Source organism: Pongo pygmaeus, chromosome 7 (assembly GCF_028885625.2).
Source record: "Pongo pygmaeus isolate AG05252 chromosome 7, NHGRI_mPonPyg2-v2.0_pri, whole genome shotgun sequence".
Lineage (NCBI taxonomy): Eukaryota > Metazoa > Chordata > Mammalia > Primates > Hominidae > Pongo > Pongo pygmaeus.
In genome coordinates this window covers 156563991-156624322 of record NC_072380.2, presented here as the reverse complement: position 1 = coordinate 156624322, position 60332 = coordinate 156563991, and the positions used below count along the sequence as shown (strand labels likewise).

The 60332-nt window shown below is 58.4% G+C and overlaps 5 protein-coding genes across 24 annotated transcripts; 4 read left to right on the top strand and 1 right to left on the bottom strand.

Moving 5' to 3' along the window:
• Positions 1-14013: 14013 nt before the first annotated feature.
• GFUS (GDP-L-fucose synthase) lies at positions 14014-18955 on the top strand. 3 transcript variants are annotated; one of them, XM_054497975.2, is made up of 11 exons: positions 14014-14137; positions 14827-14983; positions 15329-15443; positions 16636-16764; positions 16853-16926; positions 17097-17230; positions 17322-17386; positions 17738-17804; positions 17952-18031; positions 18261-18360; positions 18604-18955. In XM_054497975.2, exons 1-11 carry the CDS (start codon positions 14131-14133, stop codon positions 18657-18659), a joined length of 984 nt encoding a protein of 327 aa, XP_054353950.1. In that variant the 5' UTR covers positions 14014-14130; the 3' UTR covers positions 18660-18955. The 3 variants fall into 3 exon arrangements, with proteins under 3 accessions (XP_054353950.1, XP_054353951.1, XP_054353949.1); XM_054497976.2 differs by having other exon boundaries at positions 14039-14091; XM_054497974.2 differs by having other exon boundaries at positions 14105-14529.
• A 3026-nt stretch (positions 18956-21981) lies between these two features.
• PYCR3 (pyrroline-5-carboxylate reductase 3) lies at positions 21982-27346 on the top strand. Its single transcript, XM_054497437.2, has 6 exons — positions 21982-22134; positions 23468-23532; positions 24448-24627; positions 24901-25113; positions 25423-25515; positions 25695-27346. Exons 1-6 carry the CDS (start codon positions 22002-22004, stop codon positions 25875-25877), a joined length of 867 nt encoding a protein of 288 aa, XP_054353412.2. The 5' UTR covers positions 21982-22001; the 3' UTR covers positions 25878-27346.
• Positions 27347-31280: 3934 nt separating this feature from the next.
• Positions 31281-33853, bottom strand: TIGD5 (tigger transposable element derived 5). The gene has a single exon (XM_054497434.2). The coding sequence runs from the start codon at positions 33694-33696 to the stop codon at positions 31765-31767; it is 1932 nt and encodes a 643-aa protein (XP_054353409.1). The 5' UTR covers positions 33697-33853; the 3' UTR covers positions 31281-31764.
• A 254-nt stretch (positions 33854-34107) lies between these two features.
• EEF1D (eukaryotic translation elongation factor 1 delta) lies at positions 34108-51926 on the top strand. 18 transcript variants are annotated; one of them, XM_063669180.1, is made up of 9 exons: positions 34130-34247; positions 41497-42587; positions 44772-44892; positions 45333-45404; positions 50338-50437; positions 50511-50611; positions 50951-51172; positions 51461-51655; positions 51815-51926. In XM_063669180.1, the coding sequence occupies exons 2-9, from the start codon at positions 41497-41499 to the stop codon at positions 51851-51853; spliced, it is 1941 nt and encodes a 646-aa protein (XP_063525250.1). In that variant the 5' UTR covers positions 34130-34247; the 3' UTR covers positions 51854-51926. The 18 variants fall into 18 exon arrangements, with proteins under 18 accessions (XP_054353405.1, XP_054353407.1, XP_054353406.1 ...); XM_063669179.1 differs by having other exon boundaries at positions 44769-44892; XM_054497427.2 differs by lacking the exon at positions 34130-34247 and adding an exon at positions 37077-39772.
• A 789-nt stretch (positions 51927-52715) lies between these two features.
• On the top strand, positions 52716-59425 carry NAPRT (nicotinate phosphoribosyltransferase). The gene is made up of 13 exons (XM_054497420.2): positions 52716-53576; positions 53797-53924; positions 54001-54083; positions 54341-54471; positions 54563-54678; positions 54898-55094; positions 55168-55308; positions 55572-55656; positions 58508-58588; positions 58685-58787; positions 58865-59019; positions 59117-59224; positions 59310-59425. The coding sequence occupies exons 1-13, from the start codon at positions 53351-53353 to the stop codon at positions 59370-59372; spliced, it is 1617 nt and encodes a 538-aa protein (XP_054353395.1). The 5' UTR covers positions 52716-53350; the 3' UTR covers positions 59373-59425.
• The last annotated feature ends 907 nt before the right edge of the window (positions 59426-60332 follow it).

The window sequence follows — 60332 nt, the reverse complement described above, 5'->3', positions numbered from 1 at the left end:
AGTGGGCAGTTGGATTTTTGTTTTGTTTTGTTCTGGGACAGGGTCTAGCAACAGAGCAAGACCCTGCCTCAAAACAAAATAATACAAAACTGATTCTGGGCCGGGTGCGGTGGCTCACGCCTATAATCCCAGCGCTTTGGGAGGCCGAGGCAGGCAGACCACCTGAGGTCAGGACTTTGAGACCAATCTGACCAACATGGAGAAACCCGTCTCTACAAAAAAAAAAAAAAAAAAAAAAAATTAGCCATGTTAGCGCATGTCTGTAATCCCAGCTACTCAGGTGGCTGAGGCAGGAGAATCACTTGAACCCAGGAGGCAGAGGTTGCGGTGAGCCAAGAGCATGCCATTGCACTCCAGCCTGGGCAGCAAGAGGGAAACTCCATCTCAAAACAAAACAACTGATTCTAACCTTTTGATTACTTCAGGCTGACATATCCATTTTCACGGAAAAATAGTTTCTGGTATCAACATCACTTATCCATCCATTCTCCTGTCCAGGCCGTCAGTGCTGTCTGCGTCTTTTTGCTTTACCCCAGGGCTGCTGTGGAATTCCTGCGCCATCTCCCAGTGCACACACAGGACACCCTCTCTGGTAGACTCTTGGAGCATCGCTGCTGTGCAGACAGGGATCGGCGTGCGACTCTGCAAGGGGAACCACCTGTCTCGTAGTGTCTGTGCCATCTGTAGCTCTGCGTCCTCACCAGCCCTAGGCACCATCTGATGGTTAAATGGGCCAATCTGGTGGATATAAAATGCTGTTTTTGTGGTTTTAGGGTTTTTTTACTCCCCTCTCCCACTCTTTGTGGTTTTAATTTGTATTTCCACTGGACATAGTGGTTCACGCCTGTCATCCCAGCACTTTGAAAGTTAGTTAATTAATTAATTTGTTGTACCTCTTTAACCAGCCTTGTATAGAAGATTTTGTAGTCCAGGTAAACGTCTTTGTTTTCTGCCTCTAATAAGCAAGAACTTAACTTTTAACTTTGGAACTGATATGGTTTGGCTGTGTCCCCACCCAAATCTCATCTTGAATTCCCATGTGTTGTGGGAGGGACCTGGTGGGAGGTAATTGAATCATGGGGTGAGAGAATCACTTGAGCCCATGAGCTCCAGGTTGAAGTGAGCTGTGACTGCACCACTGCACTGCACTCCAGCCTGGGTGACAGAGTGAGACCCTGTCTTTAAAAAAATTTTTTTTAAAAAGTATTTCCATGACCTTGTGAGGTTGGGACCATCTTGTACGACAATTGGTTGCCCTGTAGCTCTGTTTTGCCCCCACTCAGTGCCCACTGTCGGTGCCTCTGCCACAAGGCTCCCACCACTGCATGGCCTCTGACTGCCCTTTCCCTTTTCAGTGGCTTTGCTCAGGCTGTCCCCTATCCCTGAAATCCTCTTTGCTTATTCTCTGCTTACAAGTCCAGGTGAAACATTCATGCTTGAGGGGTTTTCCCAGGGCTCCTTCCAACTCCCTTCTCTGGGCTCCCAGGTTCTCTGTGGCCGCTGCATTATGGCCCCATTTCAATGCAAGGGGATTGTCCCCAGCAGATCACAGGGGAGAGTGCACCCATGTTGGGGGCCAGCCTGAAGGTGCAGCTGATGACTGTGAACCAGCAGGGTCAGTTGCTCAGGATAGACCTGCTTCAGTACAGTGCACACAGCACAGGTGGCAGCCTGACCATGCAACACTGATGCCCACTCCACCTCAGGCAAGTCTGGCCCAGTCTCACTGCCTGGTAAGACAGAATTAAAAATGTGGCCAGGCGCGGTGGTTCACACCTGTAATCCCAGCACTTTGGAAGGCCAAGGCAGGCAGATGGTGGGTGACTGTAATCCTAGCTACTTGAGAGACTGAGGCAGGAGAATCACTCAAACCCGGGAGGCGGAGGTTGCAGTGAGCTGAGATTGCCCCATTGCACTCCAGCCTGGGTGACAAGAGTAAGACTCTGTCTCAGAAAAAAAGAGAATAAAAAATGTGATGGGAGTAGACACAGAACCTCGAGCCCCTCCTGGCAGGGGCCCTTCCACTGGCTCTTGCAAGATGAAGAGATGTTTGTCATTTGGATATTTCTGGGTCCCTTGTTAGCCAGTTCACATCTACTTTGGGGTTCTACATGCAAAAAGGGGCATCCTCTTTCTCTGCAATATAAATGCCCAGTGTTCTCGTGGCCCCTCCACACTAAGTTTTGATGGAAGCTGGAGCTTCTCAGGACACAGGTCAGGATTTCCCTGGCACAGTTCTCACCCATGCCTTAAAGATGACCTTCTCAGTAGAGAGAGGGGAGGGGAGCACACAGGAAGGGGGCTTACTGTCTGCAGGAATACAGTGCAAAACAAAAGCCAGAAAGCTTCTCAGTCTCTGAATGTAGTTTGGGATAGGGGGTGTGTAGAGTCCTCCAAATTAAGTCCATTAGAATTCATTAGGCACCACTCACAATGATAATACTTTGAGCTGACACGCCCTAATGGGGTAGGCACACCCAAAGGTGGCTCCTATGAGTCACGTACCTATATAATCCCCTCCCATTGGGTTTAAGCAGAACCTGCCTTGCTTCTAAGTAATAGAATATGATGAAGGTGATGGCATGTCACCCCTTGATGAGGCTGTGTTATACAAGGCTCTGTCTCAGCAGGCTGGACAGAAACATTCCCCCTTGCTGGCTTTGAGGAACTAACCTGTTATGTTGTGGGAGGGCCAGATGGCAGAAGTAGGTGTGGCTGATAGTTGCTGAGAGTGGTCCCCAGCAAACAGCTGCAAGAAATGAGACTCTTAGTCACACAGCCACCTGGAAATGGGGTCTGGAAACAACCTGAACAAACCTAGAAGTGGATTCTTCCCCAGTCATGCCTCCAGATGAGAACACAGCCCAGCGGGAACCTTGACTACAGCCTTTTTTTTTTTTTTTTTCCTTGAGACAGAGTCTTGCTCTGTCACCTAGGCTGGAGTGCAGTGGCACAATCTCGGTTCTGCAACTTCTACTTCCCAGGTTCAAGCAATTCTCTGCCTCAGCGTCCTGAGTAGCTGGATTACAGGCACCGCCACCACGTCCAGCTTTTTTTTTTTTTTTTTTTTTGTATTTTTAGTAGAGACAGGGTTTCAGTATCTTAGCCAGGCTGGTCTTGAACTCCTGACCTCGTGATCCACCCACCTCGGACTCCCAAAGTGCTGGGATTACAGGTGTGAGCCACCATGCCCAGCATCTGCAGCCTTGTGTGACCCTGAGCAGAGGACCCAGCTAAACTGTCTCCAGACTCCTGATCCACAGAAACAAATGCGATAATAAATGTGCACTGTTTTAAGCTCTTAAGTGTATGGTATCCATCAGAGGACTCACTATCTATGGCAGCTGTAGCCTTACAAAATGTATTTCTTAAATGTAAAGACTTGAAAGTCAAAATGACTCCTTGATCCACGGGCTACAGAAGGGATGTTGTGTTAGGAGGCGTAAGAACAACATAAATCTCCTTGTATCTCTCCGTCAGAGCACTCAGGAGACAGGTTGACAGGTGCATTAGCCCCTCAAGAGAGTCAGCATGTCCTTCGTAGCTTTGAAGCCTGGCATTGACTTCTCCTCTGTAGCTAAAAAAGTCCTAACTGTCATCTTCTTCCAGTGGAAAGTGTTTTGTCTATATTGAAAGTGTGTCATTTAGTGTAGCCATCTTCATCAGTGATCTTAGCTAGATGCTCTGGATGACTTGCTGCAGCCTCTCCACTGGCACCTGCTGCTTCACCTTGCACGTTTGTGTTATCGAGACAACTTCTTTCCTTGAACTGCACACTATAGACAGAAACTCAGGATGAGGAAGTTTTCCTCTATTTCCAGTTTGTTAAGTGTTTTTATCATGAAAGAGTGCTGGCTTTGGATCAGATGCCTTTTCTGCATCAGTTGACATGATTATGAATTTTTTCTTTCATTCTACTAATATGATGTATTACACTGATAGTTTTTTGTGTGTTGAACCACCCTTGTATTCTGGGATAAGTCACACTTGGTCATTGTGTATTATCCATATAATATGCTGCTATATTTCTTTCACTCTGTGATATGGTTTGGCTCTGTTTCCCCACCCAGATCTCACCTTGAATCGTAATCCCATAATTCCCACGTGTTGTGGGAGGGACCTGGTGGGAGATAATTTGAATCTTGGGGACGGTTTCCCCCATATTGTTCTCATGGTAGTGAGTAAGTCTCACAAGATATGACGGTTTTATCTGGAGTTTCCGCTTTTGCATCTTCCTCATTTTCTTTTTTTTTTTTTGAGATGGAGTCTCGCTCTGTCGCTCAGGCTGGAGTGCAGTGGTGCGATCTCGGCTCACTGCAAGCTCCGCCTCCGGGGTTCACACCATTCTCCTGCCTCAGCCTCCCAAGTTGCTGGGACTACAGGCGCCCACCACTATGCCTGGCTAATTTTTTGTATATTTAGTAGAGACGGGGTTTCACCGTGTTAGCCAGGATGGTCTCCATCTCCTGACCTCATGATCCGCCCACCTCAGCCTCCCAAAGTGCTGGGATTAGAGGCGTGAGCCACCATGCCCGGCTCCTCATTTTCTCTTGCCGCTGCCATGTAAGAAGTGCCTTCGCCTCCTGCCATGATTCTGAGGCCTCCCCAGCCATGTGGAACTATAAGTCCAATTAATCCTCTTTTTCTTCCCAGTCTCGGGTACGTCTTTATCAGCAGCATGAAAATGAACTAATACACTCTGCAACTGTTTTTGTTTGTTTGTTTGTTTGTTTTGAGACAGTCTCACTTTGTTGCTCAGGCTGGAGTGCAGTGGCACAATCTGGGCTCACTACAACCTCGACCTCCTGGGTTCAAGCGATTCTCCTGCCTCAGCCTCCCGAGTAGCTGGGACTATAGGCATGCGCCACCACGCCCAGCTAATTTTTGTATTTTTAGTAGAGATGGGGTTTTGCCGTGTTGGCCAGGCTGGTCTTGAACTCCTGGCCTCAAGAGATCTGCCTGCCTCAGCCTCCCAAAGTGCTGAGATTACAACTGTGAGCCACGGCACCCGGCCCTACAAATATTTTTATTCCAGCTCTTAGATCTTCCTTGGTGAACACTCCACTTACCACCCAGCACTGTAAAGAGGAACCCAGGTGTATCAGTCAGGGTTCTCCAGAGAAACAGAATTAGGATAGACAGATAAATGATAGACAGACAGATACATGTCAGTTACAGATACACACACATGCACACACACATACACAATTACTACTATTATTATTATTTTGAGATGGAGTCTAGCTCTGTCACCCAAGCTGGAGTGTAGTGGCGTGATCTCGGCTCACCGCAACCTCCCCCTCCTGGGTTCAAGTGATTCTCCTTCCTCAGCCTCCTGAGTAGCTGGGATTACAGCCACCTGCCACCATGCCCAGCTAATTTTTGTATTTTTAGTAGAGACGGGGTTTCACTGTGTTGGCCAGGCTGGTCTCGAACTCCTGACCTCGTGATCCGCCTGCCTCGGCCTCCCAAAGTGCTGCGATTACAAGTGTGAGCCACCGTACCCACTATATATATATTTTATATATATATATTATATATTTATATTATATATATTATATATTTATATTTTTATATATATTATATATTTATATTATATATATTATATATTTATATTATATATATTATATATTTATATTATATATTATATATTTATATTATATATATAATATATATTATATATTTATATTATATATATATTATATATTTATATTATATATAATATATATTATATATTTATATTGTATATATTATATATATATTTATATTTTATATATATATTATATATATTATGTATATATTATATATATATTTTATATATACATATTATATATATATTATATATATTATATATATATTTTATATATGTTTTATATATATATTTTATATATATAATATATATTTTATATATATTTTATATATATAATATATATTTTATATATATTTTATATATATAATATATATTTTATATATATTTTATATATATAATATATATTTTATATATATTATATATATAATATATATTTTATATATATTTTATATATATAATATATATTTTTTATATATATAATATATATATTTTATATATTTATATATATATTATATATATATTTTATATATATTATATATATTTTATATATATTATATATATTTTATATATATTATATATATTTTATATATATTTTATATATTTTATATATATATTATATATATATTTTATGTATTTTATATATATATTATATATATTTTATATATATTATATATATATTTTATATATAATATATTTTATATATATATTTTATATATATTTTATATATATATTTTATATATATATTATATATATATTATATATATATTTTATATATATTTTATATATATATAATATATATATTATATATATATTTTATATATTATATATATATAATATATATATAATATATATATTTTATATATATTTTATATATATATATTTTATATATACACTTTTTTTTTTTTTGAGATGAAGTTTCATTCTTGTTGCCCTGCCTGTAGTGCAGTGGCGCCATCTCAGCTCACCGCAACCTCTGCCTCCTGGGTTCAAGCGATTCTCCTGCCTCAGCCTCCCGAGTAGCTGGAATTACTACCATGATGTAGCAGATGTCAGAATTTCTCTCCTTTAAGGCTGAATATTCCACATGTGTAGATGCCACCTTTGGCTCATCCATTCATCCCTCCATAGACACTCGGGCTGCTGCCACCTTCTGGCTCTCGTGAATAACGTTGCTACGAACATACACGGCATATGAATATACACAGATATCTGTTGGAGTCCCTACTTCCACTTCTTTTGGGAATATACCAGGAAACAGGATTGCTGGATCATATGGTAATGGCAGCCACACCATTTTACATCCCAACAGCAGTGCACAAATGTTTTTCCATATTCTTGCTAGCACTTTTATTTTCTTTTTTCATTTTTTTCTTTTTTCATTTTTTTTCTTTTTTCATTTTTTTTTGAAAAAGAGTCTCACTCTGTTGCCCAGGCTGAAGTGCAGCGGCACGATCTCGGCTCACTGCAAGCTCCACCTCTTGGGTTCAAGTGATTCTCCTGCCTCAGCCTCCTGAGTATCGGGAACTACAGGCACCTGCCACCACACCCGGCTAATTTTTGTATTTTAGTAGAGAAGAGGTTTCACCATGTTGGCCAAGCTGGTCTCAAACTCCTGACCTCAAGTGATCCACCTGCCTCAGCCTCCCAAAGTGCTGAAATTACAGGCTCGAGCCACCGCATCCCGCCCCAACATTTATTTTCTATTTATTTATTTATTTACTTATTTTTGAGACAGGGTCTTGCTCTGTTGCCCAGGCTGGAATGCAGTGACATGATCTTGGCTCGCTGCAACCTCTGCCTCCTGAGTTTAAGTGATTCTTGTGCCTCAGCCTCCGGAGTAGCTGAGATTACAGGCACCCGCCACCATGCCCGGCTAATTTTTTGTATTTTAGTACAGACAGGGTTTCATCAAGTTGCCCAGTCTGGTCTCAAACTCCTGACCTCAACTGACCCACCCACCTCGGCCTCCCAAAGTGCCAAGATTACAGGTGTGCATCACTGCACCCAACCATTTTCTCTATGTATGTATGTATGCATGTATTTATTTATTTGAGACGGAGTCTCGCTCGGTCGCCAGGCTAGAGTGCAGTGGTGCGATCTCGGCTCACTGCAACCTCCATCTCTCGGGTTCAAGTAATTCTCCTGCCTCAGCCTCCAGAGTAGCTGGGATTACAGGCACGCGCCATCATGCCCAGCTAATTTTTGTATTTTTAGTAGAGACGGGGTTTCACCATGTTGGCCAGGATGGTCTCGATCTCTTGACATTGTGATCTGCCCGCCTCAGCCTCCCAAAGTGCTGGGATTACAGGCGTGAGCCACCTGGCCCGGCCCCATTTTCTCTCTTTTTAATGGTAACCATCTTAATGGGTATGAAGTATAAATGTTTGGTTTCAAAAGTAAATTTTCAAAGTCCTTTTATATTTATCCGCTTTGCTGTGTACTTGATAGTCCTTTGCTCTGCACTCCCCCGCCCCTCAAAAGAGACACTACCATAAAATAAAGACTTTGAGAGTATTATGAAACAGCTGTGCGCATATCTAATGGCAGAGTGCACCCTCACAGACAACAAACACCAACTGTTATTTTTAAATTAGTTACTAAACTTAATCAGATTGTGCAATGCCAAGTCATGCTGAACAAACAAGATTTTTGTCTATATTGATGAACTTCCAAAAATGAAAAGAAAGAAATTGAGATTCATGAGTATTTCACTGATTTTACAGTTTTAAAATAGTACAAATTTTGACTTAAGTAAAAAAGATGTTTTTTAAATCTCAAATTTGATGCACTGATTTAAGAGATTTTTGAAGGCAAACATATGAGCATGGAGCTAAAATGGGGGAAAATGGGGATAAATTAAAAGGTGAACAGCCAAGACTTGGGTTGAAACAGCACAAGATTATTTATGTCATTTATGGCACGATTTTTTTTTAAGAGTTTTGCTCTTGTTGACCAGGCTGGAATGCAATGGCACAATCTCGGCTCACCGCAACCACACCTCCCAGGTTCAAGCAATTCTGCCTCAGCCTCCTGAGTAGCTGGGATTACAGGCATGCACCACCACCATGCCCGGCTAATTTTTGTATTTTTAGTGGAGGTGGGGGTTTCTCCATTTTGGTCAGGCTGGTCTTGAACTCCTGACCTCAGGTGATCCACCCACCTCGGCCTCCCAAAGTGCTGGGATTACAGGCGTGAGCCACCGCACCTGGCCGATTGGGTTTTTTTGTTTGTTTTGAGACAGGGTCTCACTCTGTCGCCCAGGCTGGAGTGCAGTGGTGTAATCATAGCTCACTGCAGCCTCGACCTCCTGGGCTCAAGTGATCCTCCCACCTCAGCCTCCCAGGTAGTTGGGACCACAGGCATGCAGCACCACATCCAGCTAATTTTTTTTTTTTTTTGAAATGGAGTCCCACTCTGTTGCCCATGTTGGAGTGCAGTGGCACAACCTCAGCTCACTGCAACCTCTACCTCTCGGGTTCAAGCAGTTCTCATGCCTCAGCCTCCTGAGTAGCTGGGATTACAGGCGCCTCTCACCATGCCTGGCTAATTTTTTTGTATTTTTAGTAGAGACAGGGTTTCACCATGTTGGCCAGGATGGTCTCAAACTCCTGACCTCAGGTGATCTGCCCGCCTCAGCCTCCCAAAATGCTGGGATTACAAGCGTGAGCCACCGTGCCTAGCCTCTGGCTAATTTTTTATTTTTTGTAGAGACGGGGTCTCACTATGTTGGCCAGGCTTGTCTCTAACCTCTGGCCTCAAGGGTGATACCTCCACCTCGGCCTCGCAAAGCACTGTGATTACAGGCATGAATCACTGGCCTGGCACATTGTTTTAATTTGTTACTAAGAGATGTGGATTCAACTGCACATCTGAGACCAGTGATATTCCTTATAAGAGGGATCCCCAACCCCCAGGCTATGGATCAGTACCGGTCTGTGGCCTGTTAGGAACTGGGCCACATAGCAGGAGGTGAGGCCAGGCGAGTGAGCATTTCAGCTTGAACTCTGCCTCCTCTGGTATCAGTGGTGGCATCAGATTCTCATCGGAGCACCAACCCTATCGCGAACTGTGCGGACAAGGGATCTAGGTTGTGCGCTCCTTATGAGAATCTAATGCCTGAGGATCTGAGGTGGAACAGTTTCATTCTGAAACCACCCCCGCCCTGGTCCATGGAAAAATTGTCTTCCACAAAACCGGTCCCCGGTGCCAAAAATGTTGTGGACCGCTGCCTTAAAACAATTCAAAATTACAAATACTATTATTATCTCTTCTTTTTCTTAAGAGACAAGTTCTCACTCTGTCCCTGGGCTGGAGTGCTGTGGCACAATCACAGCTCACTACAGCTTCAAACTCCTGGGCTCAAGGGATCCTCCTGCTTTAGCGTCCCAAAGGTGCTGGGATTGTAGGCATGAGCCACCGCGCCCGGCCCAATATTTCTTAAGTTCACCCAAAGATGGAACATCTTGAAGAAATCTGGATCCGTTTTGACCTTGAACCCCTCCCTGCTTGGACACAGAATAGGAATAGTGACTTGTCAAAGGAATCAGATACAATGTAGACAGGATTTGAGAAGCTCTAAGAGAGAAGGGAAATGGTGTAGGATGCCCAGATGAATACCTGATTGTCTTTCATGGGAAACAAAATTAATTTTGAATTTTCACTGCCACAGCTATTTGACATGAACTGTAGGTCATTAATAATGTTAGAGGAAGCTCACCAAAACCCAAGCAGAAAGACTGACAAATTCACTTTCGAAAGGATTTTAAAACACATTTCTTTAATTTTAGAGAAAATATTTTTCTAAATTGAAAAAGCTGCACATGAAATACACAAGAGTGGCATACCAATAAAATATGGGAAATTGGCACAAAAATGTTTGTATGATTATGAAGGAGAAAATTCTCATATAAATAATCCTAAGGTAATTTTAGCATAAAGGGATTTTCTGATTGTTAGAGATTAAGGTATAGGGCCAATCGAAGACAGATGTGAACAGACGGACTATCTTCCTGCTCTTTTTGTTTTTGTTTACAATACTCCAGCATTGGGAAGTCTGAAGGAGCATGAGAAAGACTGTTGCTGTAAGACATGGCGCTATCTATGGCCTGAATGTTTGTTATCTGTTGAAATCCTAACCCCAAAGGTGATGGTATGAGGAGGTAAGGACTTTGGGATGGGATGACTGCTCTCATAAAGGAGGCTAGAGAAAGGCTCCTGGCCCTTTTCAGCAGGCGAGGACACAGGTGCCATCTTGAACCAGGAAGTGGCCGCACCAGACATGGAATCTGCCAGCACCTGGTTCCTGCACTTCCCAACCTCCAGATCTGTGAGAAATAAATTTCTGTTGTTTACAGGCATCCACTCTGTGCTTCAGAGACCTGAACAGACTAAGACAGATGGTGAGCAGCACTCTATAAAGGTGGTGATTATAAAGTGAAATTAAACATTATATATAAAAATCCATGACTGGCTGGGTGCAGTGGTTCACACCTGTAATCCCAACACTTTCAGAGGCTGAAGCAAGCAGATCACCCGAGGTCAGGAGTTCAAAACCAGCCTGGCCAACATGGTGAAACCCTGTCTCTAATAAAAATACAAAAATTAGCCAAGTGTGGTGGCGGGTGCCTGTAATCCCAGCTACTCAGGGAAGCTGAGGCACGAGAATTGCTCGAACCTGGGAGGCGGAGGTTGCAGTGAGCCAAGACCGCGCCACTGCACTGCAGCCTGGGCAACAAAGCAAGACCCCGTCTCAAAAAAAAAAAAAAAAAATCCACGACTAATTTCTGGATCTAAGAAATTATGGAGGGCAGGCGTGGTAGCTCATGCCTGTAATCCCAGCACTTTGGGAGGCTGAGGCAGGCGGATCACGAGGTCAGGAGATCGAGACCATCCTGGCTAACAGGGTGAAACCCCGTCTGTACTAAAAATACAAAAATTAGCTGGGTGTGGCGGCACACACCTGTAGTCCCAGCTACTCGGGAGGCTGAGGCATGAGAATTGCTTGAATCTGGGAGGCAGAGGTTGCGGTGAGCCGAGATCATGCCACTGTACTCCAGCCTGGGCGAGAGAGCGAGACTCCATCTCAAAAAAAAAAACAAAAAAAGAAATTTTGGATTTCTTTGATAATTTCAGTTTCTACTGCCTCAACAGAAAAAGTCTCCAAATTGAATCTTTTTTTTTTTTTTTTTTTTTTTTTTTTGAGACGGAATCTTGCTCTGTCACCCAGGCTGGAGTGCAGTGGCACGATCTCAGCTCAGTCACCTCTGCCTCCCTAGTTCAAGCGGTTCTCCTGCCTCAGCCTCCCGAGTAGCTGGAATTACAGGCATGCGCCACCACACCCAGCTAATTTTGTATTTTTAGTAGAGACGAGGTTTCTCCATGTTGGTCAGGCTGGTCTCGAACTCCCGACCTCAGGTGATCCGCCCACCTCGGCCTCCCAAAGTGCTGGGATTACAGGCGTGAGCCATCACACCCAGCTGAACCAATTTTTAAAAAGAAGAGTACAAGCCGAGTGCAGTGGCTCATGCCTGTGATCTCAGAGGTTTGGGAGGCCAAGGCAGGAGGAATGCTTGAATTCGAGTGATCAGGAAAGGAATTTGAGACCAGCCTGGGCAACACAGCAAGACTCCATCTCCGAAAACAAAAAAGAAGTACAATGACTTAAGAAAGATTGTGTAGGTTGACGTTATGGTCGATAGAATAGAAATTATGTGACCTGTTAATATCATAATTAGTAACTTTGCTGAAATGAAGGCAAGAAAACTAAATTTTTATGGAAGAAATATATAACAATTTAGAAACTGTGAAGTCTTTATTTTTTATTTTTTTTGAAACAGAGTGTCGCTCTGTTGCCCAGGCTGGAGTGCAGTGCCGTGAGCTCGGCTCACTGCAAGCTCCGCCTCCTAGGTTCACGCCATTCTCCTGCCTCAGCCTCCCGAGTAGCTGGGACTACAGGCACCCGCCACCACGCCTGGCTAATTTTTTGTTTTTTTTTAGTAGAGACAGGGTTTCACCGTGTTAGCCAGGATGGTCTCGATCTCATGACCTCGTGATCCGCCTGCCTCAGCCTCCCAAAGTGCTGGGATTACAGGCGTGAGCCACCGCGCCCGGCCTAAAATTGTGAAATCTTTATTAAGCAACGCTGCCTGCCCATCACCAGAGCAGGTGGACATACCCAGCAGCGACTCACTTCAGTCATCTCTAATGTTTTGCTAACTTCCAGTCAGATAAAAGCCATCGCCTTACGGATGTCTTTAAACGTTATCATCATGAAACGTCCTTTCATAGCAAGATGTTAAGGTGGCGGGGGCGGACCACATTTCCCTGACCCTTGTCAGCCTGAGTGACTGTTTTTATTTTATTTATTTGAGAGGGAGTCTCGCTCTGTCGTCCAGGCTGGGGTGCGGTGGCGCCATCTGGGCTCACTGCAACCTCCGCCTCCCGGGGTCAAGCGATCCTCTTGCCTCAGCCTCCCAAGTAGCTGGGATTACAGGCGCGCTCAACTACCCCCGACTAATTTTTCATTTTTATTAGATACGGGATTTCACCATGTTTTGCCAGGCTGGTCTCAAACTCCTGACCTCAAATGATCCGCCCGCCTCGGCCTCCCGAAGTGCTGGGATTACAGGCCTGAGCCACCGCGCATGGCCGTGACTGCTTTTAAACGCTTGCCTTTCGATGGAAGACGTTGACGGGGGCCTCTGGATGTCAGAGCCGCGCTGCCACCCCCTCCCGCCCCAGGCAGCAGGACTGGGCTCTGAGCTGAGGGCAGGAGCAGCTGGCGGCTCGCAGCGCGACCGTGGGACCCACTGTGAGCCGCCGCGACCCTCCTTGACTCGCCGTGACCCATCGTGATCCGCTGTGATCCTTCTTAACCCGCCGTGACCCACTGTCACCCACAGTCACCCAACGTGATTCGCCGTAACTCTGGGGTTGTTTGCTGCTTGCTGCCCGAGCCTGGGCGTCCCCGTGGGCGCGGGTGACAGTGCAAGTGCTTGGGACGACAAGCTCATCATCGCGGCCAGAATCCAAGAGGCTGCGGCGCGAGGTCTGCGGATTCGGGGGCGGAACCCCGGGAGGGAAGGGGAGCCGAGGGAGACGCCGCAGCGTGAGCCCGCCTGGCCCCAGCGCCTGCGAGGCTCCTTCCGACGCCGCGGGCAGCCCGCGCGGGGCGGCCTGCCGGCCCTCGTCTCGTGTTCTCCCGCCGCCTCAAGCAGGACCTGGGCCCAGCGCCCCGCGGGCTAAAGAGGTTGCAGCCTGGGACCTCGTCCCGGGACCCGCCCGCGCGCGCCCGGCGGACGAGACTGCGCTTCCCAAGCGGCTTTGCGGCCGCGGACTCCAAGTCCCAGCTGTACCCCGGACGCTGCGCGCCCCCGGGACTCCATTTCCCAGAGTGCCCCGCCCCAGCCTCCCGGCCCCGCCCCCCAGCTGGCGCCGCGCGTAGCCGAAGCGTACCCGGCCGGAAGCCGCTGTCGGGGAGCCGGCGGTGGGGCTGGACGCAGGTGAGGTGGCAGCGGACTCAGCCGCGCCCTGGGCCCTGGATGCTCCGTGAGAGTCAGGGAACGCTGTGGGGGGGTTTGGGATCGAGGGGCGTGGGGGCAGCCTGGGGCTGTGGTAGGGGGTCTGGCTGCGGTGAGGTCTCGCCGCGTGCTTGGGAGCCGCGCGACGCCTGTGCAGGGCTCCCTCCCGTAAGGGCTGGCCCTGGGGCCCTGCCGGGGAGTCCGAGCAGGTTTCCGGCTCCCAGGATAGGATCTTTGAGGGTGGCTGCGCCCCGAGGCCTGTCCTGCCCTGGAGGAATCTGGCTCGCCAGGGCTCTCCAGGACCAGCCAGCCTCGAGTGGGCGTGGGCTGCACACAGGCGCCGTCTCGTGCCTGTCCCTAGCATGCGGGCTTTGGCTGCGAACGGTGTTAACGACCTGCGCCAGGAGCCCCAGTCCCAAGGTTGTCTGCCGAGGGGAGTAGAATGTACCTTTTCTCGGCCCAGTGGGGAGTCGTGGGTTGGGACCAGCTGCTCTGGGCTGGGTGGTAGCTCAGGACCCCGGTGGCGCTGTAGGCTGAGAGCTCCCTGGGGAACAGGGCTGCGACGAGGGAGTGCCTCGGTCCAGCTGGGTCTTTCTGGTTGCCAGTGGACTATGTCCCCACTCTGAGGGCCTCACTCTGTGCCAGTTGCCACAGAAGAGTGGGGCTCCAAAGGATGAGAGCATGATGACCTCAGCCTCCCACTATTTGACACTACAGGTGCAACTGACATGGGTGAACCCCAGGGGTCCATGCGGATTCTAGTGACAGGGGGCTCTGGACTGGTAGGCAAAGCCATCCAGAAGGTGGTAGCAGATGGAGCTGGACTTCCTGGAGAGGACTGGGTGTTTGTTTCCTCTAAAGATGCCGATCTCACGTGAGTGAACCCATCCCCAGATCAGCCCTTCCTCCCCATCCTACCCCCCACCCCAGAACTAAGAGTTCCAGGCTGGGCCTGTTCCTGAGTCTAACTAACAGTAGCTGTGTGTTTGGGTCCTTACTGCCAGTGGCTGGCCTGGCCTGGGTGTGCTTGGCTGTGTTCCTAGACAAACACCCTCCTATCTCTTCCTGAAAGCCTGCACCCTCATACCAGCCAGGCCCTGGGGCCACCTTCCCTTTTGACTGTCCCTCCTGCCATAGTCCCACCCAGTTCCTGCACTCGGCACCCAACCCTGGGGTGCTGGTTCCCTCCAGAGCCTCCTGACAGCCTGGCTCCCTACAGGGATGCAGCACAGACCCGCGCCCTGTTTGAGAAGGTCCGACCCACACACGTCATCCATCTTGCTGCAATGGTGGGGGGCCTGTTCCGGAATATCAAATACAATTTGGACTTCTGGGTAAGTGAGGGTGGCCCCAGCAAGCACTGGAAACCAGGATCCCAGGTTCTGGGAACTTCCTGGTGGGCTTCCCACTCTCACAGGCCCACATTCCCAGCCCAGGAAGTCCCTGAGGATCAGGGCTTGGCACAGCCTGGTGGGGGCAGCCCCTGAGGAACCCTCAGTCACTCACACCTGGGTGCTGTGGACAGAGGGTCATGCAGGTGGGCCTGGAGGCACTTGGTCCAGTAGGCAAAGCTGTAGAGCTGACTTGCAGCATTGGGAAGCTGAAAAGAGCCAGCAGCCACGTGGGACTGGGAGCTGGTTCCTGCCCCCTGAGTCCCCAGGGCCTCTGGAGCCTCTGGCTCCCAGGACTGTGCTGGCCCAGCTCCCCTGAGCCGGGCCCACCACACACTCCGGGGTGCAGGAGTGTGAACAGCGCTCTGTGCATCTGCTGCGTGTGTCTGGGGGAAGGGGGCATGGTGTAAGGGCCCTGCCGCGGCTAGCTGTGTTCCGGAGGGTTGGCCCCACCAGTCTCTGGGCAGCAGCCTTGCCTTAGCTGGCTTTGCTAAGCGTAGGAGGCACTAGGGTCAGCAGAGGCTCAGACCAGATTCTGCCCAGGAGCCCTGTCACCCCAGAGCCCTCCTTGGTGGTGTCTCGGCCTTCCCAGCAGGCTGCCTGGCGACCACCTCTCCCTTCTCCCAAGACCAGTCCCAGTGCTCCAGCCATGCCGTATCTAGTTCATGCACGAGAAGTGGGGCTTGCAGGGTGGACCCGGAAAGCGCAGGCTCAATTGATCCTGGGAGGTAGAGCCAGGTGGGAGCTCCTCCAAGGTGGGGAAGTAGACCGCCCTGTTCCCCCTGCAGTGGGAGCCCCAGCCCAGCCCAGGGCCAGACTGGGCTCCTTCCCAGCCTCCACTGGGGTCCCATGCCCTGACCTCAGCAGCCTCCTGGGTGGGGCCCAGCTCTGAGCTGGGGGTGTGGTTCTCCTCATAGTGGAAGGCAGAGCCAGCCCCTCCTCCAGCCTTGGTGGGGCTGGAGAGCAATGGTGTCTGTAAGCCCACTGCCTTGTCCGGAAACGGTCAGGATGGGCAGGCTTGGGTCCTACCAGGGCTGAAGGGCCAGGGTGTGTCTCCACTTCTGCATCTGGAGGAGCAGGTAAGGGCTAGGATCTGGCCTGGGGAGCCTGATCTGTCCCCACCTCAACCCTGCAGAGGAAAAATGTGCACATCAACGACAACGTCCTGCACTCAGCCTTCGAGGTGGGCGCCCGCAAGGTGGTGTCCTGCCTGTCCACCTGTATCTTCCCTGACAAGACGACCTACCCCATAGATGAGACCATGGTGAGGGGCAGGGCCTGGCTGTGGGCGGGGCCGGGGAGCCTGTGGGCAGGGCCAGGAAGTAGCGGCCTCTGCCTCTCCTGCCCTGCAGATCCACAATGGGCCGCCCCACAGCAGCAATTTTGGGTACTCGTATGCCAAGAGGATGATCGACGTGCAGAACAGGTCCTCACGCCCATCCTGCTGAGGCCCAGCCAGGAGTGGGGGAGAGGGCCCCCAGGGGCGGGTGGGGCCGGCTGGTCGGGTCTTCGTGCCAGCCTCAGTAAGAGGCCAGCGGCATCCTGGGGTGGGATCACGGGCCCAGGACGAGGGCAGGAGACGCTGTGCCTCCGCAGGGCCTACTTCCAGCAGTACGGCTGCACCTTCACCGCTGTCATCCCCACCAACGTCTTCGGGCCCCACGACAACTTCAACATCGAGGATGGCCACGTGCTGCCTGGCCTCATCCACAAGGTGCACCTGGCCAAGAGTGAGTGCGTCTGCCCAATGGGGTGCCCGGGCTCAGCTCGGGACGAGGTGACCCAGTGCCTCTGACACCGGCTCCCTCCCCGAATCTGCAGGCAGCGGCTCGGCCCTGACAGTGTGGGGTACGGGGAAGCCGCGGAGGCAGTTCATATACTCGCTGGTGCGTAAAGGAAGGCACGGCTCTCCCCAGAGAAGCTGCCCTACTGAGCCCTGGGCTTGCCCCTGCTGGGCTGTCGGGGAGGTGGTGCAGGAGGGAGGTTTCAACCAGGACAGAATCTGGGCTGAGCTCCGAGAGGAGCCATCTCTGGTCCTTGTGGAAGCCCCATAGGCTCCTGTCTCCAGGAGTCACTGGTGTAGCTCTGAGCTCCGAGGGAGAAAGGAGGGACCCCTGGTCCCCAGGCTGAGCCCCCACTGAACAAGGACAGCAGTATGGACTCCCCGGCAGGGGCGTCTGGGAGAGGGGACCTGTGGCTATACCCATGGTCTCTGACCCTGCCTGTCTGACCTCTAGGACCTGGCCCAGCTGTTTATCTGGGTCCTGCGGGAGTACAATGAAGTGGAGCCCATCATCCTCTCAGGTGGGTACCTCAGCCCTCAGCCCCCTTCCTCCATGGTGGGACAGGATCCAAGGCTGTCCTGGGAGGCTGGCTGAGTGGTGGGAGCAGGAATATTCCTGGGCAGTCGGGCGGCAGCAAGGGGAGGCCTGACCCGGTGGCTCCACACAGTGGGCGAGGACGATGAGGTCTCCATCAAGGAGGCAGCCGAGGCGGTGGTGGAAGCCATGGACTTCCATGGGGAAGTCACCGTATCCTCTGGCTCCAGTGCTGGGGGTTGGATGGGGGCCCCTTGGGCGGGCTCAGTGGCCTCCCGATATAGGGCCAGCGTGGGTGGGACACTGTGGAGGGAGGACGCTCACCCTGGCAGGCGGAGGAGCTCTGCTGTGGCTCCCCTGGGAATGGCAGAGATTCAAGGGCAAGCTGCGGGGGCTGGGGGTGGAGGTGCTTGTCTCGCTGTGGCCTTGACAAAGCGTCCAGTTTGATACAACCAAGTCGGATGGGCAGTTTAAGAAGACAGCCAGTAACAGCAAGCTGAGGACCTATCTGCCCGACTTCCGGTTCACACCCTTCAAGCAGGGTGAGCCCCGACCCCACAGCCCTTCACTTGGTGGCCCCCACACCTGCTGGCCTGCCCCAGCCCCTCCCTCATGCTCGCTACCAGGGCAGAGGTGAGGCGCCCCCTCAGAGCCTATACTGCCCTGGAGGTGGGACACCAAAGCTCTGAGGGGTGACTTCCCTGTCCCTGGGCCTCCTCCCCCCACTTCCTCCCATGAGGCCCTGGCCCTCCCTGTCCATGGCCCTCACCTGCCCGCCTCTGCAGCGGTGAAGGAGACCTGTGCTTGGTTCACTGACAACTACGAGCAGGCCCGGAAGTGAAGCTAGAAGGCAGGAGCAGGTGCCAGCGGACCATCGGCTGGCAAAGCCCAGTGGCCACCACCCGTCAACCCTGCCAGGAGCTGAGGGCATCACCCAGCAACCTGGGCCTGCATTCCGTCCGCTCTGCAGCCCCAAGCATCTGTCCAGTGGGGCCCCCATTCACATTGGTCCTCAGGGAAACCAGGGCCCAGGCAGGCCCAGCGCTTTGCTCCCCACACCAGCCCCCAGCCCTGCGCGTGTCCACTCTGATCCTGCATCCCACTCCCTGGGAGCCAATAAAGTGCATTTTCACGGGCCTGGCCTTGGCAGCTCTGTGCTGAGCCATCCCCTACACCCAGGCACTGCCCCCTAGCCTAGTCAGTCCCGGGACCCACTGTCCCCCTGGCTTGCTGTTCAGCCCCCAAGAGCTGGCGACTCCCTGGGGTGGAAAGGCCGCAGAGGCTGGAGATGGGAAGGCACACGTGTGGGCAGGCAGCAATGAGACTGGTGTGGACTGTCAGCTGGACAAGGATGTGCAGGACAGGACCAGTCCCAGCCCCTCCACATGTGGCCACCTGCAGGCCTGAGTAACTTGAGCTCACCCGGACCTCCTTGCCTCAGCCTGAGGGCTCTGGGGAAGCTGGTCTAGTGGGCCAGAAATGTCTAGTGAGCCAGCCAAGCTGGGCCCATGCATGGATCTGAGGGGAGGCTGATGATTGGGTGGCTTGGGCTTCCCCTGGCCCGGCCCCTCCTCTCTGTGGTTCTCAGGCTTGGGCGTGGGTCCCCACCTGGCCTTGTCCCATGGAGAGGGACAGGTGCCTGCTGGACAGGTCAGCTCCAGCCACCAGAGGTGGGGTGTCATTTCTCCCTCCCCCCCGGCCATTCTTAGAGGGGAGACAGCGAAGTCCAGAATGGTTCCCGGGCCAGTGCCTCAGCCAGGCAGGGTGGCGCTGGGTTATGGACCGGGAGCATTGGGCTCCAGGCCCCGGCTTGCCCGTCACCCCCTTTCTCAGTGCCTCGCACAGAGGGAGCCCCTAGGCCAGAACCCTCTGGTCCACTGCACCCAGGACCCAGACGCCCTCCCTGGCTCCTGGCCCAACTCTGGGCCCACCTCTTCTCAGGGTCCCTCTCCTGGGCACCCTGTGCTGTCTTCACACACACGATGCCGTTTGGCTGCAGGTAGGGCCTGCTGCTTCACTTCTTCCTTTGTTCATTCCGGCAGCAGTGGTGTGTCTTCCCTGACCCAGCACTGAGTCCAGACCTGTGTGTCCTGCACCCAGCCAACCTCTTATCTCATCTGTCACTGTCCCTTTGTGTCCAGCAAGCTGAGGTGTCCTCCAGGCCTCCCCTGAGACTGGCCCCCTCTTGGGTCAAGGCCTCCCCACCTTTTAGGCCTCAGCTGAGGTGGCCCAGCCTCCAAAACACCTTCCCTGAGAGCACCTTCACAGCACCTCTCGGAGCATTCACCCTGCCCTGCTGGGATTGTTTGTCTGGAAACTTCTGGGAGCCCCGCCTCAACCCCTAGCCCTCACGCCGACACCCCAGGACCTGGAGCTCCAGGAGGTGGGTTGGCCTCGTTCACAGTGTATCCCCTGGCACCAGCCCTTTGTGGATAAAGGCTCTGCCCATGTGGGGGTTCAGGAAAGGCCTCCCCGGAGAGGGTGGCGCCTGTGTGGCCGCTTGGATCTGCCAGGTGAGGAACAGTGGGAAGAAGCCCAGCCAAGAGCAGAGAGGTGCCCTGGACACAAGCCATGGCTGGCTGGGTGTCCACATCAGCTGAGGGCTCCCAACTGATGCTCAGAAGCCCGGCCCAGCATGGGACGGAGAAGCTGAACGGGGCTGGGTCCCTGGGCCTTCTTTTACCCACTGTGGCCCTGGGCATTCAGCCAGCAACCCTCCTTTACCTCACCTCAGCCCACTCGTTTATGATGAGCTTTGTCCTTATGTATGATGTCATGGCACTGGATGCCTCCGGCCCCTCTCACCTCCCCACAGCCTTGGTCCCGAGCCATCACTGGCCCAGGGGGCCTGGGAGAAAATCCAGGGAGTCTGTGTGGGAAGGGGCCGGGAGGATCCGAGGTGGCAGGAGAGACAGCTGCTGACACTGTGTGCTGGTGCAAAGTGTCCACCACCCACATTTCTTGGCTGTGGTAGCCGAAGCAGCCTCCTGGTGGCTTTCTATCCCTCTCCACATCATTTGCTTCAGAGCCTTGACACACTGGCTGTCCCGCGTGTGTGCTGACTGTAGTCTGTCTACACCACCACCAAGCAGGGCTGCAGGGTGGGGTCCAGCCTGTCCCATCTGCTGCTGTGGGGTGGTCTTGCCCAGGCCCAGAGCAGGGCCCAGAGGCTGCAGCTGCACAGTAAATGTTGAATCAATGAGAGGATTTCATTACTGAAGAGCTTAGAAAATGTCAAAGGCTTGGCCCGGCACGGTGGCTCACACCTGTAATCCCAGCACTTTGGGAGGCCGAGGCGGGTGGATCACGAGGTCAGGAGATTGAGACCATCCTGTCTAACACGGTGAAACCCCATCTCTACTAAAAATACAAAAAAATTAGCCGGGTGTGGTGGCTTGCGCCTGTAGTCCCAGCTACTTGGGAGGCTGAGGCAGGAGAATGGCGTGAACCTGGGAGGCGGAGCTTGCAGTGAGCCGAGATCTCGCCACTGCACTCCAGCCTGGGCGACAGAGCGAGACTCCGTCTCAAAAAAAAGAAAAAAAATGTCAAAGGCTTCAGAAGAAAATAACATGTAACATGCAGCTTTAGATTGGATGATGAAAAAACTGCACTCAGATCTTCAAGCCTTATTTTCCTTGTGTCATTAAAAATGATGAGTACCCCCCTCCCCGACTGTCCCCTCCCTGTCGGTCTCAGGCCCCTGGCCCCGGCCTGCTCTCCGTGACCTGGGCTTCCGCCCCTCGTGCTTCCCCGCAGCTCCACCGTCTGTGGTCGGCGGGTCCTCAGTGACCGCACGCTCTGGACCAGCCCTGCAACCCGCTTCGCTACCCCTCCCCTCCGGAAAACCAAGATCTGCTCCTTGCACGCGCGACCGGGACCCCTCCCCGCTCCTCCGGCCTCTCGGAGCGCGAGTACCCCGCCGGCCCCGCCCCTTAGGGCCCCGCCTCCATTGGCCCTGTTCCCCCAGTTTCTCTCAGCCAATGGGCAATGAGGGGCGGCATAGCCCTTTCGGGCCAATAAGCAGCGAGAGGCGGGGTCCCCGCGCCTTGCGAACCTATAGAGGGCGGACAAAAAGCCTGCCGGAGTGTGCTGTACCAGTAACCAATCGGCGAGGGTGGGGACGGGGAGGCGTGTCCTATTGGAGGGCGGGGGGTGGGGCCTAGATCTGTGGGCGGGGCGCGGCATGTGGATGGGCGGTGAGCGCAGTGGCGTCCGAGGCAACAAGATGGCGGCTGCGGGGCCGGCTCCGCGGCGCGTGGGCTTCGTGGGCGCGGGCCGCATGGCGGGGGCCATCGCGCAGGGCCTCATCAGATCAGGTGGGGAGGCGCAGGGCTGGGCCTGCGGTCTGGCGTGGGAGCAGCCCCGTGGGAGGTGTCCTGCCGCGAGAGTGGGGCTGGGGGCGCGGGCCCAGCCACCGGGGTCTCCGTTCCGCTGGGCGCAGCCGGGGCCACGCCTGTTTCCTTTTACTTTTTTGACGTGGCTGCGGGAAGATTTGAGTTACACGTGGCTAGGTGCCGCTTCCGTGGCCGGCTTCCTGGCCGCGTGGCCTTGGCCAGGCTCACCTCTTCCAGCCTCTGATTTTCTCTTTGCGCGCCAGCCCCTCTCCTGGGGAGCAGCAGGGCTTCTCCCCCAGACACCTTGGCTCTAGGAACACCTGGGCCAGACCATCCATCCTGTGCCAGCAGCACCCCCACGTTGTGACAGCCAAAAATGCCTCCAGACGCTGCCGAATGTCACCTGGGTGGGAGGAGGAGACAGGCAAAATCATCCCCTGTTGAGAAACACTGCTTTATACCCGGGATATTTATGCTGACCATACTCCTCCAGGCATTTAGAAGCCTCTCTGCAGATTGTGGATAGGGAGAGCTGGGTGAATTTTGGCTCTCTGCCTTCAGCCATACTTCAGGGTCCAGAAGAGTCAAAATCAATCGGGAAATAGCTTACTATGAGTCTCAGGAGTTTTACCTGTGAAACCTGGCAGTACCACATGCCTCCCAGAGCTGTACAGGTTAAATGAGACATAAATGTCTAGTGTTGAGCTTAGTAGTGGTGTGTGTGGCTGCCACTGTCATGATTAATTGCTGTGTTCAGGTTGTGGTGTACGCTTGTGTCTTCCTGTTCGACCTTACCAAAATCTAACCCAATCTCTCCATCCCTGTACCCGACAAAAGCAGATAATTTCTACCAAGTAGGCATTTAGCTTCTTCTTGGACATCCCAGCATAGACTCTCCCTCCCGAAGAACCTGGGCCCCGATTGGGCCTTCTGTGGCCAATCAACTGCCTTTGTACCCACCACACTCCCCCAAGGCCTGGTGTTCCTCCAGAGGTACTGCCTCTTCTGCTCCAGGCAGCCTTCCCTTCTCTGGAGGCAGAGGCCCCAGGGATCTGTGTCCTCACCAACGAGGTAAGCTCCTGGCCTCCATACCCAGCAGCAGTCAGAGGTGTTGACTGCCAAGTAGAATCAGTGGATCTCATTGCCTGGGCCCAGTGAATGGTGCATCCCGCTTTGGGTTCCTGGGGCCAGGAGGGGGCCCAGGATGGGCCAGGCGTGGCTGAGCCTGAGAGGCCAAGTGAGCTCCTCCCTCTCCTCTCAGTGCCATCCTATCCCACCCCCTCAACAACCCCTCTTCCTTTTCCTTTCTTTCCAGGAAAAGTGGAAGCTCAGCACATACTGGCCAGTGCACCAACAGACAGGAACCTATGTCACTTTCAAGTGAGCGTAGAGCCCAGGATCTTCATACCCTCAGGAGCCCAGGATAGCTCTTGGCTCCTGTCCCACTAAGATACTTATCAGAGCTAGGGATAGGTGGTTTATTTAGCTGAAGTTTGCAGACTGGCTGTTCTGGGCTGGGAAAAGGGAGATTAGAGGCCAGGAGGAAAGTAAGGTTGTGGAGGGCCAAAGCAAAGTGTTTGTGTGTGTGTATGCGTGTGTGTGAGTGCATGCTCGTGAGTGCGTGCATATGCATGTGTGTATATGTGAGGCTATGCGTGTGCACGTGTGTGTGCTCGTGCGTTTGCACGTGCGCTTGTGTGTGCGTGTGCATGTGTGGTAAGTGCATGTGTGTGCGTGTGTGTATGAGTGCATGCTCATGAGTGCATGCATGTGCACCTGTGGTTGTGAGTGCATGTGTGTGCACGTATGTGCTCATGCATGTGTGTGTGCGCAGATGTGTACATGAGTGCATGTGCACGTGTATGAGTGCGTGTGTGTACACGAGTGCATGCTCAAGTGGGTGTGTGTGCACGTGTTTGCACTCATGAGTGCATTCATGTGTACGTGTGTATGTATGCTCATGAGCGCATGTGTCTGCGTGTGTGTATATGAATGCATGCTCATGAGTGCGTGCATGTGCATGTGTGTGTTTGCATGCTGGGTGGTGGTCACGGACATTCACTGGGGTTGGAGGGCTCAGGGCTTGGGGAGGCGCTGACATCAGGATGGCCTGTGAGGAGTAGGGCTAGTCTGGGTGAGTCTTGGGCACTGGAGAAGTCGGGGTGGTCTAGACACTTGCAATGGGAGAGGCCCTGGGACCATGGGAATGTGTGGCATCCAGCAGGAAGGGCTGTGGTGGAGAGGGTGCGCCGCTCACGTGGCCCCTGAGGCTTGGTCCTGGTGTCCCTGGCGCAGGCTCTGGGTTGCCGGACCACGCACTCCAACCAGGAGGTGCTGCAGAGCTGCCTGCTCGTCATCTTTGCCACCAAGCCCCATGTCCTGCCAGCTGTCCTGGCAGAGGTGGCTCCTGTGGTCACCACTGAACACATCTTGGTGTCCGTGGCTGCTGGGGTGTCTCTGAGCACCCTGGAGGAGGTGAGTGTCCCTTGGGCTAAGGCCTTGGTCCCAGTATAGGCTCTGCTGGCGAGGCTTGGGCGGCAGGCAGCCCCCCAGAGGGCCTGAGAGGTGGCCGGGTGGCCCACCTGGATCAAGTGGCTGGATTTAGGGTTCCCTCCTGGTGCTGTACCTGGGAGGCAGACGCTGGAGCCCACCACGAGCTGACGTGGACCTTTCCTGAGGCCCCTGCTGGGGCCTGCCCAGCAGGGCCCAGTCCTACAGACTCCCTGATTCTGACCTCTCTCCGGCCAGCTGCTGCCCCCAAACACACGGGTGCTGCGGGTCTTGCCCAACCTGCCCTGTGTGGTCCAGGAAGGGGCCATAGTGATGGCGCGGGGCCGCCACGTGGGGAGCAGCGAGACCAAGCTCCTGCAGCATCTGCTGGAGGCCTGTGGGCGGTGTGAGGAGGTGCCTGAAGCCTACGTCGACATCCACACTGGCCTCAGTGGCAGTGGCGTGGCCTTCGTGAGTATTGCCTCGTCCATCCCCGGCCGCACCTCGGCAAAGAGGGGCCCACCCAAGTCCCTCTGACAGCCTCTGCCCTCAGAGTCCAACCTTGAGGCCTGCATGGTTGCTCCCCAGGCCCACTGGGAGCTCTGCTTGTCCCCGGGACGTCACTGCCTTGGGGATCTTTGAGGCCAGCCCCTTTGCAGACCCTTGGGCTCAGGCCTTGGTTCTGGCCATCCATGGCTACTGCTCTGGGCATTGTTCCTGAAGGTCCTGAGCCCCCAGGCTTTGACACCTATCCCCCCCACAACCATGCCACGGCTACAGGTGTGTGCATTCTCCGAGGCCCTGGCCGAAGGAGCCGTCAAGATGGGCATGCCCAGCAGCCTGGCCCACCGCATCGCTGCCCAGACCCTGCTGGTGAGTGAGGGTGGCCCCTGGGGAACATTGGGAAGGCCCAGGCCTGTACCACTTCCAGTGGGCGGGGAGACAGCAGGCTCGAGAAGCTGGGGCCAAGGTTGGGGGATGCAACGAGGGCAGGCCGCACAGTGGGGACCGCGCCACCTCCCCCAGTCACCAGGCCCTAACGCTCTCCTCAGGGAACGGCCAAGATGCTGCTGCACGAGGGCCAACACCCAGCCCAGCTGCGCTCAGACGTGTGCACCCCGGGTGGCACCACCATCTACGGACTCCACGCCCTGGAGCAGGGCGGGCTGCGAGCAGCCACCATGAGTGCCGTGGAGGCCGCCACCTGCCGAGCCAAGGAGCTCAGCAGAAAGTAGGCTGGGCTCTGGCCATCCTTTCCTGCCTTGGTGCCCCTGCCTCTCCCTGTGTCCCTTCCCCTGAGGACTGCGGCTCCCTCCCTCCTGCATGAGGGTCTCCTACCGCTCCTTCTCCCCCTGCACAGGGAAATGCAGGGGACAGGACTTGAGAGGTTCCAGCAGGCGGGGGAACCCCGACCAGTGGGGACACTCCTCCCTCCCCAGTGAGCAGAAGGCGCCGTGGTGGTGGCTCTGCCCCTTGCTGCAATGAGCCCGCCTCGCTGCAACATTGGTTCTGAGGGGCCCGAGAGATGGCGTCTTCGTCATTTGCCCGTATCGTTGGGCTGTTGGTTGAGGCCATGAACAGAACTTACGGTAACAGGCATGGCTGCCCCAATGCCTGGTCTGGAGCCGGGGCTTGCCTTTGGCTTTCCAGGTGGCTCCATGCAGCTACAGCCAGGCCAGCTGCCTCATCTCAGCTCTAGGGAGCACGAGCCATATGGGGTCTGCACAAGAGACCTCTCCCCTGCAGTAAAGCCAGGGGCCCTGGCCTGCTGGCCTGGTGGGGCCCCCATGGGGAGCTGGAGCCTGCCGTGCAGCCTGGAGAAGAGGGTGGCTGTGGTGGGCGTGCTTCTCCCCTGCTAAGGAGAAAGAACTGCTGGGCCAGGTCTGCAGCAGTGCTGGGGTGGCACCAGGTGGGCAGTGGTAGGTGGGGCGGCTTGAGGTCTGGGAGGGTGGCCCTGGCCAGCCAGGACACATGCAGACCCCTGGCTTTAGTTTGGATACAGGCTGCCTCTTTCCTCCCGATCCTAAGCTCCTGGCAAGTGGCCAGGTAGCTCTGGGCCCTCCTGCCCCTTGCCTAGGTCAGGGGTCCTGGAATGCCGCGTAGCTCTGGCACCACCACACTGGCCTCTGACAGCAAGACTTGGTCCCTCCACCTGTTCCTAACGGACAGCAGGTCAGGAAAGCCAGGACTTAGGGGAGAAGCAAACCCCCAGGATTGAAGGCTAGGGTTCTAGGGTCTTTGGGTGGGGAGGGTCTGGGCCAGACAGCCTCAGCTCCGTCCCCTGTCCCACAAGATTCACCTGGGCCTCCAGTCCCACACTGGCCCCAACTGCTGCAGCTCTTGGCTTCCACCCAACAGCCTCTGGAGGTGAGGCGGGAGCATGCCCTCAGCGAGGCTGGGCAGCGGGTCCCGCTGTGCCATCTCCCTGTGTGCCTGGGCAGATCAATCCCCCAGTGCAAAACAGGGCTCAGGGCACCTGCAGGACAGCAGCACGCTCCATCCCTCATGCTCAGCTGCCTCTGCAGCCACGGACTTCAGCCCTCCACCTGCTCTTTCTTACTCCCCCGAGCCTAGCCCGTCCGTAAGCTCCCTCCCCTGCCTGGTTCCCAGGGCAGGCTGACTCCGTTGACTGCTTGGTCCAAGCCTGGCCCTGGCACTTGTCAGGGTCAGCCTAAGGAGATGGGAATAAAGAGGCCGGAGAGCACCAAGTGAGCTCATGTTTCACCAGAGGTGGATAAAACCAAGTTCTGGGCTGGGCCCAGTGGCTCACATCTGTAATCCCAGCACTTTGGGAGGCCGAGGCGGGCAGATCACGAGGTCAGGAGTTTGAGACCAACCTGACCAACATGGAGAAACCCCATCTCTACTAAAAGTACAAAATTAGCTGGATGTGGTGGTGCGTGCCTGTAATCCCAGCTACTTGGGAGGCTGAAGCAGGAGAATTGCTTGAATCCAGGAGGCAGAGGTTGCAGAGAGCCAAGATCATGCCACTGCACTCCAGCCTGGGTGACAGCAAGACTCTGTCTTGGAAAAAAACAAACAAGGTCCAATGCCTGCCCCGTAAGTTGAGACCTGGAACCCTGGTCAAGGACAGGTGTCAGGCGATGGGGGTGCAGGCACTGTGGACAGCAGAGGTCTCCCCATGCCTGCTACAGGCCTCTACATCACCTGGGGGCTTTGTAGGGCATGGAATTGCAGTTTCCCCTCAACACTGTCACCCCAGGGGACTGTGTGCCAAGGCTGGGCAGGTCTGGGAGCCTGGGGTCTGGTGCAGGCGGCCCCTGAAGGAAGGTGGACAGCCCTTGTGACAGCCACCTGCGTTCACACCGAGCCCATCTGCAAGGAGAAATCATTGACTTTGAACCAACACCTGTCTCCCCCCGGGACCTCTGACAAGCCCTGGGCACTAGGTGAGCTCAGCTCGGGAGGTGGAGAGCCCAAGCCAGCCACTCCTGGCCCAGCTGGTGATGGCCTGTGACAAAAGACACAGGCTCAGTTCTCAGGGCACGGCAGGTAGCGTCGTGGTCAGCCAGGCTCCCCTGTGCCTTCTACTGCCAGGTGAAAACTGTTCTTCAAGATAGAAAATGATGGATATGATTATGGTATCTTTAATCAGTGTTCCACTTTTATGCCCTGTGCCCCAACTGTTAATCTAGGGGGTATTCCTGATCCAGGCATTGGATCAAGAGTTTAAAAATAAGACTTCAAAACAGGGATGCTCATGAAGTGGACATGTCCAGCCTTTATTAGATAAAGCCACTGGGCCCATCTGACCAGGTGAGCTCAGCTGTAAACAAGCTCGCCAGTTAAGAGGAAGTGCCCTCAACAGAGCATGACCCCGCAAGCCCAGGGACTCCGACATGCTGTTGGGGCTGCTCCCCATGGGTGTCTCAACTAGGTAGGTAAGGGGTTGGGGTCTCTGCAGGACCACCCCCCCCCCCGTCTGGGGGTGCTCCCCTTCCTTTCCTACCACATTGTGATGTTTCATCCGCAGCTCAGCGGACATCCAGGGGGTCCCCCAAGCCTGCAGGTCCTTGGGCCAAGGCAGTGGCCTCGTCCCCCTGAAAACGCAGGTCGGGTGGTTTCAACAAAACCTGCACTCATCTTTCCCTCCTCAGCGCCTTCCCTTCTCCAGCGCCCCCAAGCCCAGGAACTCTGACAATGATGCTGACACAGGTCACTAAGTGGAAGAGCAGTGAACAGGAGCTGGGGGCTCTTGGGGGCCATCTGAGCTGAGGATAGCTGGCTGCACCTCCGAGGCCACAGGCACCTCCAGCCACCCCTGTGCCTGCAGGGAATGTGCCAGAGCAAGAGGCCAGACCCCGCAGGCAGCCATGATTGTTAGAGGAAGCAGATGCAGCCTCACCCCAGCCCGTGTCTGTCACCACAGCCAGGGCCTGGCAGGCAACGGCACCCACGCAGCTTTGGGAAAGAACACTTGGCCTCCCAAAGGGTTCCGCCACCCCCGGGGTCCACTACAGCCACCAACCCGGGGGTCTTTCCATCACTTCAAACACTGAGCAGAACCCAGAGAGGGTTAGTGAGCTGCAGGCAGGGCTGGAACGGGGCCCTAGGTTCCAGCCCAGGGTCTCACGGATCCATGGCTGGCACCGCCCACAGGGCCAGGCATGGGCAGAGCAGCCTTCTCAGCAGCGGGGCCCAGTGGCCAAGTCTCTATCGCACAGCACCCCATGCCAGCACGCCCCATGCTAGGGAGAAGATGCTTTTTAAGCCCTCTTTAGGGGGTATTCCCCGTCTAGTAAATGCCAGCAGGCAGACCCACTCTTGACAGGATCCCAATGTCCCCACCAGCTTGCACCTGCCCTTTTTTTTTTTTTTTTTGAGACAGAGTCTTGCTCTGTCACGCAGGCTGGAGTATGGTGGTGTGATCTTGGCTCACTGCAATCTCTGCCTTCCGGCTTCAAGCATCTCATGCCTCAGCCTCCTGAATAGCTGGGGTTACAGGCACCTGCCACCACGCCCAGCTAATTTTTGTATTTTTAGTTGAGACGGGGTTTTCACCATGTTGGCCAGGCTGGTCTCGAACTCCCGATCTCAGGTGATCCACCCGCCTCAGCCTCCCAAAGTGCTGGGATGACAGGTGTGAGCCACCGTGCCTGGCCTCTTTTTTCTTATAGCAAAAATTAGTGCTGCCTTGTTTATAGAAAGTGACCGTCCAGGGACTGGGGGACAGGCCACAGCCACCCCGATGAGAGGAGCGGGCCTGCTCGCACCAACGCCAGCCTCCTGGGACCCAGGCCAACAAAAGGGCTGAGATGGGAAGAAAGGTTGGAGATGAAAGCCTCGCCAAAGACGCAGCGGCAATGAGTAGCTGGGCTGAAGGGCAGCGCCAGGGGCTGCCCAGACTGTGGACAAGGCTCGGCTGTGCGGCCCTCACTGGCACCGCGGCCATGAAGTCAGCTTCTCCTCAGAGCCCTGGAGGCAGGCCTGGCAGAGCAGAGGTGGTGTCCCCACCTTGGGCCCGGGACCCTGGGAAGGTGCTGGCCCAAATGTCTCAGGCCTTCTGCAGCCCATCCCCAGCAGTTCAGGCCAGAGGCTCTTCCTGCAGGTGGCGGTGGCCTGATGGGCTCAGCAGGCATGCCTGGAGCTGCTGCCCTGAGCTCTGCTAAGGGAGTCTGTTTCTTCTTCCCAAATTTTCCACACTCTCCCTGAGCTCTCAGATTTTGAGATATAGATATATACATATGTATGTATATGTTTCTTCACTTGGGGGCAGTTCCAAGGAACTGTTTGTTCCTGGACCTGTATAAAAGTCACTTTTGGGGGACACTCCCTCCAGCTGTCCCACTGCCAAGCTGGTGCACAGCCCTTCCCTTCCCTGTGCAGGCCTCCAGCCTACCCCTGCACTCTACAACTCTGGATTTTCAAGGTTCCCTCTGCTAGGAGGACACTGGGGGCAGATAGGGACAAGGGGCCAACACCTGGAGGCAAGCAGGCCAGCTCCCTGCCCCTCACACCAGCTCGGGCAGCATCTCTGCAAAGGCAGTTCCCACCCTACCTGGGGAGGCATGGGCATCCCCGGCCCCAGTCCAACCAGAAGGACTGTAGGTCTAGACCTGGCCACAGCAGAACAGAACCAGGGTTGGACAGGCCCTGGGGCCCTTTCCTTCTTTCAAACTAGGCCTCCCAGGAGCAGCTTGTCAGCCACATCCTTGGCAGTCCCGGGAGAGGCAGAAAAGTCTGAGGGCGGGGAGGAGAGCCCACAGAGGGTGGCACTGTGTATTGCCCCGGGGCCTAATGCCAGGGCCTGCTTCCAGGTAAGTCAGGTGGCTCCAGGCCCTGGGGCTGGACAGAATGGTCTGTGGCTGATGAGGAAGCGGGGGAAACTCTCCTGCCATTGGCCAAGTCACCAGGGCCCAAATCCAGGCAGCTGCCAATCCCACAGAATAAGAGATCTGTTCAGACCAGTTTTCTTAGGGAAAACTAAAAATCGAAGGAAATGTAACTCTACACCTCTCTGCTGCACCCAGAACCTAAGCAAGCCCCGAATACGGGGCTCCACCCCTCCCCACTCCACAGTGATGCTCCAGTACCTCAGGCCTCTGACCTCCAGAGAAACCACAGGGCGGCCCGAGACCAGCCTACCCGGCCCCTGTTCTCACGGCCCCTCTGAAGAGTATCTTTAAAAACAGATTTAATGTGTTAAAAAAAAAATAGAACCAAGCGGTGTGCTTCGCCACTGAGATGATTGTGCTGTGGCTCCGGGGCCACATAGCACCAGGGCTCGATAGCAGACAGGAGTGTCGGCCCTCGTCCAGTGCATGTGACTGGTGCAGGGGCGGAGGCCCAGCCCCACGGGGGCCAGAGCAGGAACACAGCCACCTGTTCCAACAGGCGCTGTGCCTTGTATGCCCCGCATATGTGCCTGCCCTGAGAGGAGCATGGGCCAGGCCTCTCTTCCGGCTGTGCCCCCAGGGTGCCAGTGAGGCAGGGCGACCTCTCACCAACAGAGCTCCTCCAAGCCATGCTGGATTTGGATTCCTGGAACCCCCTGTACCCATGGGGTGGGCCACCCCAGGGGGAGGGGAGGAGAGATGGGAGACTGTGTGTGTGTCCCCTCCCTCCAAGTGCAGCAGGAGAAAGGTCACTGGGCTGGCCTGGTCACACACCATCATAGGGGCCTGCTGGGGTATGCCCGATGCCCCCCAGCCTCCGGGCCATGCTGATGAGTGAGCGCAACTGCACCAGCCTCAGTGGCCCCACCTCTCTGGGGTCCTGGCTCTCCAGCCACCGCAGAGCTGTCTCTAGCCCCCGCACAGCCTCCCCGGCAGTCGGCACTGAGGCCCCTCCATACTCGGTGGCCTCCTCCTCCTCCTCTCCGCCCCCAATGGCAGAGGGCAGGCTGGCTGGGGCCGGAGGCGCTGCAGGGGGCAGGGCTGGGCCCACCTCCTCCCTGCAGCCCTCGGGCGGACCCCCATCATCGTCCAGGTGCAGCCACTCCGCAACCTCCTCGGGAGCCAGGCACTTGTAGGCCAGAGCCGCCAGGTGAGTGAGGTCGCTGAGCACCCTGCTGTGCTCGGCGGCTTCCTCGGCCTGGGCCGGCTGCCCAGCACTGTCCTCGCCGGGCCGGGGCTCGAAGGCGGCCCGCAGGCCCAGCAGCCAGCAGCGCTCAATGCTGCCCGCCTGCACCAGGTCCCAGGAGAGGCCAGCCAGGTAGAGCATGTCCTTGAGCATGAAGCTGCGCATGAAGTCCAGCGGGGAGCCGCTGGCGCAGGACACAGCCAGTCGCAGCAGCTCGCGCTTGTACAGCTGTTTGAAGGCGGCCACCACGCCCTGCTCCAGCGGTGCGGGGATATGTGCCCGGCTGCTGCCTTTGGATAGGAACAGCACCCGCACAGCGCCATCCGGTGTCTGCAGCTCCTCCGGGGGGCCGAGGGGCTCCGGCCTGCACCGCACGGGGGCATCCTCGCTGTCCTCCAGGGCGGGCATACTGGCAGCTGGGCTTGGGCAGGGCGGGTGGGCCACCAGCAGCACGGCCTTTTGCTGCAAGCAGCTTCGGCGCAGGTAGCGTTTGACGCCTGGGACAAATTCCTCAAAGAACCAGCCCCGCAGCAGCGGGCGGCTGAGCCAGGCGTCGGGGCTGTAGCGGTAGGAGGCCGGGAACTTGTCCTGGTTGTGGTGGCGCAGGCTGGGCGGGTCCGGCAGCCGCCCGATGACCAGCGGCTTCAGCTTGTGGCTGCCGGTCAGGTTGGCGGCCAGCAGCACCGTTACGCGGTCGCCCCGCCAGCGCCGGCCACAGCCCCCCGCCCCGGGGTCCCCTGCGCCCGGGGGCGCAGCCTGCTCCGGAAGCAGCTTCCAGTAGAGACCGGTGACGTTGGCGTTGTAGATCTGCTCGTCCCCGTAGCCGCCCTCGGCGGGAGGCGGCGGGGCCGGGGCGCGGTCCGGCAGGGGGCCGGCGCCGGAGGGCAGCGCGGGCTCTTCCTTGACGGGCGGGCCGGGCGCGGGGCCCGGGGCTGGGGGCCCGGCCTCGCCGTAGAAGCGCTGGCTGGAGATGCCATGGCGCTTCTGCCAGCGCCAGAACCAGCCGTGGCTGGCCTTGAAGGTGCACTCGGGCCCGTAGATCTGGCGCGCGAAGGCCTCGGCCTGCGCCTGGATGAGCGGGCCAGACAGCGGCACCCCGTGCTGGCGCAGCGCCAGGAACCAGGCGTACACGGCGCGGTCGATCTCCTCCTCGTTGGCCAGCCGCATCTTCTTGCGCTGAGTGCCCACCTCACCGCCCAGCTGCTCCAGGAACCAGCGCAGCTTGGGCTCGTCCTTGAGCCAGCCGCGCAGCGTCCCGCCCGGCACGCCGAAGTCGCGGCACACACTGGCCTGACGCTCGCCGCCCTTGACGCGCTCGATGGCCTGCAGCTTGTCCTTGATGGAGTAGGCCTTGCGGAAGGCCATCTTCACGGCCACGCGGGGCCGTGGCCCGGGCGCGGGGGGCGGCGGCCGTGCAGCGGGGACGGGGGCTGGGGCGGGCGCGGGGGGCCCGGGCAGGGGACAGCGGCCGCGGCGCGGTACCGGGCCGGCCGGGGGGCCCGCGGGGTACATGGCGGCGGCGGGGGGACCCGGGCCGCGGGTCGCGGGAGCCACACGCCCAGCCGCTCGGGGCGGGGCACTCGGGGGCGGGGCCGCGCGGGTCCCTCCCCTTTGTCCCGCAGCTTGGCGGGCGCACGCGCGCTCACCCAGCCCGGCCCGGCCCCGCCCCGCGCCTGCGCGCTGGCCGCCTCGTGCGTCACTCGCCGCTTGCCGGCTGCCGGACCCGCCCCCACCGGCGACACCACTGGCCGCGAAGCGCAGTGGGGGCGCGCGGGCTGCCGCCCGTTCTCAGCACTTGTGCAGACTCCTCCGGGGAAAAGCGGCCTCCGCGGTCATCTCCAACGGAATTCTGCCTTTGAAGTGTCGGGGCACGGCGCGTCGAGGGCCCTGGCGGCCAGGCGGAGCGTGTGCAGGGGTCGCGTCCCCCCCGGGCCTCCGGCCCGTGGCTCTTGGTAGAGCCCAGTGCTTCATTTCCCGTGCGCGACCCGGGCGGCCCTCCCTTTCATCAGTCTTCCCGCGTCCACCGATTCCTCCTCCTTGGTCGCCGCGTCCTTGGCTGGCGTGTGAGTACCGCGGCCCCCGCCGGAAGGAGTCGGGCGCGACAGAGACGCCCGAGGGGCCGGGAGGGCGGGCGGCCCGGGCTGCGCCAGAAGCTCGCGCCGTTAGGGACTGAGGCGCAAGTGCGCCAGCGCGGGCTTAGGGGCCGTGGGCCAAGTGCGGCTCTTGGGGCGAGCGCAGAGAGGCGGGGCGGCGGAGGCCACGTGGCCTGCCTGGAGGGCGTTCGCGGGCCGGGGGCGCCGGGAGCACTGGCTCACGGCGCATCCCGGTCGTGGAAGCCCCTCGGCCGGGCTGCTGGGGCCTAAGGCCTGTGTTTGCTGCCGTCTCCGCGGGAGACCAGACATCTGCCCCAGCTGTTCCTCTGGCCTCAGACCTTCGTACACCACGTGTTTGTTAAGCACCAGTTACTGCACGCATCAGCTGAGCACAGAGGGGATAGGCACGGACGCAGCACTCTTGGAACTTAGACGCTAGTGAGCACGGAAAGGAATAAGCCTGTACTGTGACTGGGTCAAAATTTCTGTGTCTTGATTTGGATAGGGTGGTCGGGCAGTCTCTGAAGGGGGCGGAGATGCTGTTGCTAAGAAGTAGTACTTTCAGAGGCTTTAAGTGGAAGGAAGAAGGCAAAGGGGGCGGAGTGGGTTGGGGACCTGATGAGACGTCAGGATTGGTTTCCAGAATGAAGGACCGCCTGGCAGCAAAAGAACTGTGTAGCTAAACTTGGGGTTGTCCCTGCCTGACAGGGCGGGTGCTTCTTAAGTTGACAGTGCCTGTGGCTCACCTCCCAGGGAGGCAGGCCAGGCCATCTCACCTGAGCAGCCTCCTTCTACAGCTCCGACCACCCCGTCATCTGGACCCTGTGAGTCTTAAGCAGCTGGCTCGCAGGCAGTTGGTTACTTCCGGAGCCCCTGTGTGTGCCCAGCCCTGTTCTGGGGGTGGGGGATGCAGCTGAGGTGCTGGGCAGGTGTGGAAGGAGCCTCCGGGCGTCCTCTGAGGAAGTAGACGCTCACCTTCACCTTCTCACCACATGCCTCAGGCCCAGCCAGGCTCCTAGACCTGCCTCTGTAGAGGCTTTCTGGGCGCAGTGCCAATCCTGTGAGACAGCAGCATCTCCCCTGGGCTGCTGCAGGGTTCACACGCAGTCAGTGCTGGCAGAGTAAGCGCCCAGCCGGCAGAGCCCCCGCTGCCTCCCGCCCCCTCTGGAGGACTAGGCCCTCTGGAGGACTAGGCCCTCTGGGCTTTGCTCCCGGGTTGCTGGGTGAGGGTGCAAGGTTTAGCACAGGTGGGCACACGTGCTTGATGATGGACAGAGTACCTGGGCTGTGCTGTGCACTGGCGTCAGCCTTCTGGGGGCTGAGGACAGGAAATGTGGCATTGAGGATTTGTGGGTCATCATCCTGTGCCAGTGTTTTAAGGTGACATCAGTGTGTTGGAAGCTGGTGGCAGTGAGTTATGCTAAGTGCTGGTGTAGGAGCCTGCCACAGGTCTCCAGCTCTCCCGCCTCGCTGACAGCCAAGGGTGCCGTGTGAGGTGTGGCGTGGGTATTGTCAGGGGTTCCAGAAAGCCTGTGCAGTGCTGGAGTCACCCAGGAGGCACAGGGGCTGTGCCGGGCAGGCAGGTCGGCCAGAGCCCCTCAAGCAGGGCTGGACATGGAGCTGACCTGCAGTGGCATTTAAGAAAAGACGCGGTTGGGGTGGGGCTCGGCCTGGGGCAGGGTGGGTTGGGTAGCTACAGTGAGTGCTCTGAGGTATGCAGGACAGGCTGGCGTTTCCCAGTAGGGCTGGAATATCCAGGAGTCAGACAGGAAAGTGGCTGAGTGGGAATGTGGAGCTGTGGAGTTTTTTCTCTTAAAAAGACCAAAGGCGGCCGGGCGCGGTGGCTCATGCTGGTGATCCCAGCACTTTGGGAGGCTGAGGCGGGCAGATCACGAGGTCAGGAGATCGAGACCATCCTGGCCAACATGGTGAAACCCCATCTCTACTAAAAATACAAAAATTAGGCCAGCCGCATGGCTCACGCCTGTAATCCCAGCACTGTGGGAGGCCAAGGCAGGCAGATCACCTGAGGTCAGGAGTTCGAGACCAGCCTGGCAAACATGGTGAAACCCCATCTCTACTAAAAATACAAAAAAAAATTAGCCAGGTGTGGTGGCAGATGCCTGTAACCCCAGCTACTTAGGAGGCTGAGGCAGGAGAATCGCTTGAACCCGGGAGGTGGAAGTTGCAGTGAGCTGAGATCGTACCACTGCACTCCAGCCTGGGTGACAGAGTGAAACTCCGTCTCAAAAATAACCCAAAAATTAGCTGGCCGTGGTTGCGCATGCCTGTAGTCCCAGCTACTTGGGAGGCTGAGGCGGGAGAATCGCTTGAACCGGGGAGTTGGAGGTTGCAGTGAGCCAAGATCGCGCCACTGCACTCCAGCCTGGTGACAGAGGGAGACTCTGTCTCAAAAAAAAAAAAAAGACCAAAGGCCTCACTCCAGGCAGGAAGTCCTGTGCGCTGCGCTGCTCTGCCGTGTGGTGGTTCTGCCTAAAGACCTGCTTCCTCAGGGGCTCCAGCCTCATTTTAAGGGCTAGTCATCGCGCCCTTTGGGCACTGAGGATACTGAAAGTTCTCTCAGGCAGTGCCAGTCCACAGTCTCAGGCCAGCCAGGTGGGCCGGAGAGGGGTGCTGCTGGGAGGGGTGGGCGTGCACAGGCTGAGCCGGTGGCTGACCCCATCCCCCGCCCACCTCCCTGACTTCTCCCTGTGGAGGGTGGACAATCCAGGAGCCTGTCTGTGTGTGCGACTGTGATGGGGTGGCATGGAGGGCAGGGCCTGGGAGCCAGCTCCTCCCAGAAAGCTTCCGTTTGCCCAGGTGTGTGGAGACCTCCAGGCTGTGCAGCACCTTGGTGGCCACAGCTCTCCAGGATGTCCTCACCTTCCTCAGGGCCCTGCCCTCCTGACCTGGAGTGTTCTGGGTAGGAGTCTTTGCCATGGCTGCTCCCAGGACAGGGACGGGAGGCTGTGAGGGCCATGCCGCTGCAGTGGGTCTTGCTGGGTGCCACCTGTGTCACAGGCCCCATTAGCTGGGTGGAGCCTTCCAAAGCCAGGACCCCACGGCACTCTCAAACTCTGGGCAGCTGCCAGAGGCTCAGGTGCTTGGCAGACACTGTCTGCCCCTCAGGGAAGAGCCTTGGTGGTAAGCCTGGCCTGCTTCCAAGGAGCAGAGTGGGGACACTTGGGCCATTTCCCCCTGGGGCCTGGCTCTGGCGTTTCCAAGACTGCTTCTCTGGCAGCCGGCTGTCTCCCTGTGTTCTCTTTAGAAAGCTCCTCCTGAGCTTGGATAAACTGCAGGAGCGAAGGGGCTGACCGTTTGTAGGGATGCAGTTGAAAAAGTCGTTGCGTCCTGCATGTGCCTGTCGTCGGCGAAGCGTTGAAGCTCAGACTCGATCTCTGTTAGGAGAGATGGTGCGCTTGGTCCGGCAGGTCCTCCTGTGCTTGGGAACGCGGGAAGCGGGGAAATGAGGAGGTGGGCTCGGATGTGTGGGGGGCTGTGCTGGCTGTCCTGGGAGGCTCTCTGCCCGCTGTTAGTGGCCAGCTCCCCAGGTGACGGGCCTGGCCTCTAGGTCTCCAGCATGACTCACTATGGTGTCTCCAGAGGGCTTCCTCTCTGCAGGGAAGCCCACCCAAGATCTCTCTTACTGGTCCCATGCGGCAGCTGCCTCCGTAGCATCCTTGTCTCCACCAGACCCCTGCAGGGTGCCCAGTTCCTCCCTGCAGGGTGCTCCCTGCTGCAGTGTGGGGTGTACAGAGGTGGGCAGGGCCCTGGAGCTCCCATTGGTGAAGGAAGTCGGATCCCAGCCAGGGCTCTCGGGTTGATCAGCAGTAGGAGGTGGCCCCTCCTGCCCAGTCCCACCCAGGACACGGGCTGGTGGCTGGGCTTTCAGCTGTGCCCAGCTGCCCTTCCCAGAGCTTGCAGGGTTTCTGAGGTGGCTCTTGTGAGATTAGGGGCAGGACACCTGGTGTCTCCAGCCAAGGAGTGAACGGGGTGAAGGCTCTGTCCTTGTGTGCACACTGTAGCAGAGTGAGTCTGGGAGGCCTTTGCGGCTTGTGCTGGGGCCCTTGGGTGCCAGCCCTGTGTTGACGGTGGCTCCTGCTGAGAGAGAGGCCCTGTACCAACGTGGGCCCTGGGCTGCCTCCCCCTTGAGGGTCCTTGTCATCTTCCGGGCCTCCTTCAGCAGACCGGACACAGGGGCAGTGCAGGGGAGGGGCTTGGGGGAGCTCTTGGCAGCTCCAGGGGATGCTTGTGGGCGTTGGCTTACCTTGTCTCAGGCTGCCTTTCTCAGGTGACGACAGGGTGGGTGGATTTGGGAAAGGTTGGCTCAGATAGTGGTCCCTGCTTGTCCCTCAGGGCCTGCCTAGGCTCCAGCTAACAGTAATCCCAAGAGCTCCCCTTTCAGGGGATAACGGAGTGACGCCGCCTCGAGCGTGTGGACTCAGCTGCCACCTGGGATTGTGGTGGTGGCGGGTCTGTCTGGCACTCAGCTTCTGTCTCCACCAATGTCACCTCCACACCACCTCGCCAAGCAGCTTCTGGAAAGGCCCCCGGCTGGCTCGGGCCGACCTGCTGCTGTGTCTGACCCGGTTAGTCTTTTTGGCTGCCTCTAACCTTGCTGCTTTTCCTTCATGCTGTCCTAGGAGGCCAAAGCAAAGTAAGTACTCGCCTGTCCTCGTGCCCCATTCCCCTTCATTTGACCGGGGAACCCCCAGCCATCACTGCACCCGAGGGAACCCAAGACCACCTGTACGTGGCCCAGTCTGCGCAGAGGGGCTGCAGTTTCCCATCTGTAAAGTGGAGGAATTGGGTTTTCTGGATGGGGCAGCAGCAGGTGGACACCCTGTGTGGCCGTGAGCAGGGTCCTGGCCTGGGCTGGCAGGTCAGCAGCTGACATGCGGCTCCCTGCGGGGAACTGGTGGCAGTGCCAGGTCTCGGCAGGAGCCTTGAAGTGGCTTCCCCTCCCTGAGCGGCAGCTTCTGCCCGGAGCCCCCAAGAACATAGTCTGAGGCCACTTTGGCCAGTAAAGTCTGGTAGGGCATTGACACTGGGGACCAGCTTAGTGGCACTGCCGATGGGACCTGCACGGCTCCATGGAAGCAGAGAGACTGGCGGGGGTACCACCGCACGATGTCACAATGCCCTGTCTCCTGGGCTCTTGCTCCCACCCCACCCCCAACCCACAACCCCTGCCTCTGCCCATCAGCCTGGCCTTGGTAAGTGCTGCCCCAGCCTGGGGAAGGAATGAGCAGGGGAGCCTAGGGAGCTTCTTCATGGGCCCTGTGGCCTCCTGGCCCTGGTTGCTCGTTGGTGCCATTAGAACTTGTTGCTGGGACTGAGAGATTCTGGCCACATACCCGCAAAGAACTCCATGTTCCACTTAGAGGCTTCAGAGTGCAGTGCGCGGGGCCTTCCCAAAAGTCCTCCCTGCCTGGGTGGAGCGCAGACAGCTCAGCACCGCACGGGGGCGTTGGAGCCAGCCTTGGTTTTGTTGGGTAAGGATGTTAGAAGAGGGGCGTAGACCCATAGCCGCTGGTGTGAAGGGTCTGCTCTTGACCGAAGGCTGCCTCCCTCTGGGTGCAGACCAGGCAGGTGGTCCCAGTCACAGCCACGTGCCCTGGGGCCACTGGGTCTGCCCTCAGGCTCCACTAGACACACCTGTGGAGGCAGCAGAATAGCAGCGGTGTCTGTGAGGGGCAGCTGCACAGCCCCCTCTTGAGGGTGCTCCTAGGTGTTGGTTAGGCCCAGGCGTTTCTGCTTTTGGGGAGCAGAGCCTCGAGTCGGGCATGGCTGGGGAGGAAGCTATCGCAGGCCGAGCGCGGGCTGGGGTGCTGACCTGCATCCCAAGAGCAGATTTGCCCCTGGCCTTCTGGGCCTGTCCTTTCTGTAACACCACACTGGACGCCTGGGAGCAGAGCGTGCCCCTGGCAGGATTCCCCATGGATGCTGGAGCACTGGGGCAGCAGGTGACTGAGGTCACCCACAGCTTGAGGGAACACCACATCCAGGGAGGAGGCTGAGGCTCCCAGGCCACGGTAGCAAGTGGGGAGTGGAGCCTCACAACCTGCCTCCCACCAAGATGGTCCCTCAACATCACACAGAACCAAAACCTTAGAGGGGGCCCGGATGTCCTGGGACTGTGAGATCCCCATGATTCCCCTTTAGCTTGGATGGACCCAAAGGTATGGACTCCAGCTGGGAGGTGGGGGCAGCTGATAGAGAGCCCTGAGCCGTCTCAGTGCTCCAGGCACTTGGCTCCTCCTTTCTACACACTGGTCACTAGCATCCTCCCTGGAGTCTCCTCCTGATGTGACCCTTCATGAGTGGGCACTCCACCCTCTGCCCGGCCACCCGGCCCCTCCCGGGGAGGACAGTCAGGCCCACAGAGAAGCTCCCTCTTTTTTTTCGCCCTGCTCTGTTGTCCAGGCTGGAGTGCAGTGGCGCCATCTCGGTTCACTGCAAGTTCCGCCTCCCAGCTTCACGCCATTCTCCTGCCTCAGCCTCCCGAGTAGCTGGGACTACAGGCGCCTGCCACCACGCCTGGCTAATTTTTTTATTTTTATTTTTAGTAGAGACAGGGTTTCAATGTGTTAGCCAGGATGGTCTCAGTCTCCAGACCCTGTGATCTGCCCGCCTCGGCCTCCCAAAGTGTTGGGATTGCAGGTGTGAGCCACCGCGCCTGGCCGAGGCTCCCTCTTTTGTAAGAACTTTGAGGGTGCTCTGGGTGTGGCAGTGGCGTGGCCAGGACAGCCACAGCTACAGAGACCGTTCTGTAGAATGGGAACACCAGCCACCACGGTGGGGTGGCCAGGCCTGGCCTGTGCAAAAATGCAGGGAAAGCTAGTTAGCCAGTTAAAGCTTATTTCAGATAAATGATGAAAAATTTTTAGTATAAGTATGTCTCAGATACTTCACGGGCCATACATTCACTAAAAAAGTTATGTGTTGTTCACGTATTGGGAGGCACTTGGCCTCCCAGAGTGCTGAGATTACAGGCATGAGCCACCGCGCCCGGCCCTGTTTTCTCTTTACAACAAAACATCCCCCACATGGGCTTGACTTTGACGTCCTTCAATGTCATCTCATGGAAGCCCCACTGGGGAGCATCCTCAGCCCCTGCCCCGGGAGGGCAGCCACGGGGAGGGCGGGCACGGGGCTGCGGCCACCCGCTGTGTTGCAACTCTGCCCTCTGCTTGCTTTTTATCGCTGTGTCCGGAAGATGAGGAGCGGGAAGGCCTCCTGCACCCTGGAGACCGTGTGGGAAGACAAGCACAAGTATGAGGAGGCCGAGCGGCGCTTCTACGAGCACGAGGCCACGCAGGCGGCCGCCTCCGCCCAGCAGCTGCCAGACGAGGGGCCAGCCGTGAATGGGCCTGGCCAGGACGACCCTGAGGACGCTGATGAGGCAGAGGCCCCTGACGGCGGCAGCAGGAGTGATCCCAGGAAGAGCCAGGACAGCAGGAAGCCCCTGCACAAAAAGAGGAAGTGCTCCCCCAAGAGCGGGCTCGGCCCCGCGGACCTGGCCTTCCTGGGCCTCTCGGCCGAATGCGTGTGGCTGGACAAGTCACTTTTCGACCAGGCAGAGAGCTCCTACCGCCAGAAGCTGGCAGATGTGGCTGCCCAGGCAGCCCGGCCTCCTGCCTTGGCCCCTTGGGGTCTCTGCACCCATGGAAACCAGGTGGCCTGCCACCATGTGACCTGGGGGATCTGGGTCAACAAGTCCTCCTTCGACCAGGCTGAGCGGGCCTTTGTGGAGTGGTCTCAGGCCCCGTTGCTGGCCCCCGAGGGCAGCCGCAGGCAGGGGACTCCCAACACAGGCCAGCAGGTGGCCGTCCCCGACCTGGCCCACCAGCCCAGCCCACCGGTCAATGGCCAGCCCCCGCTGGGCAGCCTGCAGGCACTGGTTCGGGAGGTGTGGCTGGAGAAGCCCCAGTATGATGCAGCCGAGAGGGGCTTCTACGAGGCCCTGTTTGACGGCCATCCCCCAGGGAAGGTGCGCCTGCAAGAGCGAGCCGGCCTGGCCGAGGGTGCCCGGCGGGGCCGCAAAGACCGGCGGGGCCGCAACATCTTAGGGAACAAGCGGGCCGGGCCGCGGCGGGCCAATGGGGAGGCCCTCTCTGCCTTGCCCTACTGTTACTTCCTGCAGAAGGATGCAGAGGCCCCCTGGCTCAGCAAGCCTGCCTACGACAGCGCCGAGTGCCGCCACCACGCTGCCGAGGCCCTGCGCATGGCCTGGTGCCTCGAAGCTGCCTCCCTGTCTCACCGACCTGGTCCTCGGTCTGGCCCGTCTGTGTCCAGCCTGAGACCCAAGTAGGAGAAACGTGCTGGGTGGGCACCCAGCCTGGGCTGTGGGCACAGGGACAGCCGTCCCAGGCTGGGGCTCCTCCAGCTTCCTCCCCTGCCCACCTAGGGTGGGGGCTCCCCGAGACCCGTGGGCCCAGCAGAGTTGAATGCAGGAGCAGGCTGAGTAAAGGTGGTGCTGCGCTTGTGGGTTCCAGGGACACTGCTTGGGGTTACAAAGTCCCGGGCTGTCTGGATGGGGGCAGGGAAGGGCTCAGCACAGGGCAGAATCTCTGCCTCGCCCAGGGTCCCTCTTTGGCTGGGAAGCTCCCCGAGTCCCCTGTGGCTGTCACATGCCAGGGCTGAGAAGACAAGGCTACTCATAGGGGTGGGAAGCATTGAAGCTGGTTTCTGGCCCTAGCGCTCCCTTGCGATGAGATGTGGGAGCCAATGTGTCCCTGCCTGCCCATCCTGTGCACCCCCAGCTTTCCTTGTCACCTGAAACCACCTCTGAGGGAAGATGGTGGCGTCTCAGATGCATGGGCATGTGGCTGGTCAGGTGGCCTCCATCCCAGGGTGCCCGGTCTGTGCGACCTCCCTCTGGGTGCTGGGGGCTTGCTCCAGGGTGCAGGCGCAACCCCAGCAGCGGTCTCTGGGGCCAGGCAGGTGGGTGGGCGATTGGACTTGGAAGGGAATACAGAAGGCATGGAAGTGGCGAGGCTGGCCTGTTGGCAATGGTGTCCTGGTGGTGGGGCGGGCTGAGTCAGGGAAGGACTCTGAAGGTCCCAAGCAGCTGCCTAGGCCCCCAAGGAAGTGGTTCCAACCTTGGACCCCCAGGGGTCTGGATTTGCCGGTTGACAAGATAACCTGAGGGCGGGACCCCATAGGGGAATGCTACCTGCTGCCCTTCCACCTGCCCTGGTGTTCACAATGGCCTGGTCCCTCCTTGCCAAGAGTGTCCTGGGTCAGGGACGCGGAGGAGGCTCACAGACTCCAGCCCTTTGTTACCGAGAGGACACTTGACAAGGTCCTGCGATGGTCTGGAGTCCACACACAGACTGGCGGCAGAGCAGGATGGGGACAGTTCTGTTGTACTTGGTTGGACAGTAGGAGGGTCTTGGCCAGTCCAGGGTGGGGGGCAGCAGACTCCATAAAGAACCAGAGGGTCTGGGCCCCGGCCACAGAGTCATCTGCCCAGCTCCTCTGCTGCTGGCCAGTGGGAGCAGCACGAGGTGGGGCTTTGTGCCAGTAAAACCACAGGCTGGATTTGCCTGCGGGCCATGGTCCCTGTCTAGGGCAGCAATTCTCAACCTTCTTGCTCTCAGGACCCCAAAGAGCTTTCATTGTATCTATTGATTTTTACCACATTAGCAATTAAAACTGAGAAATGGGCCGGGCACGGTGGCTCACGCCTGTAATCCCAGCACTTTGGGAGGCCGAGGCGGGTGATCACCTGAGGTCAGGAGTTCAAGACCAGCCTGGCCAACATGGTGAAACCTTGTCTACTAAAAATACAAAAAATTAGCCAGGCACAGTGGTGCGCACTGGTAGTCCCAGTTACTGGGGAGGCTGAGGCAGGAAAATTGCTTGAACCCAGGAGGCGGAGGTTGCGGTGAGCCAAGATCGCGCCGCTGATTCCAGCCTGCACAACAAGAGTGAGACTCCATCTCACCAAAAAAAAAAAAAACTCAGAAATGTTAAGTGTACTTATTTGTTGAAGAAGAAACTTGTTACATATTACTAACATCTTTTTTTTTTTTTTTAATGAGAAATACTTTTCCCATAACCAAAAAATACAGTGAGCAGAATGGCCTTACTTGAGGTTTTTGCAAATCTCTCGGGTGTCTGGCTTAGTGGGAGGCAGCTGGGCCCTCATACCTACCTCCACACTCCAGCTGTTTGACATAAACCCAGCTTCATGTGAGTGAAAGGGAAGGGCTTTGGGACCCCCAGAGGTTCTTGGACCACACTTTGAGAACTCCTCGTCTGGAAGACAGGCCTGGGGATGCCATGTGGGGTGAGGGCTTATGGGCTTGGTGTTGCTTTGTGGAGAACCGCTGGTGTCTGAAGCGGGTGTCAGCCCCACCGCACCCTGGTGCTTCTGGGCTGTTCTGGGCTGTTCTGATGAGGGTCTCTGTGGGGAAGGCTGAGGCCAGGGCTATCTCGGCCCCACTTCCCAGCCATGCTGACTTTGCCTCTTTCCCCTCCCAGCAGAAAAATGGCTACAAACTTCCTAGCACATGAGAAGATCTGGTTCGACAAGTTCAAATATGACGACGCAGAAAGGAGATTCTACGAGCAGATGAACGGGCCTGTGGCAGGTGCCTCCCGCCAGGTGAGAGCTGCACGTGGGGTGGCTAGGCGGCTCTGCTGCCCGACAGGAGTGGCCGGGGCACACAAGGCGGGTTCAGCCAGGCCAGGAGGGCAGAGGCACCCTGGCCCAGTGGCTCTGCTGTGGGAGCTGGGAGTGGGGTCTTGGGACAGGCGGCCTTGGCTGGGCCCCCGGGCTGGGTCTGCTCAGGGCCCTCCTGCCAGCGCCTGTGCACATGGTGTGGGGCCAGGCCTGGCACTCCTTCCCCCGCAGACATGGGCGCCTTTGCCTGTCGTCACGGCCTCGGGCACCTCCCGCTTTTCTGGCCCGCTGAGCTCTTGTTCTGTGCAGTACTTTCTTGCTGTCTGTATGTGAGGATTCATGGGGTTTTTTGGTTTGTTTTTTAATTAAATTCTTTTTTAATAATAAAAAAAAAAGACTGGTTCTTTCTGCACTGTCTGCAGGAGAACGGCGCCAGCGTGATCCTCCGTGACATTGCGAGAGCCAGAGAGAACATCCAGAAATCCCTGGCTGGAGTGAGTACCCGCGGCCCACGGACCCGCGGGCTCCTGCTCGGCCAAGTAGCACGTCTGATTTTTCCTGATGCTGCTGGTTGTTTTGGCTTCACAGCAGAGTCAGGGCAGAGTGCACAGCGCTGTGCTCCTTGGGACGTGTGGCTCTGTGGCCTCCAGGCCCGGACTGCCATGGACAGTGTTCTTATTCTCGCGTCCCTTCCGTGCTTACCTCGTCTGCCGGCTGGCGGTCACACTGGCCGCTCCTGCGGGGCCGGCTGGGAGCTGAGTGGTGCCATTCGCAGGGCGCGCCGTGGGCGCCTGCCATGAGAGCCTGTGCCTCCCTGCTTGCTCCCTGTGGCAGGACTGTGTCTGCCGGGCCTTCCTGCATTCCCTCAGATCTTGCCTCACTGGGGAGAGAGAAGTGGTGGTTCTGCAAGGCGCAAGGAGTTCAGAGCCTAGAGTTGGCACCGTCTTGAGCTGGAGACCCAGAAGGAGCCCTTTATCCCTGCTTGGCCTCCAGGCCCCGGGCCAAGATCAGGAGTTGGAGGCAGTAGCTGCGGCCTGACAGGCTGGCTGGGGAAGGGGTGTCCTCCGGGCGGTGGCAGCCCTGGTGTTCCCGAGGAGTTGGGACTGCGTTCTCCCCGGGACGGGGTGCTGTCCTGGCCCCAAGAACGGCGTCAGTGTTTCTGTGGCTGCTGCTATGGCTTTCCACAGCTTCACGCTGGAAACAGTACATCTGTATCATGCCGGGTTTCCAGGCCAGAAATCTGAAATGTGTCTCACGAGGCTGTCCCCCGTGTCAGCAAGGTTGCCGTCCTTCCGAAGGTTCAGGAGGAGTCTGTTCCTTTGCCTCTTCCAGATTCCGGTGGATGCCCACGTTGCTTGTTTCGAGGTGCCCAGCAGGCAGCCTCATCCCCGCCCCGCCTCCACTTCCATCTCACGCCTCTCTCCGAGCCTCCTGCCTCCGTCACTTACATGGTTCTTGTGCTTGCTTTGGGCCCACCAGGATCCCAGGTCCAGGATGTTCCCTACCTCAAGATCCTGAATTTAATTGTATTTGCCGATTCTTCTTTTTGCCATGTAAGGTAGTGGATTTGCAGGCTCTGGGGGTTGGGACGTGGGCGTCGGAGATTCTCATTGTCTCATTTGTAAGGTGCATTGCTCCCCACCAACATCTGCAGAAGCCTGGGTCCCCCACAATGTCCCTCCAAAGTCCAGAATCCCATCCAGTCAGGCATGGGGGACTGCGTGGTCCATCCTGAGGCAAAATTCCTCTCCATCTGTGGACCAGTGAAACTGGAAAACAAGTTATCTGCTCCCAAAATACAATTGTGGGACAGGCATTCCCTTTCAAAATGGGAAAAAGAAGAAGGAAACGGCATCACTAGTCCCAGGCAGTTTCACAGTCCAGCCTGGCGGGTCACGTGAGGTTTGAAGGGAGCGCTCCTGTGTGGCCCATCGTCCCCCGCCCCCGCTGTCATTTTTTAAAATCCGTATTCCTACTAACAGCATGTTCGTGGCAGTTTAGGCTTAGTAGGTTGTTCTAGAAGATGATGTGTTTTCTCTGCCCTGCTCTCACCTCCTCTGAGTCTTCACCGAGGGGCTTAGCATCTGAATTCTGCCAACAGGGTGCTCAAGACAGGCTAGGGTTTTTCTTTTGGCGGGGGTGGGTGGGTTGTGGACAGTCTTGCTGTCGCCCAGGCTGGAGTACAGTGGCATGATCCTGACTCACTGCAACCTCCACCTCTGGGGTTCAAGCGATTCTTCTGTGTCAGCCTTCCAAGTAGCTGAGACTACAGGTGCCTGTCACCAAGCCCAGCTGATTTTTTTTTTTTTTTTTTTGTAGAGGCGGGGTTTGGCCATGTTGGCCAGGCTGGTCTTGAACTCCTGACCTTATGATCCGCCCACCTCGGCCTCTCAAAGTGCTGGGATTACAGGTGTGAGCCACCGTGCCTGGCCGTCTAGGGTTTTTCTGTCACACTCCTCAAAATTCTTCCCGCCTCACCACTGCCCAACTCCAAAGCCATCTCCACATTGTTAGGCATTCCAGCAGCACCCCACTTCCTGGGCCAAGATCTGTGTTGGTTTCCACTTGTTGCTGTAACGTTGCCACACTTCCGAGGCTTAAAACAGCACAAGTTCCTCATCTTACAGTTCTGGAGGCCAGAAGTCTGAGATCATCTTATGGGGGCAAAATCAAGGCTGTGGTCCTTCTGGTGTCTCTGGGGGGAGAATCCGCTTCCTTGTCTCTTCTGGCTGCTGGAAGCTGCTCACAGTTCTTGGCCCAAGGCTCCTAGGCAGCTGTCTCTCACTCAGCCTCCCTCTCCCCTCCCTCGCTCCTGCTGCCTAGTGTGGGCCCTTGTGATGACAGTGGGCCCACCTGGGTGATCCAGCATCCTCTCTCCTTCTTGAGATCCACTTAACTTAATCTTATCCCATCTGCAGAATTCCTTTTGCCATGGGAGGCCATATTTACAAGCTCTGCGGACTTGTATGTGGGTATCTTTGCAGGGGCCCTTATTCTGTCTGCCACAGCCAGCTAGGGGTGTGCTGGCTCCCGGGCCATAAGCTGGGCATCCCTGGGTGGGGGGCCCAGGAAGCGCTGCCATTCCTGTCTGCCAGGTGGGGTGCTCCTTTGTGCCTTGCGTTCTGAGGGCTTGCACCCCTGGCTTGCCCAGGCATCTGACCAAGTCCAGGCTAGGCAGACATGAGATTAAGGGAGCACAGATTTTTGCACCCAAGTCAGGCCTGTTGCGCTCCAGTGCCCAGAAGGCAGCGGTCGAGGGCTTGGCCCTGGGGCTGCAGGAACTCTTCAGCCCTGGCTGTGTGGGGTCAACCCTAAGGTCATGGTCTCTGGGACAGGCAGGTGGTCACACTGTTAGGGCTTAGGGACTGGTTTGCTGCCATAACAAAGGTCCATAGACTGGGTGACTTAAACCACATGTATTTTCTCACAGCTCTGGAGGCTGGAGGTCCATGATGGAGGTGGCAGCAGGGCTGGTTTCTCCTGAGGCCTCTCTCAGCATGTAGACGGTCTTCTCCGTGTCTTCACACGGTCATCCCTCTGAGTGTGTGTGTGTCCTGATGTCTTCTTATTGGACACCAGTCAGATTGGATTAGCCCCCTGCCCCTCAGTGACAGTTATCTCTGTAAAGGCCCTGTCTCCAAATAAGGTCACATTCTAAGATACTGGAGGATAAGACTCCAGCATGTGGATTTGGAAGGACATTATTCAGCCCATGGCAGGGGCCCAGTCTCATCTTGGATTTGGGGTGGGAGTGCTCAGCAGACACTGGGGTTTCAGAACTGCAGGGTTTCTGGGAACGTGGTGCTGGCACAGGGTTACAGGCATGGGTCTGGCTCTGAAGTGTTTGCCTTTGGCATCCCCCAAGTCCCTGAGGGGCTCTCTGAGGCCCGCTGTGACCGCACTGGGTGACCTGAGCCTGCCCCGTTGAAGCTGTGCTCAGGGACTCTGATGCCTGGCATCCCTAGTCCCCCCCTGAGTCAGCATCAAAGGAGGGGGCTCTCCCTGTGGCCTGAGCGCTGTGGGCTCTGGCCTAGTGGCCCGCAGAGCCAGGCAGTGGTGAAATGGCCCCCACTGCTCATCAGGCAGCCCAGGGCCAGTGCTGACTTAGTGCTTCCTCCAGAGGGGACCTTTTCCCTGTCCTTGGGCCTGCTGTGTGGGATGCATGAGGCCTCAGGTGCCCTGGCCCTGCCACTCACAGATTCTGGCCTCCTCAGGACCCAGCCCCACTCCCTCAGGAGGTCTGCTGTGATTCTCCCCGCCCCCTGACGCCCCAAAGCCTGGCCCTCCTGTGCTCCAGCTTCTGCCCCAGAGCTTGTCAAGAGTTTCTGCTGGTGCCTCCTGCACCCCCACCACCATTCATGCGCCTCTGCCAGTCTGGCCTTTCCCTGTCCATTTCTTTCTGGCCTTGCTGCCAGGTGGGCCTCCTGGGCCAGTCTTGGCTCGGCCTTGCCCATGATCTGCGGGGTTTAGCTCCCACCCTCTCCAGATACATAAACAAGCATTCCCCACAGCATGGTCCCAAGGACGGTGACAGGAAGGCCCCAGGGATGGGGCTGCACGTTGGGCAAAGGCCTGAGTATGTCCGCAGCTGCTGCAAGGAGCAGCTTTGCCTGCCCAGCTACTCCAGGCCCCTCCCCACAGAGAGGGAGCCCCGGGGAGCTGCCGAGATGGGGTTGGCTGAGAGCTCCATGCAGCCAGGTACACCCTGCCCTTAGAGTCATCCTGTGGGTGGGCAGGCTAAATGGCCCATGCGTGCAGGTAGATGCCTAAGGACTGGCTAGTGTTAAGGGCCAGGAGGCTGGGAGCCTGTCTGGGCCCCGAGGCATCAATCAGTCTCAGCTATGGCAAAGTACGAGGTGGGCTTGGGGCCCTGGATCACCTAGAAACTGGCCTGCTGAGTGAGATGGCAGGCGTGAGGCCCAGGGAGACAAAGCTTTGGGTGGCTGCTGCCCACACGGGTGGGCTCCTTCCTTCTTCCCCCACTGGGCCCTCAGCTGCTCCCGCCTCCCATTTCCAGTGCTACCTGGTCCCCTGAGGCCTGTCCCAGGTTGTCCCTAGGACTGTGAGTCCTTCACCACTTCCCACCCAGCCTCTGAGCCTGGCTGCTCAGCAGGATCCCGCTGGGCAGCAGCAGCCATGGCCCAGCTCCCCACAGCCTCCGTCTTTGGGGCACCAAGAGCCTCCTGTCCTGGACTTTGCCTGGCTGAGAATTTCACTGTGGTCTGTGGTGGTCGCCACCTCTGAGATCATAAGTTTGAGCTGGGCATAAGCAGGGGGCACCTCCTGCTCTCCCGAGCTGTAGTTTTCCTTCCGTGAGTTCCCACAGTCCTGAGCATGGCAGGGGGACCCAGTGGAGGTGACTGGAGCCTCTGAGGGGACCCTAGAAGCAGGCTGGGCACTGAGCCCTCCCCTCCTCCTGCCTTGCAGAGCTCAGGCCCCGGGGCCTCCAGCGGCCCCAGCGGAGACCACAGCGAGCTCGTCGTCCGGATCGCCAGTCTGGAAGTGGAGAACCAGAGCCTGCGTGGCGGTGAGGCCCCGGGCCAGTGGGTTGGGGCTGTCCCTGGCCTCTGCCATCTAACCGTGCTCCCCTTGCCCCCTAGTGGTACAGGAGCTGCAGCAGGCCATCTCCAAGCTGGAGGCCCGGCTGAATGTGCTGGAGAAGAGCTCGCCTGGCCACCGGGCCACGACCCCGCAGACCCAGGTGAATGCTCTCCCCACGCCTGACACTGCAGGGGACCACGTGGCCCTGCTGGCTTCCACGTCTCCCTGTGGGCTGGCCCCAGCAGCAGTGATGAGCTGGCAGTCAGGATACTGGAGTCTTCAGGTCCCCAGGAAGGTTTACAGTTAGGCCTGCGCTAATCCCCTGGGCAGGTGAAGGCAGTTTTTGTCTTTCCTGGGGCCTGGCATGTACACAGCTGGGGTACACAGGGGCTGCCCTTCCTGCGCTCAAGGGAGGGAGGAGGGCCAGGAGGTGGCCAGGCAGCTCTGGGCCTTGGTTGGAGCGTCTCAGCCATGCCTCCTATCCCTTCCGCTGTGGCAGCATGTCTCTCCCATGCGCCAAGTGGAGCCCCCAGCCAAGAAGCCAGCCACACCAGCAGAGGATGACGAGGATGATGACATTGACCTGTTTGGCAGCGACAATGAGGAGGAGGACAAAGAGGCGGCACAGCTGCGGGAGGAGCGGCTACGGCAGTACGCGGAGAAGAAGGCCAAGAAGCCTGCACTAGTGGCCAAGTCCTCCATCCTGCTGGATGTCAAGCCTGTGAGTGGGCGGGGTGGGGCTTCAGGGGGCCAGGCACTGCCCTGGTGCCCGCCTAGCTGGCTCAGCCTGTGACCCTCCCCCTCCCCCTCCCCTCTGGGTCCTGGGGAAGACTTTAAAGCCAAGTTTAGAAGTCTTGGGACAGGAAGGTGTGAATTTAGATTGTTTTCTGTGGGCCCTTTAAGGAAACAGAATTGTGGACACACAGTGGTTGAGGGTAGGGTGCATGCAGGTACTTCCTGGGTATTCTGAGGGTGGCTGACCCCAGCTTTTCCTCCCCTTTCCCCACAGTGGGACGATGAGACGGACATGGCCCAGCTGGAGGCCTGTGTGCGCTCTATCCAGCTGGACGGGCTGGTCTGGGGGGCTTCCAAGCTGGTGCCCGTGGGTTATGGTATCCGGAAGCTACAGATTCAGTGTGTGGTGGAGGACGACAAGGTGGGGACAGACTTGCTGGAGGAGGAGATCACCAAGTTTGAGGAGCACGTGAGTGAGCTGGCCGGGGAGAGGAGGGGAGAGGAGACTGGGGACCCTGGCCCATGCCAGGGAGCGAGTCCCAGAGTGAACCCCACCTCAGAGGAGGCTCCTGGCTCCAAGTGGGCTGTAGGGGAATGGCCCTGACCATCACCCTCCGCCTTTCCTCAGGTGCAGAGTGTCGATATCGCAGCTTTCAACAAGATCTGAAGCCTGAGTGTGTGTATGTGCGCGCGTGTGCGCGTGCGTGAGGCCCTGCCACGATTAAAGACTGAGACCGGCACTCTGGCTCCATCCTGGTCATTTCCTGCTCGTACCTGGCCTGTCTCCCTCCCTGTCTCAGCCCCATCTCTGCCCTGCTGCTCCCACACAGTCATCTTGGCTGCTGCCACCCTCTGTGGCCATGTCACCTTGGCCCCAGCAGACCTCCGCCTGTCTCTCCATCTCCTGGCCACTCCCTCCCAAAGCTCCGGCCCTCCCTCTTCTCCTTTCCATTGGAAAAGCAAGTCCAGTTCAGGGGGTTTAAAAAGCCAGAAACAGAAACTGTTAGCTCACTATCTGGAGAGGCCACCACCCCACCACTCTGCCTCCTGTTGGCACTGTCCCCATGGGAGCAAGCGTGCAAGCCTGGAACTGTCCAGGAAAGAGGTCCCAGTGGCACCTGGCCCTGCTGCCATGCCCTTTGTCAGTGTCCCGGCCCTCCCCTCACCTCATTCATTTCTGGAATCCCTGTCCCCTTGCTCCAGGGATTGTGCCCCTCCCATGATGTTCTGGGGTGGCCAGGGCGTGGCTGCCTGGGCTCTGTGGAGCTGTGCCTCAGCATCCTGACAGCCGTATGTGGTCAGCATATGTGGCCACGCTCCCTCCCCTGGACCACGCGTGTCTGCATTGGGGTGAAAGAGGATAGGGTGTAATTACTTGATTACTTCTGGTCAGACTGTGTCCTCGGGGCCCCAAGCCACAAGGGGAATGGATTCTTCCTGGGTAGTGGCCCCTGACTTTGCCCTCAGAGCTTTAGAAAGTGTTCTGTGGGGCTCGGAGTGCAGGACCCCATAAAAGCCAGCACTGAGGGACACTGGGCCTTCATAGCCACAGAAGGTCTTTTGGTGCCAGCTGACAGTGTGCATGCGCCCCCCCGCCCCACGCCGCCCTTTCCTGGGTGCCAAGCTCTTTCCAAACGACATTTGCGTCCATCTGGGCTCCCTCGTCCTAGCCTGGCTGCTCAAGCTCCAACTAAGGCAGCCTCTGGCCGCCCTCCCCAGGCCCAGGGCAGAAGCTGGCTGCTGGCCAGCGGTTGTCTTCTGGGTCGGTGGGGGTGGAGTCTGGCTGGTCTGTCCTCCACCCTTTCCGCCTCTTGGCAAGTCCTGAGCTGCACCTAATGGCCCGGCCAAGGGGCAGAGACACGAGCGACTGGGGGCACCTCTGGTGACCAGGACCGGGCTGCGCTCCAAAGAGGCCGTTGGGCCTGGAGTAGGGTTGGGGGTCCGAGAGGAGTTAGGTGACATCTCCCACCCCATCTCGGGTCCAGCTGTTTCAGCCCCTCTCAGCGCGCCGATACTGTTAGACCTCTCCCGTCCTCCATCGCGTCCCGTGCCGCTCCCAAACCGCACGATAAGCCCCACACGGAGTGCGCCATAGGCCGGGGCGCGTCACGGGGCCGGGGCGGGGCGGGGCGGGGCGGGCCGGAGTCCGGACGTCGGGAGCGGGATGGCGGCGGAGCAGGACCCCGAGGGGCGCGCGGCGGCGCGGCCGCTCCTCACTGACCTCTACCAGGCCACCATGGCGCTGGGCTATTGGCGCGCGGGCCGGGCGCGGGACGCCGCCGAGTTCGAGCTCTTCTTCCGCCGCTGCCCGTTCGATGGCGCCTTCGCCTTGGCCGCCGGCTTGCGCGACTGTGTGCGCTTCCTGCGCGCCTTCCGCCTGCGGGACGCCGGTAGTCCCCCGCCCGCGCGACGAGCCCCCCACGCCCGACGGAAGCCCCCACCCCGGGAGCCGCCCATGCCCGACGGAAACCCCCACCCCACGATCCCCCCACGCCCGACAGAAGCCCCCACCTGTGGCCGGTGGAAGTCCCTGCCCCCCAATGGAACCCACCCATGTCCCACGACCGGCCTGTCCCCGCGCTGGTCTCAGCGCAGTTACCTCGTTTCCAGACGTGCAGTTCCTGGCCTCGGTGCTGCCCCCAGACACGGACCCTGCGTTCTTCGAGCACCTTCGGGCCCTCGACTGCTCCGAGGTGACGGTGCGAGCCCTGCCCGAGGGCTCCCTCGCCTTCCCGGGCGTGAGTAGGGGTAAGCGGGCGGCGCGGCGGCCACGGGGTGCTGGGCCGAGCGCGGAGCTGACTTCGCTCCCCGCAGGTGCCGCTCCTGCAGGTGTCCGGGCCGCTCCTGGTGGTGCAGCTGCTGGAGACACCGCTGCTCTGCCTGGTCAGCTACGCCAGGTGGGCTGCGGGCCACTGGCAGGGAGCGTGGGCATGGGATGGGCCCGCAGCGCTGGGGTTCGGTGCTGGACTGTGGCGGCGGGGCTGGCTGCCCGGGGGTCCCAGGACTGGCCTCCCGCCCCCACTGTGCAGGGTGTAAGGAGGGGCTGGGTGAGAGTGGAGCTCCCAGGTTAGAAGTTCCAGGCCCCAGGTAACCGCCGTCTTGGGTGGCCTGGCGACCCTCACCCTGGGCCCCCCTGACTCTTGGCTCCCCACAGCCTGGTGGCCACCAACGCAGCGCGGCTTCGCTTGATCGCAGGGCCAGAGAAGCGGCTGCTAGAGATGGGCCTGAGGCGGGCTCAGGGCCCCGATGGGGGCCTGACAGCCTCCACCTACAGCTACCTGGGCGGTGAGTGTCTGGTGCGGGGCAAGGCAAGGGCCGGGAAGGAGGAGCCCCGTCTTGGCCCGAAGTCCCCCAATCCCACCGCCTTCCTCTCCAGGCTTCGACAGCAGCAGCAACGTGCTAGCGGGCCAGCTGCGAGGTGTGCCGGTGGCCGGGACCCTGGCCCACTCCTTCGTCACTTCCTTTTCAGGCAGCGAGGTGCCCCCTGACCCGGTCAGTCCCTCCTCTCAACCCTGCTGTCTCCAGGCGACAGGCCCCAAGCCAGCCCTTTCTCTGGCGAGCGGTGTGCCACCCAGTCAGGTCACCCCAGTGCTATCCCAGGAAGCTGGCACGGGCTGCATTACCTTTGCCCTCAAACTAGGGTGTCCCTGGCTGCTCCCAGGCCTCATACTGCATTCCTGGCCCCCATTCGTCACCGACTCTGTTCCACAGATGTTGGCGCCAGCAGCTGGTGAGGGCCCTGGGGTGGACCTGGCAGCCAAAGCCCAGGTGTGGCTGGAGCCCGTGTGTGCCCACCTGGGGCTGGGGGTGCAGGAGCCGCACCCAGGCGAGCGGGCAGCCTTTGTGGCCTATGCCTTGGCTTTTCCCCGGGCCTTCCAGGGCCTCCTGGACTCCTACAGCGTGTGGAGGTGAGCCCCGGCACTTTAGGGGTGGGCTCAGCAGAACCTCAGCAGCCCGTGACCCCCTTATCCATTCCTGCAGGAGTGGTCTGCCCAACTTCCTAGCAGTCGCCCTGGCCTTGGGAGAGCTGGGCTACCGGGCAGTGGGCGTGAGGCTGGACAGTGGCGACCTGCTACAGCAGGCTCAGGAGATCCGCAAGGTCTTCCGAGCTGCTGCAGCGCAGTGAGTTTCTTGGGGAGGAGGTGTGCCTGGTGGGAGATTTGGGAATGGGGCAGGGAAGGACAGTGACGTGCTCTGCTGTAGTTTCAGTGGTGATATTGCAGGCCGTGGCAGGGAGGTAAGCGGTGGGGTTCCCTAGGAGCTCCCAAGCAGAAGGTGAGCACAGGTGTCCTTGACTGAGGCGGGGGGTTGGGGGCAGGGGGACAAGAGGGTGAATCAGGAAGATCTGAGGGGCGGCCCCCACCCTTTCTTCACCCACGCGACAGGTTCCAGGTGCCCTGGCTGGAGTCAGTCTCCATCGCAGTCAGCAACAACATTGACGAGGAGGCGCTGGCCCGACTGGCCCAGGAGGTGGGGTGGATGAGGGGGTAGGCGGAGGGTGGCTGGGGGGCTCCGGGGGTCCCTGCAGGTTCTGGCTGGGCCCACTGCCACCTCCTTCCCCCACCCAGGGCAGTGCCACCTCCTTCCCCACCCAGGGCACTGCCACCTCCTTCCCCACCCAGGGCAGCTGGGCTCACGACCGCCTCCTTCCCCACCCAGGGCAGTGCCACCTCCTTCACCCAGGGCACTGCCACCTCCTTCACCCAGGGCACTGCCACCTCCTTCCCCCACCCAGGGCACTGCCACCTCCTTCCCCACCCAGGGCACTGCCACCTCCTTCCCCACCCAGGGCACTGCCACCTCCTTCCCCACCCAGGGCAGCTGGGCTCACGACCACCCCCTTCCTCACCCAGGGAAGTGCCACCTCCTTCCCCCACCCAGGGCAGTGCCACCTCCTTCCCCCACCCAGGGCACTGCCACCTCCTTCCCCACCCAGGGCAGCTGGGCTCACGACCACCTCCTTCCCCACCCAGGGAAGTGCCACCTCCTTCCCCCACCCAGGGCAGTGCCACTTCCTTCCCCACCCAGGGCACTGCCACCTCCTTCTCCACCCAGGGCAGCTGGGCTCACTGCCACCTCCTTCCCTACCTAGGGCACTGCCACCTCCTTCCCCACCCAGGGCAGCTGGGCTCACGACCACCTCCTTCCCCACCCAGGGCACTGCCACCTCCTTCACCCAGGGCACTGCCACCTCCTTCCCCCACCCAGGGCACTGCCACCTCCTTCTCCACCCAGGGCAGTGCCAACTTCTTCCCCACCCAGGACAGTGCCACCTCCTTCCCCCACCCAGGGCACTGCCACCTCCTTCCCCACCCAGGGCAGTGCCACCTCCTTCCCCACCCAGGGCACTGCCACCTCCTTCCCCACCCAGGGCAGTGCCACCTCCTTCCCCCACCCAGGGCACTGCCACCTCCTTCCCCACCCAGGGCATTGCCACCTCCTTCCCCACCCAGGGCAGCTGGGCTCAGGACCACCCCCTTCCTCACCCAGAGAAGTGCCACCTCCTTCCCCCACCCAGGGCAGTGCCACCTCCTTCCCCACCCAGAGCAGTGCCACCTCCTTCCCCCACCCAGGGCACTGCCACCTCCTTCCCCACCCAGGGCAGTGCCACCTCCTTCCCCACCCAGGGCACTGCCACCTCCTTCCCCACCCAGGGCAGCTGGGCTCACGACCACCCCCTTCCTCACCCAGGGAAGTGCCACCTCCTTCCCCCACCCAGGGCAGTGCCACCTCCTTCCCCACCCAGGGCAGTGCCACCTCCTTCCCCCACCCAGGGCACTGCCACCTCCTCCACCCAGGGCAGCTGGACTCACTGCCACCTCCTTCCCTACCTAGGACACTGCCACCTCCTTCCCCACCCAGGGAAGTGCCAACTTCTTCCCCACCCAGGGCAGTGCCACCTCCTTCCCCCACCCAGGGCAGTGCCACCTCCTTCCCCACCCAGGGCAGCTGGGCTCACGACCACCCCCTTCCCCACCCAGGGCAGTGCCACCTCCTTCCCCCACCCAGGGCAGTGCCACCTCCTTCCCCACCCAGGGCACTGCCATCTCCTTCCCCACCCAGGACAGCTGGGCTCACTGCCACCTCCTTCCCTACCTAGGGCAGTGCCACCTCCTTCCCCACCCAGGGCAGTGCCACCTCCTTCCCCCACCCAGGGCACTGCCACCTCCTTCCCCACCCAGGGCAGCTGGGCTCACGACCACCCCCTTCCCCACCCAGGGCAGTGCCACCTCCTTCCCCCACCCAGGGCAGTGCCACCTCCTTCCCCACCCAGGGCACTGCCATCTCCTTCCCCACCCAGGACAGCTGGGCTCACTGCCACCTCCTTCCCTACCTAGGGCAGTGCCACCTCCTTCCCCACCCAGGGCACTGCCACCTCCTTCCCCCACCCAGGGCACTGCCACCTCCTTCCCCACCCAGGGCAGTGCCACCTCCTTCCCCCACCCAGGGCACTGCCACCCCCTTCCCCACCCAGGGCAGTGCCACCTCCTTCCCCACCCAGGGCAGTGCCACCTCCTTCCCCACCCAGGGCACTGCCACCTTCTTCCCCACCCAGGGCAGCTGGGCTCACGACCACCCCCTTCCTCACCCAGGGAAGTGCCACCTCCTTCCCCCACCCAGGGCAGTGCCACCTCCTTCCCCACCCAGGGCAGTGCCACCTCCTTCCCCCACCCAGGGCACTGCCACCTCCTTCCCCACCCAGGGCAGCTGGGCTCATGACCACCTCCTTCCCCACCCAGGGAAGTGCCACTTCCTTCCCCACCCAGGGCAATGCCACCTCCTCCACCCAGGGCAGCTGGACTCACTGCCACCTCCTTCCCTACCTAGGACACTGCCACCTCCTTCCCTACCCAGGGAAGTGCCAACTTCTTCCCCACCCAGGGCAGTGCCACCTCCTTCCCCCACCCAGGGCACTGCCACCTCCTTCCCCACCCAGGGCACTGCCACCTCCTTCCCCACCCAGGGCAGCTGGGCTCACGACCACCCCCTTCCCCACCCAGGGCAGTGCCACCTCCTTCCCCCACCCAGGGCAATGCCACCTCCTTCCCCACCCAGGGCACTGCCACCTCCTTCCCCACCCAGGACAGCTGGGCTCACTGCCACCTCCTTCCCTACCTAGGGCAGTGCCACCTCCTTCCCCCACCCAGGGCAGTGCCACCTCCTTCCCCACCCAGGGCAGTGCCACCTCTTTCCCCCACCCAGGGCACTGCCACCTCCTTCCCCACCCAGGGCAGTGCCACCTCCTTCCCCACCCAGGGCACTGCCACCTCCTTCCCCACCTAGGGCAGCTGGGCTCACGGCCACCCCCTTCCCCACCCAGGGCAGTGAGGTGAATGTCATTGGCATTGGCACCAGTGTGGTCACCTGCCCCCAACAGCCTTCCCTGGGCGGCGTCTATAAGGTAGGGACAGTGTTGGGGGCCCAGGTTGGGGCAGGTCTGAGGGATGGTGCTGGGTGGGGGATAAGGACCAGCGAGCTCAACGCCCTCTCCCTGCAGCTGGTGGCCGTCGGGGGCCAGCCGCGAATGAAGCTGACCGAGGACCCTGAGAAGCAGACGTTGCCTGGGAGCAAGGCTGCTTTCCGGCTCCTGGGCTCTGACGGTGAGGCCCTCCCATCCCCCCTGCTGTCCACCTTCAAAACACCAGGGCCCCCCCTTATTCTTGCCTCACCCACACAGGGTCTCTACTCATGGACGTGCTGCAGTTAGCAGAAGAGCCGGAGCCACAGGCTGGGCAGGAGCTGAGGGTGTGGCCTCCAGGGGCCCAGGAGCCCTGTACCGTGAGGCCAGCCCAGGTGGAGCCACTACTGCGGCTCTGCCTCCAGCAGGGACAGGTGGCTGCCCCACCGCCCTCATCCTGCCCCCCAGCCCCAGTAGAGCCCTGACTGGGAGCCAGCCCCAAGCTTCTCTTTCCTTACCTCTTCTCTGCAGCTGTGTGAGCCGCTCCCATCCCTGGCAGAGTCTAGAGCCTTGGCCCAGCTGTCCCTGAGCCAACTCAGCCCTGAGCACAGGCGGCTGCGGAGCCCTGCACAGTACCAGGTTGGGGGGAGGCCCGCCCTGCCATTCTGCCCTGTGTGCCCCCGCCCTCACCCTGCCCACTGCTCCCCTCTTCTCCTCCCTGCAGGTGGTGCTGTCCGAGAGGCTGCAGGCCCTGGTGAACAGTCTGCGTGCAGGGCCGTCCCCCTGAGACTCGGAGTGGGGCTGCCTGGAAATAACACGAATCACTCACTTTTCCCCACAGCTTGTCCTGTGTTGTTTGTGTGTTTGTTCACCCAGCCACGGGCTGGGCCTCCCGGGCTGGGGCTGGGCTGGAGTTGGGAATCTGAGCTCGAGGGAGCAGAAGGATTTGCATCCCAGTGAAAGCACAGGCCCTGCCGGGGTGGGAGACAGCCCTGTGCTGAAGCCCGAAGGGCAGTGAGGAGTTCCCCAGCTTGGGGTGGGCTGTGGGGAGTCAGATCCCACACTAGAACTACAAGACCACAGGCAGGGAGGGCTTTGGTGTCTGCCTTGGAGTTGAAGGAGTTGCTGCAGAAGACCTTTCCTTGCTAGAGGCAGGCTGGGGACAGGACAGGGTTGGGGGGTAGTGCCAGGTAAGAGGGTCCAGCCATGGCCCTGGGCTCCCACGCCTGCCTAGGCACTGCCCCCCAGGCTCAGGGTCAGTGAGGACATCTCAAACTCCCCAAGTCAAAAGGGAGCGCTCAGGTGTCTCCTGCCACTGCTGCTGCCAACCCGGCACCACCCTGGCATCTGGCCTCAGGCACACAGCTCCTGACCCAGCAGCCCAGGGAAGAAGAGGAAGAATGGGGAAGAAGTTGAAGCTCCAGGAGATGGCTCAGCCCCAGACACCTGGCCGGAGTGGCGCTGCACGTGGCTGTGCTGGGCTGGCCCTGCCTCTGCGCCAGCAAGTTCCTGATCTCAGGGTTCCGCCAGTTTGGGCAACATGAGCTTCAGAGGAACTGCTTGGGGGAGAGGTTCTAGGCTTGGCAGGAAGTGAAGGCTGGGGGCCTGGGCCTCTCTTGTCCAAGCAGCCTGAGGTGGCACAGACAGGCAAGGGCGTGGGGGAATGCTGACCGCCTGGGGTGCGTCAGGGGCACTTCCGTCTGCCCAGGCATTCCACCAGACCAGCTCATCTGGCTCCCTGGGGCTC

What these genes read in the sequence shown, in the direction of transcription:
- GFUS (XM_054497974.2), top strand. Translation starts at nt 14,472, where the DNA reads ATGCGGGCTTTGGCTGCGAACGGTGTTAACGACCTGCGCCAGGAGCCC. An exon ending in ATGATCGACGTGCAGAACAG is followed by an intron (nt 16,927 to 17,096) that starts GTCCTCACGCCC and finishes GTGCCTCCGCAG; the next exon opens with GGCCTACTTCCAGCAGTACG. An exon ending in CAAGGTGCACCTGGCCAAGA is followed by an intron (nt 17,231 to 17,321) that starts GTGAGTGCGTCT and finishes CCGAATCTGCAG; the next exon opens with GCAGCGGCTCGGCCCTGACA.
- NAPRT (XM_054497420.2), top strand. Translation starts at nt 53,351, where the DNA reads ATGGCGGCGGAGCAGGACCCCGAGGGGCGCGCGGCGGCGCGGCCGCTC. An exon ending in GCTCCCTCGCCTTCCCGGGC is followed by an intron (nt 53,925 to 54,000) that starts GTGAGTAGGGGT and finishes CGCTCCCCGCAG; the next exon opens with GTGCCGCTCCTGCAGGTGTC. An exon ending in GGAGCCCTGCACAGTACCAG is followed by an intron (nt 59,225 to 59,309) that starts GTTGGGGGGAGG and finishes TCCTCCCTGCAG; the next exon opens with GTGGTGCTGTCCGAGAGGCT.
- PYCR3 (XM_054497437.2), top strand. Translation starts at nt 22,002, where the DNA reads ATGTGGATGGGCGGTGAGCGCAGTGGCGTCCGAGGCAACAAGATGGCG. An exon ending in GGAACCTATGTCACTTTCAA is followed by an intron (nt 23,533 to 24,447) that starts GTGAGCGTAGAG and finishes TCCCTGGCGCAG; the next exon opens with GCTCTGGGTTGCCGGACCAC. An exon ending in TCGCTGCCCAGACCCTGCTG is followed by an intron (nt 25,516 to 25,694) that starts GTGAGTGAGGGT and finishes CGCTCTCCTCAG; the next exon opens with GGAACGGCCAAGATGCTGCT.
- TIGD5 (XM_054497434.2), bottom strand. Translation starts at nt 33,696, where the DNA reads ATGTACCCCGCGGGCCCCCCGGCCGGCCCGGTACCGCGCCGCGGCCGC.
- EEF1D (XM_054497422.2), top strand. Translation starts at nt 39,371, where the DNA reads ATGGAAGCAGAGAGACTGGCGGGGGTACCACCGCACGATGTCACAATG. An exon ending in CCACGACCCCGCAGACCCAG is followed by an intron (nt 50,612 to 50,950) that starts GTGAATGCTCTC and finishes CCGCTGTGGCAG; the next exon opens with CATGTCTCTCCCATGCGCCA. An exon ending in TCCTGCTGGATGTCAAGCCT is followed by an intron (nt 51,173 to 51,460) that starts GTGAGTGGGCGG and finishes CTTTCCCCACAG; the next exon opens with TGGGACGATGAGACGGACAT.